General features: G+C 37.9%; 2 protein-coding genes across 2 annotated transcripts; both read right to left on the reverse strand.

The window, feature by feature from the left end:
• Positions 1–43,670: 43,670 nt before the first annotated feature.
• Positions 43,671–56,866, reverse strand: LOC139134135 (uncharacterized). The gene is made up of 15 exons (XM_070701058.1): positions 56,640–56,866; positions 54,863–54,993; positions 53,488–53,617; positions 52,763–52,834; positions 52,069–52,178; positions 51,004–51,091; positions 50,583–50,750; positions 49,865–49,951; positions 49,304–49,395; positions 48,382–48,498; positions 45,912–46,083; positions 45,594–45,658; positions 45,165–45,339; positions 44,624–44,690; positions 43,671–43,943 (listed from the first exon to the last, which is right to left on the reverse strand). Exons 1-15 carry the CDS (start codon positions 56,754–56,756, stop codon positions 43,822–43,824), a joined length of 1,713 nt encoding a protein of 570 aa, XP_070557159.1. The 5' UTR covers positions 56,757–56,866; the 3' UTR covers positions 43,671–43,821.
• Positions 56,867–62,613: 5,747 nt separating this feature from the next.
• On the reverse strand, positions 62,614–64,803 carry LOC139143786 (tripartite motif-containing protein 2-like). The gene has a single exon (XM_070714341.1). The coding sequence runs from the start codon at positions 64,801–64,803 to the stop codon at positions 62,614–62,616; it is 2,190 nt and encodes a 729-aa protein (XP_070570442.1).
• Positions 64,804–72,089: the final 7,286 nt, after the last annotated feature.

Consider the following 72,089-nt stretch of genomic DNA (forward strand, 5'->3'; position numbering starts at 1 on the left):
TAGTTTCCTGTAAATTTCGAATCAAAGACATTTAGAGATGAGATTATCACGGAATCTGTTGATTTTTATTTGCTAAAGGAATGGTGCATGAACACCAACTCGGTTCATGAATCTAATAGAGTCTACATGGTGGGTCTCATAATTCTTATTATTTGACTTGTTATTTCTATTTTCTCTTACATTATTCCAAACCATATAGTGTGCGTAGTTCTGAAATATTCTTGTATCTACTGTGTTTTATGGTTTACACTACACAGCATTTCACTGTGAATCACATTATCTAATAAACGTAGTAGGACTGTTTGCCTTCATGCTAGCTGCAAAATTGTAGCTCTACGGTGAGGTGGTCGGTGAGTTTTGGTTTTTGCGACATCGCTCACCAGTAGAGCTACAATGCCGAAGGCCCTGTAGCATACAAAATAAGCGCGCCACACATGGCGCGGCATTTTCATGTAAAATCCTACATATTTACTGCATTTGGTCGTACCGATTTATCACTATTGAAGACTAAACACTATACTACTCTACCATTGTCGTTTATGGGGTTTGGTATTAGCACAGACACGTCGATCTCGTTCCATAAACATTGAGCGTGTTTCTAGGAGCCGCCATTACCGGAAGTTGGTAATGGCGGCTCCAAGAAATGTTTTTGGAACGCGATCGACGTATTTGAACAAATACCAAATCCAATACACGACAAGGTTAGTGTAGTATAGTGTTTAATCTTCAGTAATGATAAATCAGTATGACCACAGGGGACTCGTGCTTGTTGTTTATTTGTGTCTGTTTGTTTGTGTGTATGTGTTTGTTTATTTGTTATTTTTAATAAAATAAAAGCGAAAAGCTGTTTTGTTAATATTTGTCAATAAAGAGCAGTTTATTTATTTATTTGTTTGTTTGTTTGTTTGTTTATATCTTTGTTTGTTTGTTTGTTTGTTGATACGTATTTCCGATGGTTAGGGTTAGGGTTAGGCTTAAGTTAGGGTTAGGGTTAAGGTTAGGCTTAAGTTAGGGTTAGGGTTAGGGTTAGACTTATTCACTCCCTCTATATATTGAGACAAGGGGAGCAAGTGGGATTCCAACATCTGTATTTTCAAGTCAAGAAAAATACACCAAATAAATGCCAGACAATTGAAATATTGGGTTTGTGGCAGCATCATGTCCTGTACTTACCACACCTATCCTTTAATTCGATGGAAAGGGCAAAAATCGGCGATATTTAGCATCTTTCTCCTTTGATTCGTACAGTTTGTACGGCAAAACGTAAGTGTCACACTTTGGCGGGTTAGTAAGTCAGAGAAATTCAAATCGGACCAATCAGGCAGCTTGTTAGACTCACAACAATACGCGAACGCCAGTTCTCAAGCGACTATACCACAGCAAGATGCAGTCGTGCCTGTGACTAATACGTGTTCGCAGATAACGAGAATGCAACAAAAAAGTAGTTGAGTCACTGTTCATGACAACGGATCATACTTTAAAATAATAAAGAAACCATTAAAAGATGTTAAAACATTGGGAAACTCGAGTTCCCTTGACAGCAACGTAAGGAAAATGACACGTTTTTCCAGTACTTTCTTGATTCTTTGACCCTGCTCACCCCGTCGCCTAAATAGAATAGTCTCACACACGTTCGCCATGGTTTATTTTCATCGACGGCCACGATCTATGTTTTCATCTTCTGAACATGCAGTTACTTTTGTTTGAAGCAATTATCCTTTCATTTGTGAAGCCTTTTTCCTGGCAACTATTGCAATCACTGCTATGTTGTTGTTTTCACAAGATGTATACGGTTTGATACAGGAATTTTGAGTTGCCTTTCCGTGTAGGCAATATGCATGCCATGCCAGTTCACATTTACACTCAGATCAGCAGCATACATATACATGACGCCTTTGTTTCAAGTTTGGGGTTTTTTTTCGACGCTGAAATTTTACCAAAATGTCACTTCTGTATTCAGAGATTGTGTAATCAATACCTGTGGATAAAGATGATTTGGAAAGCGATAGACACATGCAGAGGAGTTGAAAAAATCGTGCATAAAATTAGCATAAGTTAAGCGTCCGTGGCAGATGCTCGAGCCCCTCCCATAGTTTTTACCACCGTTCAGTGTTGCCGAACCGGGGGCTTATAGTATACTCGGACGAGTGCGGCATTGTTCGTAGTTCGAAGGTTACTGCCCGTAGTTTACTTTCGATAGCTAGAAAACTATCAGAATTGAACGATTACCAAGAACAACTTTTCCAGCCGCGGAAATTCAACCGTGGCGACGGTCTCTCTGTATTTGTTTACTTCCGGGTTTACGCTCATGTTTTTGCATTTACCACCATAGGCTCGTATATCTCACGAACTGATTGGAAATGAGTGCATTCCGCACAGATGTATAGTTGAAGTACTCTAGTGGAACCTTCTTCTCATAAGACAAAAGTGAATGTTGCAGCATACAAAGTTGTAGTGAACCGATTCATGAAGGGAAAATGAACATGGCAAAATGCGCCAAAGTAAAATCATCCTGGTTCGAGCCACACAACGGTAACGTCCCCAGTTCGGGCCAAGGCAGGGCTAACAAGCTATCTGATTGGTCCAATTTGAATTTCACTGTGTCGTACTAACCCGCCAAAGTGTACGTTTTGCCGTACAAACTGTACGAATCAAAGGAGAAAGATGCTAAATATCGCCGATTTTTGCTCTTTCCATCGAATTAAAGGATAGGTGTGGTAAGTACAGGACATGATGCTGCCACAAACCCAATATTTCAATTGTCTGGCATTTATTTGGTGTATTTTTCTTGACTTGAAAATACAGATGTTGGAATCCCACTTGCTCCCCTTGTCTCAATATATAGAGGGAGTGAATATAAGTCTAACCCTAACCCTAACCCTAACTTAAGCCTAACCCTAACCCTAACCGTAACCCTAACTTAAGCCTAACCCTAACCATCGGAAATACGTATCAACAAACAAACAAACAAACAAATATATAAACAAACAAACAAATAAATAAACTGCTCTTTATTGACAAATATTAACAAAACAGCTTTTCGCTGTTATTTTATTAAAAATAACAAATAAACACAAACACATACACACAAACAAACATACACAAATAAACAACCAGCACGAGTCCCCTGTGGTATGACCAAATGCAGTAAATATGTGGGATTTTACATGAAAATGCCGTGCCATGTGCAGCGTGCTTATTTTGTATGCTTCAGGGCCTTCGGCATTGTAGGTCTACTGGTGAGCGATGTCGCAAAACCCAAAACTCACCGACCGCCTCACCGTAGAGCTACAATTTTGCAGCTACCTTCATGCATGCGTCTCTCATGTGTCTGTCGGGAGCCGACAGCGCCTTAGCATTCTTCCATATAGGTAAAAAATCAGTTGTTGGAAGTGACCCCATAAAGTTCTACATTGAGATCGTTCAGGGTTTCAGTAGAATGAGAGTTTCGAATTTCGGGGTCTTTTAGGGTTTGTGTATGATTAGAAACATACAGAGACGGTCGAGCCCTTTGGTTGGTATTGCTGTTAGAAAGTACACGATTTGAATAATGAATATATTGATTTGCATATTGAACGATGCTCATTAGCATACTTTGCATAAATGAATAGTGTACTGTAAATCCACTAACGAATATTAAGCATCGGCTGTTTTTCAAAGTGGATTTAGGGTCAAGGCGCGGCCATCCCACAAACTGTTTATGGAATGATTGCAGACACAGTAGTCTGTATATCTGAGCTTACCTCCAACAGACAAACTTTAAGATCAATCTTTAATTTCTGGCCATCAGACATATTTGTGTCGGTTTAACACCGATAAATCGCGGCGTAAATTAAAGCCTGAAAAAGTCCGTTCGGGCGTGGACAGAATTGACAGGGGGGTCGACTTTGGGCCTGAGGGTAACCATTTAAATGGCCATATTTCGTTTTCTGCATTAAATCGGGGGGAGTCACCAACTTTTGTGGTTGGACATGGAAAAGATCTTAGTAATATTTTAAAACACTTTAGTGAAATGTGAATACACACAAAGGCCAAAGACTTTTGGGTAAAAGGGGAAATTTTGGAATATCCACAAGAGCGTATAGATCGGGCACTGTAGTTTTGATTGAGATACCGTAGTTTGTAACTCATATGGAGACATTGGAGTCGAGACACAGCTGATTCGCACAAAACTATTGTGGGATGAGGAATCTCAGAAAGTAGACTGGTTACTTTTTCAAGTTCTCCGGTAGTTACGGAGATGTGGTATCGAAATGTGACACCTCCCTTTCTCAAATGATGAGTGACAGCATTTCTGACTTTAACTCACAACAGTAATTTAGTGGCTTTGCCGAATAACATTAAATTTGTCACTTGAGATCAATTTTGAGGTGTGTAACATGGTGGCAGAGTACACGTAGCATTCAGGACACATAGTATCACCACAAAGCAGTGCTTCAAGATGACCATATTGTTGTTTCATATTCTGTTCAGACCTGCTAAATTATTTACCTTAAATGACACTGCTCTTTGGACCTATTTTGATGTTCTATTATATGACTTTAAAAGTATACAAAATCCTACCCCGTCTCTTTCCAATCACCCTCTTCTACATAATTATTGCTATGACAAACCTTCATCATCGATCCATATACATTCATGTAACACTGACAGTGATCAGTAGATCGACGACCTTCTATTTTACTAATTAATTTTCTTCGTTTAAAAGGAAGAAGCTGTATGTTTTGATAGTATTTCCATTATTATGAACAAGTATCATTTCTCTCCCAATACAATATTGTTGTGCCCGTATTTGCTAGATTGTCAGCACTTCTTTATAATTAACTCTCAAACCGCTGAAGTGAATAATTGCTTTCTCGACAGTACATGCCCCACTACACTTACACACATGACTGTGATGACGAGGCAAATAGATGGGAGATTGTAATTTCGAATGAGGAAAGACTGATATCAGGCTCCTGTTGGGGCTGTTCGTGGTTTCAAGTTTGTTACTTAATACAGATGCACGTATGCGACATTGGATATTGTTGCTGGAAATTTAGACAAATTTTGGGCAGTATACAAAGCTAAGATCGCAGACCGAATTAACCGAAGATCGAAGACTTAAGACCGAAGATTTCATTCCATGCTCATTACACTGGCAAAGATGAATAGCCGCTCATCAGTTCTCTCACATTATATCTCTAAAATAAATACAAACAATAAACCTTTCCATCTATTCAGCACAAATGAAATATATTGTATACACTTGTTTGCCCAAGCTCTTCATAAAAAAAACCCCATTTGCATTAAACCTATTTTTTAAAGTAATTGCATTGTAGAATGTTGATGTGTCCTGCATCAGCATGAAATTCATTCCAAATAGCATAAAATGTTTGCTGTGTATAACTACTGGTTTGATTAAGCACTAAGTATTGGCAGAGTACATGAAGATATACTTGTGCTGTTGCTGATCATGGCATTATTCAATTGTTACTTTGTTTTAGGGTTGGAAATGTCATATACGCCTAAATCAGTAATTAAAATGCAAGAAAGCGGAGATGGATCCATGTTCAAAAGAGCATTTCTTGAAGGAGCTCTCTATAATGATCGGCAAAGTACTACTAAAGGATCACGTTCTCTATAATGATCGGCAAAGTACTACTAAAGGATCAAAAGAGAGAAAATTTATTTACATGTTTTGCTAAACAATAGCCTTGGTGGTGTTGTAGGGCACATTATATGCCAATCCTTTGACAACCGCATAGATTTAATTGTAATGAATGAATGAATTGAAAGTTAAAAAAGAAATATCCATAGCTCGTATGGCACATGCCCTTGAATCATATGTCTCATACCATCAAAGAAAAATATTTTTTCTTATTCCTGATTTGTTTTTGAAATTTCAAAAATATTACTACAAATTTTGGTTTGATTGATTTTGTGTCTGATTCTAGTTTTTGAAAAGTGGAAACTGATTCTGCTCATATATAAATATTGTAAAGTAAGATAAGTTAAATTGAATATGAAATAAAAAAAACCTGTTGTCAAAGAAAATGTTACTGTATTGTGTTGCTTTTGTATTGTTTATATTATGACAGTTTTGATGTTTGATTATTAGATCATTGAGGACCCTGACTGAAATTAATCCTTTACATTCAAATTTTGTAGGTTTTTAAAAACTATGGCAAAAGCCAATCCCCCACGCCGAACCTATCCAACTATGCAAATCAGCAAATAATATCGTTAATAAAAATGGTTTGCAATTTTGTTTATCGTTTTAGGGAATTGGAAGACTTTCCGTATTTTGAAGATTTGCAAGGTTGCTGCCACTCTCTACAAGACTTCCAAAGGTAAGTTATGCCGTAGGCATTCAGAAGTACTGAAGATACTTGACAAGCCTGTAAAAAGGCTATTATATTATGCTTAATTACTGGATACAATGTCTTTCACCCTTGTGTGATACACCACTATATAATACATCACTGTGCCCCAAAGGCACCCTATTTTGTACAGCAAGTTGTACAGACCAAACACCTGTGAAGTTTTGGTAATTTATTTTAAATTTGGGCAATTATTAACAATGAAAATTCCAGTACATTGCAAAAGTAACAGAGAATGGAGGTGAATGTTCGCTGTCATCAATGCAAGGTTTAGCCCGAGCATTGAATTTGTGTTTTCTAAGACCATTGTTATTAGTGAACATACGTACTCTATAGTGAATCGTCAGACAAGGATGATAACTCTGAAAATTACCGCCTGTGTATTTTACTGCATAAAGTATATAATACACTGCATTAAGTACCATGCCTTCACAAACACCCATACTTTGTATCTATCCTCTTTACACATTTTTTCTTATTATTTTATTTTTGTTTTTTTGAAGATGCCATTATATTGTTTGTTAAATATCAAAGCGCAAAAGGAGGTGCACTTGAACAACGATAGGACTCAAGTTTCTCAGAAGCCAGTGGCATTCCCTTCTCAACATAAAATGTAATAGCATTAAAAGGTGAATTGTACAGGCTCAAACGAGACCTAAAATCCAAATGTGGGAACAAAAAAGTCAGTGTGATGAAGGATATCTTTGCAATTCCAACAAGTACAACAACAACAACAAATCAAACCCCCCAAAAGTCACAGTGACAGTGTTACTTATAAAAGTGTTGCTGAAAATCTTACTGTTTAGAAGTCGTTTTTGGAAAAACAACATGACAAAGATAAAGAAATTCAGGGGCAAGTGTTTGATAAAATGCAGAAAGTTCAGAAGGAAAGAAGCGCACATGTAAAACAGCTCCACTAAGAAAAACATAATCTCGGAAGAATTGATGTGCTTTCAGAGCAAACTAAAAAGACATGGAGACACCAAAAAGGCAATGACTTCATTAACAAAAAGTGTGCAAATGTACGAATAAAATGCAGTGACAGAAGAATGTAGGATTTAAAGCAAGGGTACATCAATGGTCAGTTGCAAATAAGAGACTACAGCATTCTTTGAATAGCATGAAGCTTGCATGTGACCATATATTTGAAGAAAATGTTTTGTTGGAGCAAGATGGAAAGAAATTGGAAATTGAAGTTAAACATGTCAAGGCACAATGTAAGATCTAACCAAGGAAGCCAAGTTACTGATAATAGCACCATCAAATTATATCACGTCAACAAGAAAGGCTTTACACCAGCGTTAATTCATAGTGTAATGAACTTATCCAATTTGAATGTTGCAGCAACCCGTGCGTCTCAAGTAATTGAAGAAGTATTGACCCTGGCTGGAAAAAAAACCTGATTGCTCATTACCATCAAGGTGGACAGTTGACAATTTCATTGATGCAAAAATCCCTGTATCATGTCAACAACAACTTGCAACACTAACAAACAAAGCACACACCACACTACAACAAGATGAAACGTGCAAATTTGGACACACATACAACACATTTGTTATAACTGACCAACACCACAATTTATTCGTTCCAGGGTTACGTGAAATGGCAAATAAGGCATCATCTACAACATTTAACACTTTTCAAACCAAACTTATCGACATCGACGATACAACTTCAAGTTCCACCTGCAAAATTGGCAAACAACTACTAACCAACATGCATTATTCCATGAGTGACAGAGCCAAGACAAATACGGCATTCAACATTCTCCTTGAAGATTACCGGCAACAAATATTACCAGAATTGATCACCAACTGAGCGGAGCTGAACAAAGAAGAACAGCTGCAGTCGTGCTCAAAAATCAACAATTTCTTCTGTTGCCTGTTTGTTAACTTTGCTGACTCATCATCCAAGACATTCACCACTTTGAGCAATCGTACAGGGATAGTATTTCCAGCACCACAACAACTGATGAAGAACCAGCTGATTCAAGAAGTGTGAAAGAAGCTGCCTCTGTGCAACTTGTTAGTATGGCTGCTAAGTGCTTTTCAAGAGAGGGGGATGAACAGTCTGGCTACTACTGCGACTTCACCACATATCTACAATCCAATAATATCCACAACAAGTTAGTCCGGTTTCGAGGAAATCGCTTCAATGTTGTTTTTCTTTTGTCAACCCTGGTCTTCCACTATAAAAACTACATCACCACATTCCTAACAGATATACATGGCACAACAAATCTTCTGCAGAAGACAATACTGAAATAAATTGATGATCCTCTTTGCTTGGAGGGAGTCAAAGTTCTTGGACTTGTCGATAAACTGGTGACTGGTCCATTTTGGCACATCCTGGAAGAAACACATCACATTTTGCATCTGAGCACCATATATCAAGCACTTCTCACCTATTTCACTCACGCATCACAAAATGCAGCAGATTTTCTCACAGGCACACACATTCCATTTCCTTAACATTACACCATCCAAGATGAAGTTCTTCAATCCCTGATACAGCCTCATGAAGAAATAGACAAAATTTCACTTCCAATGACACAAAACATATCCATCACACTGTCAACACTTCTCACACAATCCATCAAAGACCACTTACTATACCCCTGGGTCCGTTTGATTCATCCATGCAGACGCATTCCAAACCACAACAACATCTGTACCCACCACAAACAAACTTTCAGAATTTGTATTCAGCATGTGTGACTTTCTGTTAAGATATCGTCCACATGCATCTACACTAGCACACAAATCTTTCATCATGTATTCAGTGAACCAGACAAATTCTTGGCTACACCACCTACCACAAGATAAACCAGAGACATTAATAACAGAAGCAAGATCGGGAGCATGTCACTTAAGATCAAAATTCAAATCTGGCTGTGCTGGAATTCAAAGACAAAGAATTAGAATAATGTAGGAAAAGCAACAAAAGATTAAAAAAAGAGAGATGAAAGAAACTACAGCAGGAGTCTGACCTGACTGATAAAATCACATGCTTTGGTTTGTGGCAGTCTGAAGAAGATGCAAAACTCCAAGAAATATACACCATCAAAGAAAAAAAGGCAAGCACGCAAAGTCCAATTACAGTTTCGTAAGACTGTACTACAACAGCAACCAAGTCACACAGCCCTTTACAATCTTTCATCAAAAATTAAGCATGGGAAATACACTCAACTACCTGTCAATACCCTAAAACAAAATGTAGTTTCATCAATCAATGAAGCATGCACCAGGGGCCCACTCAATGAAATTCTGTCTTCAGCGCGCACACCGTTACTTGTTGGAAAATATGTGGAACACAGATTTGAAGATAGACTTTAACCTTCAATGGGAGAGTGAGAAATGTGGTCCCAGGTTTCATCTCCTGGTATAACATCAAACATGATGGAGATCCTGCCATATAAACCTATCAATTGCAGGAAGATTATGAGGATGGATGTTGAAGAATAGTTCCTGAAGGCAGCTATTGATGTACAGAGTGTACAGAGTGTACCTAAGTCATTAATGCAAACACACCAAGCATTCATCCATAAAAAATGATAAATAACAACCAACCCTTGATAAGTATCAGTGAACAACAATTTATACCATCTTCTGTAGTACTTATTCTGACTTAGAACTTATTCATCATGTGTGGTCAATGGCTTTGTGTATACATGTCTACAATAGTTATTGTCTACTGTACAGTGCACTATATGTATCTGTTGAATTGCAACAGCAAGTCTTTGTGTATAGACCGATTTAAGTGTGGCAACTGTGTATTACTGTAAGTGTTTTGATTGTAAATGTTCTTTTTTTGTTATGTGGTGTTCACATTTTCCTTACTGTTCAGTGCTGGTGTGTATTATTAGACAATGTGGTGATGTCAATGGTGTAACTAGGAAGTTACGTAATAAGCAGTAAAAGGTAAATATTTAGTGTTTTAATGTGACAAAACCAAAATAAACTATATATTATTACTTGAAAAGTATTTGCATACCTCAGTTTGCCATCACGGAAGACAAAGTGAGCTAAGAAAGCTTCCACCTAAACTTGGGTCTGATGAGTCTGTGTGTGGAGACTGACACTGAGACTGAGAAATGCTTTCTTTTATTTGATGGAAAGGAAAAGTGCTGGTTTTACGGAGGGTCCCGAGGAAGCTACAGGGAATACTTTTGTCAATTATATCATCAATTTCTTCTTCTCTCTGATGCCCCATCTTTCTAAAATTGAATGCAGAGGCTACAAGTTACCATTTCTGTTTGGTGTTTTCTTTCAAAACAGACACCTTTCAGCAAAAACTATGTCATTCCATCAGAGCATAATCATTACAAGAAACTTGGAAGAAACGTTCAAGAACTTGAGGACAAACGACTGCTACTGTATACTGTTATAGTGTACCCATTCCTCAACTGAACTGTCAGGGCTGTCAAGTTGCTGTGCAATGGTATAGACATATGGACACTTTGAATGCACAAGAAAGAAATCTAAAACTAATAAGAGAAAAGCAAACGTCAAAGAATGACTGTATATTTTGATCCATTTGTTATGAAAATGCATACAGTGATCATACAGTGTGTCACACTGTGACAGGAGTATTCATGTGGTTTGAGAAAAATTGTCCAATAAAGACAAACAGATTTTGTGTTAAATTTTCTGTGTGTGTTTTTTAGCCGCTTACCCGCGTACCTTTTAGGATTTTGAGTGGACGCAAAAAAAAAATTTACTTTCTTTGGCCTTAACACTTTCACTGCGTAATTAATTTTTATACGTGCATTCCTGTGCGTAGTTTTCTATGGATATATGGCCTTATAAATATTGATTTACATGCATGAGCTGTATCTTTGTAACTATAAGAGTATTCGGGACAAATTTTTCATTGAGTATTGCAACATGACAGAGCATCATAAAAATGAACAAAACGTCACGTGACTCATCTGGAAGGTCACGTGATAATGGCGCCCATATTGGATTTTACAAAAAAAATCAAAAAATGTTGCATTTTGTTATTTCAATATATAAATGTATTTTTTGTCAGTGTAACACTTATAAAATTACTACTTACATTATATTAACTCAAATTAAGCAGGGGGAACACATACTCTAAAACATATTCAACATAAATGAGGTAAATATGCACATTTATTACAAGTTCATCTTCGAACAACAGGTATCATCTGACATTCAAAAGAAAGATATATTATATATATGCTTATATACTTGAAGCTAGTCCGATGTGTTATTGTCACTGATAGATTGATGTCGTACAACACCCACAGGATACCCCATTAACATTTGTGACGTCTGTCACCGACCCTTTGTAGCACTTTCTCTCAGCATGATCAGCTGGCCTACCTTTCTGTCTTGCTTGTAATCTCTGTCTTTGCTCAACTGGTTCGGGAACATACTCAAGTTCGGTATTAGAGTTGTAATTTGAAATTTGACTTCCGCTATCTCCGTTGAGTTCAGTTTCACGATCAGTGACAATTCCACAATCAATGTCAAGAAAAACATGCTCAAGGGCTTAGTCAGTGTTAAACTGTGCCCGAGTCGCCATTTTTAAATACCCCCTGACAGAAAAATAACAACTGATCACACGATTCTTCCAAATTACGGCGGAGAAATGACCGAATATGGCGGCATTTGTTTACAAATTTGGCGCGCATGCTCAATTAGGTTTGACCTCTACCCGGCCACGTACGCTACACTAGGCTTGAGGAAATAGTCAACAAACATGATGTAGATCAGACAAAGCCAACGTATATCGAACGTATATAAACGCGTACGTTCTTGGCGCGTTTACGCGCCTCCTGCAGTCTGGCCGTTGGCGCACAATGCGCCCTCCCGCGGTGAAAGTGTTATTATATACTGTTTTCTAATGGATAGCTCTCATTGGCTGTAGGATTTCAATGACCTTTGACCTCCATAATCTTCCACATGACAAATAATTGCAATAGGCATCTCAAAACTATTTAATACTTAATCAAATATCACTATAAGTCTTATTTTTTTCATTTGTGCCCTCTATTGCTGTGTTATTATTTTTCAGTTATATTTGGAAAATGTAAGTGTTTGTATATGTAATGTGTTTGACGCCCTCTACAAAAGTGACACATATACTTGCATGAAGACACTTTGGAAAGTAGTCTGGTTCCCTGACCCATTTCCCCGGTAGAGGGCGTGGGGAAATATAGGGTCAGGTACCGGCTAATGTAAACATGGACGCTATTGGGTTAAAATAAACCAAGCTGTGATTGGATGAAAGTAACACTTGTAACTTTTTCTCATCTTTCTTGGGTTTCGCACTTTCAGGCTCACTTGACACCAACTTCTTGTTTGTACCACAAAGCCGTGAAGGTAGAAAGAAAGACTTTCTACCTCCACGATTTAGCCACTGTGATTTAGCACACCTCTTAGGATACTTTTAGAACGTCGACATGATGCCTGGCATTTTTCACGAAATTCGGACACCATTCTATCCATCGAAATCAATCGTCGTTCACAGTTCCAACAAAGTTTGCTTTCAATTAGCTGTGATATCGCAGCAGTACTTGTGGCGTGTATCGACCGTGCTCGGGTCATTGGGGTCACGCCACAGTCGGCGATGACCTCAATGACCCTAGCGCGTTCGATACACGCAACAAGTACTGCTGTGATATCACAGCCAGCCTTCAATCACCTCTATTTCCCCGTACTTCTGGATTAATCCTTTCAGCTTATGTTTCCCGTCTCGTGTGCCGATGTTTTTGGTTCGAATACCAGTGTTCGAACATAATTCTGACCCAATCGAATTTTGACCGGCGTTTTAATGGTGGCAGCCATATTTGTTGTAGCATGTTCTGTCAGGTGACAGGTATGTGGGGGATCAGAAATCGACAGTCTGCGCCCCCAATCTGCGCTAGCGCATTTCAATCTGCGCTATTGATCTGCGCTCCCATTCTGCGCTATCAATCTGCGCTCCCATTCTGCGCTCTCGATCCATGAATGTTTTGATTTTAGTCATTACGGTGGCATTTGTGACACTGCCGCGATATAGCTGCCCGCTAGATAATAAGACATGGCATGGTTTAGTGTTGAAATAGATTTGTATTTTTGTACACCATACCGACACTTGTACACCATACCGACTGTCAGGAAGACTGGTTGTAAGATCGAATGCAATTCCGAATCAAGCGCGACATACAGTTAGAGGCCCCCCCTATAGTCTCATGGATCCTTAGGGCTATGAAGAAGACATTCTATGAATTTTCTTTCTCATATAAAAAGGTTGAGAAATGATCAAGTACGGAGTGGCAGGGCTTGCTACCAGCCACTGCAGCAACCTTGCGACATTGATTGAAGAAGTTTGTAGGATGGCCTACGGAAGTGCAAGTGGATACAAACTTTTGGTTTGGGTTACCGTCACTATTTAAACCTTTTTTACGATTTCTCTCTCGATATTGAGCATTTCTGTTCATGTTCAGAGAAACGTTTGCGCCCGACAACTCTGACGTTAACCTGTTCGCAATGTCCGTGATGATAATTGACAAGTCTACGTCGATTGACGTCAAGCTAGCTGAATACACGCGTGTGCGGCCGGTGACCTGTAGATGACGTGACACAATGGCTATCTGGCTATGTACTGATCAGGAAGGTAGGTTGGGAGTCAACTTGCCAAAGTAATTCACAGTAATTGTGCACAAAATCGCGAAAATCGTAAAGGGAAATGTAAATCATGTCTTTCTGTTTCACATAACGCAATACAATGCCTGGCCTGTCACTTATAAATATTGTTTCTCTGACTGAGTGCTCACGTTGTGAGTTTGACTCCGATTGAGGATTTAATGAATTTCTCAAATAAAGATGACATCACTGATCTGAGAGAGTGATGTCAAAGAAACTGATACTATGACGGTGACGATTAGGTAAGTTGATGCCATAACACATAGCAGAAGACAAGTAAAAACAATGATATATTTTCTCGAGATGTTTTCGATTTTTTAAGATTTGCACTTGATAACAGGAAGGCGAATTACATGTAGTCCTATCATGCAAGAAGTGAATGCCTGTGAACTTGGAATGCTCTGATTTCTACCAGTCATTTCAACTTCAGTGGTTGGTTCGAACTGTAAATAGTTTTTTCAATCGTCCACAAGGACGACCCACGACTAAAACTGCATAACTTTTGTGGCACTTTCAATGCTGCTCTCTTGTTTTCATGTATGATCGTAGATGGCATTGATCAACAAATTATGACATCCGTTCTATCTTTATATTTATATCATGCGAGGAGGTCAGAAACGACAATGTACTCCCTTGTCACCGCATCAACCTGTCCTGATATAATCAAGGCAAGGTGGTGTCACGTCTACAAAGATAATAAATTACGTACTATAAGGGACTGGTCAGTTTCTTCAGCCTGGGGGGGGGGGCGGTGGATTCATGGGGGGGGGGTCACCCTGTTTTTGACTTTGGTGATAGGGGGGGTCACCATGTTTTTGAAATGCCCAATAGGGGGGGTCAGTGTGTTTTTGAATTTTGACACAGGCTCATCATTGCCTAGAATGCTAGTGTCAGCCACAAATTTCATCATTCAGTTGTATTTTTCGGCGCGGCCTTCGGGCGCGTAACTTTAATAATCAGTCATATTTTCCAGCACGCCCAACTTTAACATATCAAGGATACATACATCAGAGATATCTGTATGTTCAATATTTTGCAGCGTGCTCTTCAAGCTCATTGCTTTAATATATCAGACATTTTTCAGCATGCCCTTCAAGTGCATGACTTTAATATGCAAGACATATATATCAGAGATATCAGGATGTTTCATATTTTTCGGCGCGCCCTTCGGGCGCCATACTTTAATAAATCAGAGATATCTTGATGTTTGCTAAGTGAAAGTGTAACATTATGAAATCTGCATTTCATATGAAAAGGATGACAAATTCCTGATACTTTTCTGTTCTCTCTGTGAGAATTCAGTATGAGGAAGCAATATGCACAAATATTTCACAATATCTATTTGATACAGTGACTTATTTTAGAGATAGAAAAATGACAAGATATCTTTCCTTCTCATTGATGCAATTATTTTCCGTTGTTTCACAGGTTTTCTGTAGAAAGATGCTTTTTTATGAACAAAATAACGGTTAAAGAGGCAGTTTTTGTCATTATTAGCTGTGCTTTTATGGTTTCAATGTTATAAGAAAAGGTCCTCTCAGACACTGTACACATCAGATTTGGCTAAAAAAGCTCTCTACGGCTCCTCAGGAGATTTAATTGAATGGTTGGCAAGTCTTAGCACCCATCAAAGTTTTTGATTCACTGCTTTTTCCTCTTTGATATTAATGATTGACATCCATTTCTGTACAACAGTTCAGGTTAAGCAGAGAAAGTGTGAAATACATTCACAGCTCATTCAAAATACAGCCCATTCAAAATGTACTGTATTCAAACTTTAAGATTCACACTTTGAAATTCCTATCTTACACCTGACATGTCAACAATTTCATTAAAACATAAAATGACTATTTAAAATATAAATATATATGTAAAATGTAAAATATAATATATATATATATATATATATATTTAAAAACTATCTACTGTTGATTGACCAATCAGAGTGCTCAATTCAGGGTGTTTTATTTACTCATAAAGCCTTGGTCACCAAATTCCAGAAACGAATGACAGCGCCGTAGTAAAGTACTGTCCAATCAAAAGTGAACATGTCATATTCTGTAGACATCTGGTACATTTTAATATTCAAATTTGGTGACACAGCGGAAACCAGCTGCAACACAAAATCTGCTGTGCCTAGGGCATTTATATAATGTGCCCTGTAGGGCATTTATAGGATGTTCCATTACATTGGAAGGCTATTTCACAAATAAAAGTTTTAATTCACATCCTAAACATGTTACATTGACAAAGGGGACGGTTGACGTAAACACATTGAAAACGAAAATATATCAGTTAGGGACGATAGTTTTTAAGTCGGATAAAACCCTCGTACTCGGGCTCTTCTGGTATATAAAGTCCAACCCTACGATAAAATGTCTCGGCCTGCGGCCTCGACATTTTATCGTTGGGTTGGACTTTATATACCAGAAGAGCCCTCGTACTCGGGCTTTATCCTATACATAATTTATGTCCACCTTTTGTTTTACCTATGTCGCGCCCCGGGGGTCACCCTGTTTTCGAAATTTGGAATGGGGGGGGTCAGCCACTTTTTGACGTCGGCAAAAAATAATCCACCGCCCCCCCCCCCCCCCAGGCCGAAGAAACTGACCAGTCCCTAATTCCATAGACCGTACGCTCTCTCATAAATGTATGTACTCCTTCTCTTTCGATTGTTGAAACCATGTTGGAACGATTGAACTAAGAAGCGCAAAAATTGCGATTGAAGTTCCGCTCTTGTAAACAATGGTCAGTCCGTAAATCTTTCTCTGGTCACAATCCCTCACGAGCATGTCCCTGTAATTTCTCAATAATTTCACAAGCTGAGCATCTCTATCAGCTCATTTTCAACCCAACTATCACTATTACAGTAGCTAAAACCAATAAAATAGTTCATTTGAGTGGTGAAAACTAAATAGATTCGTTAACGTTCGAGATTACTGCAAACTTTTCCACAGATGTGAAGACGAAATATCCAACTCTAGCCAATACATGACTCTGCGTTTTGGGCGGTTGCACTCGACGTCTTTTTACCAATATTAGCTTCAACTTTATAGCAAGGAAAACGGTTGTGCAACAGGGCACGTTCAATTCGAAAATAGAGAGCAACTTGAAGGCAAACTTGATCGAAACATGGAGGTTTAAAAAGACCTCCTTTGACTAAGTTATGATTGGAAAAATCTCGCTGTAGTGTAGCGAAGCCCCTTCAGACAGGTTCCTGCGTGAAATATTACATCTAAATGGACAATATGTGGAACTCGCGGTAGACAAAGTCATGACCACTGTACTGTCAACAGTGCGCACGACGTAACGAGTCAATCATACAAGGACGCCGTGTAATTTGTCTTCGCTACCGCTGGTAGTGTGAGTAGAGTAAAATGTTTTACACCCTTGGTGTTTAGCTTTTAATTTTCAAATTGAGCTCGTTTGCGAAGTGAAACGTACATACAAGAAAACAGCTGGTATAGTCTTTGTCAAGAAGGATTTTATAAAAGAGAGATTCGTACATTCGTACATCTGATCCCCTTTTTCAACAATACTAGCAATGGAGCAAGAGAGTCAGTTACTACATGTATTAGAAACCCGATGGGAAAATCGGTCAACAGCCTAGACGTCGCATGGTCACCATGGAAATCGGCGGTCCTATTCAGAACAGAAGGTACAGCAGGCGATGTTTCACCATCTCCGCAAAATGGAATCATTTACGTAATGCTTATCTTTGACCCCCAAAACCTCGAATAGCTAAATTGTACCAACCACGAAACTAGTTCAGTCACGTGAATATGTATATTTCGATACAAATATGAATCCTTTCACAACGCAACGCATCAAAAATAAAGGTCGCGGTTCTGGTTCAAGGACGTTCACGAGAAGACTACGTCGACTAACGTCTATCCCAACATTTTTTGACCTTCTTTATTTGGCTACGAACGCTTGTTGCTCTGAAGATCAGTAACCTAATACTGATAGAGATAGTCCCGAATTTAGTTCTTTAGCTTGCTGGGTCTGTAAAAGTATCTGGTCATCATTGCACATCGCATCGACATGAGTTTCTAAGAACATTTACGCTTTGTATCACGGTCCCTCTGTCATAACTTCTGACACTGTCCCTCCACAAACTGTGGAAAGTCGATGATTCGTAATACCATGGAGCTAAAAACAGAAGAGGTATCCCTCATGGTAATTTAGAACTGTCGTATCTCGTCATGTTTCCTGGTCAAACAAAGCCGCATATGCAGCAGTATATGCTTTAATCCATCGAAACCTGGAATCATATCTTACAAGACACGACGTCATGATCAATGGTATAGACAGTAGACACTAGGATACAGCGACATTGCACTTTTATGTGATATCGGATATTTTCAGGAAATTAGGATTGTTAAGTCAGATATGAGGAGAGGGGAAATCTCCAATATATCGGATATTTACCCGTGATTTGACAAGTCTTTAGTATTGGTTAGCATTGTAAATAAAATCAGACTGACGACGTCGGGCTGAACCAGATCAATGACGTGGTGAAATCTTCGGTAGCACCTACATTGGATATACTTACCTGCGTTTTGACAAGTCTCGTATCACCCAGGTAAAGCATATGACAAATGTGACTTTTCGTACAGTGCTTGTATCAAAGTTAGAGTTAGACTGACAACGCCGGGTTGAGCCAGATCTATTCATGGGTGAAATCTCTGATATTTATCGGATAGAATTACCAGCGATTTGACAAGTGTAGTCTCGGTATTAGAGTCCCAACATCGCCGATAAAAATCGGATAATCGACGATTACGCAGACCCAGCGTGCCCACATACAAGGTACCTCGTTGTGGTGACGTCTAGTATTGACATGGGACTCAACATATATTCCAAGTCTGTTATCTATAACAGAAATATATATCTATCTATAACAGAAATATATGGGACGTCAAACTTCAATAGTGGACAGTGAACAACCAATATTTAAAGTTGTGCAAAGTCGCTCCTTCATGGGGAAATACCCGATCGGTTAGGTTGTGCACTTGACTTTCCCGATACTTTGGTGACTTATTAGTCATTTTTGGAACTAGATTTTCAACATAATGACACGTCAACGATGATATTTAATTTAGTTTTTTGTTCCACAATGACAATTCTAGCTTTTCAGCTGTGACCACAGTTTAGTCCCGCAGTGTTCTACCTTTCTGAACACAGTTCATGCGTACGTCCGTGCGAAGATATTTTTGAAAACAGACATGACAGTCAAATTCGGTCTTCGCGTGTCTCAGCAAGATGTTGTGCCGATTCGGCAAACTCGGAAACTGTTCAGCCCGATCTTTTTTGAATGAGGTAAAGCAGATTTTAGTGAGAAAAAGAAGTTAGCCAGTGAAAACAATTGCATTCACCAATGCACTTTTATTTGGGTACGTTACGTTGACCTACTATGCGGACTCTTATAACGCAACAAAATCTACCACTAAGTTAACTATAGACAGTTTGAGCAAAGTCATTCGGGAAAAAGTAATGGACAAAAAATACAAGTTTTCAAAACAATAATGTAATATGTTGTCCCTTTTACCTTGGATATTCTTTGAATTCTAATCACTACATGATCTGTACCCTGAGAGTTCGAGAGCCCAGAATGGGAGCGCAGATTGATAGCGCAGAATAGGAGCGCAGATTGATAGCGCAGAATGGGAGCGCAGATTGATAGCGCTGATTGAAATGCGCTAGCGCAGATTGGGGGCGCAGACTATCGATTTCTGACCTCTCACATAGCTCCAGGTGACTAACCTCCGCCATCTTGAACAAAATTCTGTTCAAGATGGCTACCCGGTACCTGACCCTATATTTCCCCACGCCCTCTACCGGGGAAATGGGTCAGGGAACCAGACTACAAAATGCCCATTCAATAAGCTCACATGACCAAAACTAATTTACATAATAATAGCTAAGCATAGCTACAATATACAAGATTGATGGCTCCGAACCAGTCCATAAAAGAGGCATATGGTGTAGTTACGCTATCAAGCGAGGTTTGAGTTGGTACACAGAACACAGAGAGTGATCGCCATTATTTATGCGGAAATGCAGGTCAATTATAGACAACTTGGACCTTTTATAAGGAAGGCATGGTCGCCGAAATTTTTACTACGTGATTTTAAAAGGTACATTCTGTTGTGTGGATTGGGAAAAGTGTGTCTAACAGTTCGAATGTTCTTTTTTGCTAGCTTACCTTCACCATGGTTGATGTACAGACGAAACTACTTTTGCCTAGACACCTGCTCAATGTTTCTACTAGCCTCAAGTTTGATACTCAAATGATGATTCAAAGGTGTTGTAAATATCAAAATATAGACCTAATAAATTGAAGGAATAACTTTAACAGATTGTCGCGTTATAGTGGTAGGCTGTTGCGTAGATCTTGCGGGCGAACGCGCATGCGCAGGCTTGGCCAGCCAGCGACTGCTGCCGAGAAAGGCCAAGTGACTGGTTTGTAAGTCTAAGAGCACCCGTGCTCATAGTGACAATCCTAATTTCCCAACCTTTTAAGAGAGGCAGATTTCTGGTCGATAATTTGCATCTGAAGCTGCCTAGAAACTTTCGAAGGATGACGTAGATGATGTTGCATGTTTTCTATTCAAAAATATTCCGAGAGACGTACAGTTGAAAGGCAACACTTTACTGACACTTTAATCTCAATAGTAGCGACATGAATGTATTTTTGAACAACACGTATATAGTCTTAGTCAAGTTCAAAATGATCCATTCTCCGGCTTATGGGCTCCATTTTATGCTGAATTTTTGAATTATCAAGACATGTGGGAAACAAAAACTGTACAGTTCATTTCCAATTATAGCTTTAATGCATATATCTTACAAAATATGATGAGTTATATGTAGAAAGAGCAAAAAAGCTGTACACGTATTGAATGTTTCAGGAGATTTGGAAATTGAGTAGGTCAGGTTACCTACTGATTATACTTGTAGGTTTTTATAGTGTTTATGATAGGATATCTCAACAAAAATATATCAAGAATGCCATGGTCAAAAACTTACGTTGTAATGACTTTATCATTTTTCACCTGATCAAATGTTATAATATAACTCACTAACATAAAAATCAAACCTGATGGTGTTGCGAAGATTGAATGGAGGCAAAGTTTTGCTTTTGTCTAAGACATCTCCATGAAGTTATCCATGGTGGACCTTTTTTCTGTCTTTGATAGTTTGTTGATAGATACAATTTTGAACACTTCTGTGTCATTTCACGCCGTACATTTAACGCTTGACTCGTTCCCTAACTGTGACCCTTCTGGCCTTGAGTTATCCAAGCTCCACCAATGACCGCTGAGGCAATCGATTCAAGATGCCGCGGAACAAGAACTTTTTAATTCATTTGATCATTTTCTCCTTTAAAAAACAACGATCTTTCCGATTTTTACTTTTCCAACAACTAGTCAAAGATCCCCGTGGAAGGGATTGAGAGAAAATACTAAAATCCCGAACTCTTTGTGTATGTCAAACACCCCCCAATAAATCCCACTACAACCATGAAGAGCTTAATCGTGTCATCGTCTCAAAACGGTTTCTGCCAACTGCTGTTTTTTGAATGTGTAACTTTGTACATGTAGTTAACTTACTATATATTACGGGTGGGATAACCACTTACGAGCGCGAAATTAGTGTCATCTTTATGTTCCCGCAGCCTCACGTGTAAGGCAAAATGATTCTGAATGTATGAAGCTGCAGTACCAGCTTCGCTAACGGTCAGATCCGACTATTCTCAATTGTACAATTACCATATCATACATTTCCAGCGAGAGTAAAAAATGTACTACGCGTTTTATATCATTTTAAACATTAATCAAAACGTTGAAGTTTATGTCTTTTTCAACGTCCGACATGTAATGTCCATTTACGGCAATATTGTAACAACACATCTTTCAAGCAATAAGTTTATGTGGTGTAGAGTATGTAAGGATGACACAAACAAAAACATGTTCATCGGATCATGGATTGCAGATTACAAGCACTGCATAAAAATGAGTCTTTGACTTTGTGGGATATTTTGCTGATAAAATTGACTTGCAGACTAACTTTACAAAAGTCAAAAACCTGTGAAAGTATACAAGCTCTCTTTGGATATCGATGTTGGCGATGAATTTCACCTTCTCCCATTAGGTCAAGTTAATTCACCAATTTTGGATCTGACGCTGAGTGGTGTCATTTTAACACAGTTTTAATGCCGACTAGAAAGTCAAGCGAAACTGATTATGGGATTGGAGAAGACCAACTTTACGCTCCTCAACAACTTTTGGAAAACATGGGTCAAAGTATCAATGTGGGTCAAAGATCGTTCTGGAGGCAAAAATTGGGAATATGAGAAGGGGATGCAAAAATTGCAGAAGTGACAAGAGTGGGGCGCGTGTGGGCTTTGGGGCTTGAACATATCCACTTTCATTCATTTTGCGCACGTACTATACTTTCCTAAATAGTCGAAGCAAGAATACCTCTTTCAAGATACTGCTACTACATAATCGGGAGGTATTTCGTTCAGCAGGGTAAATTTGTGTTTTATGACAACGATTCAGACGTCTGAACATTACTGGAGTCTGTAAAGTACCGTGGTAGCTGATTCCTCTGCGTATTCTAGGAAGACTAGCAGTTCGGAAAATGATGATCCGATAAGAAAGGCTAAGAAAAATGGTCATCAGGAAACAAGCACAAGTGTTACTAAAAAGAGTTAGTTTGGTTACTGTTCTGCTGTCACTAGAGAAAGACAAATCACACTTTGGTAGTGATAGTATGTTCGGAAAGAAGACTGAGGACTTCCATGAAAAGCGCCTAGATTCATCTTTCAAAAGAAACATGTCATAAAGTTATGGGCCGAAACCTAATTCAGGCGTATTAGCTTGCCACTGCACGCAGTGATAAGGTCAGATACTCAACTTTCTGACAATATATGGTGTGTGGAGGTTTTCCTGCCAACTTCAAAGCGTAATATAGGTTTAAAAACACGGTACGTAAAGAGTGATGCACTACCTACACAAAAATGACTTTAAATATGAAGATATGTAGTTAAAATTGCATTTTGACTTTTAAAATATCATTGCTCTAACATTGCAAGATGGCCTATCAGCTTCAAATGTATATAGCTAGACGTTTTAAAATTTGTGCAGTTTTGTTCCTTAGATTTGATTTTCTACTCCCTCTTCCTAAAAAGATTTGTTAACAGGGCGTCGCCTTGGCAACGGCCATAATTAGGCATGGCCATGGCCTTAGATGACCTATATTGTGCTCGCAATCAACTGGCTCAGCTTCAAATACATATACCTAGGCACTTACATTGTGTTCTTATGTCGTTTAGCTACAAATATGAAATTTGAAATTTCAATTTTTGCTCCAAGTGATAAAATGTGCCTGAGGGCGATGGGTGCTCTGTGGCCTATGGACAAACGATGCACTACCTAAAACTGCAAAATGGCTATGAATATCAATTATTGTAGTTTAAATTGCATTTTGACTTTTAAAATATCATTGCTCATTGCAAGATGGCCTAACAGCTTTAAATGTGTATAGCTAGATATTTTTGTGCAGTTTTGTTCCAAAGATATGATTTTTTTCCTCTTTTGTCTTAAAAATGATTTTTAACAGGGCCTCGCCTTGACAACGACCCTAATTAGACATAATCATTACCTCAGATGGTTGATACTGTGATTGCAATCAACTGGTAAGCTTCAACTATTGTTTAGTGACAAATATATGGCGTTTTCTGAAATGTCACGTTTTTGCTCCTGCATTGCCATGGCAACAGGACTGACTCTCATACCCACCTGCAGCTTAATAGCAAACAAGCAGATTATGATAGCTGAATGTCCTAGCTAACTGGTAAAGATGGTGACAGAGAGTGTTATCAAATCACAGCATTGAACCATGTCTAGACTGTCAATGAGATGCAAGCTTGATAAGATGCAATTATCAACATCCGATTTGCTCTGGCAAAAATACACTAAGACAAACTCTACAGTTCCCATTGTTTACCGTCTTTACTTTCTTTACTTTGTTTAGCATAAAGGCAGAGCAAACCGTTCAGTGAGATGATAAACAAGTGGTAGAACAAAGTTCAATATTTGCTTCAAAATTTGCTGCCAATGCTTAAGAAACATAGAAAAAACCAATATGGCCAACGGATGACCAATAAACAATTTGGACACCGTAGCTAGGATTTACAAGGTTCAATAACTATCACGTGCGCACCAAATACTATCACGTGGGAACGAGAAACCTATCACATGCGCACCAGATACTATCTCATGCGCACGAGAAACTACCTCGTGGCCACGAGAAAGTATCTGGTGCGCACGAGATACTATCTGGTGCGCACCAGATCCTTTCACGTGCGCACAAGATAGTATCTCGTGCGCAGGAGATAATAATTTTTTTTTCTCACAAAAAATGTCCCTTATGGGCTTTCATACTAGTGCTTGGTGGATCTTTGTTCCTGTGTCCCTATTTGCCTAAGTCTTTGAGTACAAAGATATCCGTAGGTCTCCTACTGTGTTCAATATCGCAATGGTATTAGTATAGGTGTCGTGTATTTCTTTGAATGTTTGTATGAATGAATGAATGAATGAATGAATGAATGAATGAATGAATGAATGAATGAATACATGCGTGTATGTATGTATGTATGTATGTATGTATGTATGTATGTATGTATGTATGTATGTATGTATGTATGTATGTATGTATGTATGTATGTATGTATGTATGTATGTATGTATGTATGTTGATGTATCAACTTCTTCTGCATGTTTAATTAAGCAGGTGAAGAAACAATAACCATATCTCTTATTTTGATGAAATTCACTTGCTACCTGTCATGTATAGATTTAATCTCAAAAATTTACTCCTGATCAACGAGGCTCTGAACGGTTCTGCGCCTGAATATCTGATTGCACTCATCAAACGCGATAACTTTCTCCTTTCAGGAGATGGATTACCTCTCAAAATTCCACGGACAAGGCTCACGTTCTATAGTGATCGTTCATTTTCATACGCTGCCGCTACGTTGTGGAATGGGCTGCCAAGTCATATTCATGAGGTTTCCAAATCTTGACCAAAGACCAACCTTTTTGAGAGAGCGTAGTAGCGTACCAATGTGGCATTGTGTAAAATGCCAGTGAACATTTGAATGAATAATATGCGTTGTATACAAATTTTGTATCGTATCGTATCGTATCGTATCGTATGCATGTACATTTGGCCATATAAAAAAAATTGAAAACCGCAGGACTAGTCTTATGGTCAAGTGCACCTTATGGTGGAGATTTGAATTTGTGGAAATGACCATGTTCGCATTATGTAAATAAGGTACAAATGGCAAAAATTATTGAAAAGGCTGAAATTCTAGAATCTTATATATAAGACCTAAATAACATTCTGTTTGTAATACGGATAGTAAAGCGCTTGTTTTTTATCCCATAAAACTTTACGTAAATCTGCACAAACATTCTGAAACAAAGCCCCTGCATATAGCGTAGAAATATTTACAGTAAAATTTTTAGTATCATACATGCAAACCATTTAACGTATCATGGCCGATCCTGATAAGAGTTAGCAGTTAACAGTATTTGATTTGGATGAATTTGACACCATAAATGCAATTTACTATTATTATCTGTACTAAATATTTATCGGCACAATTTAATGAGATACACAGGTATAGTTACTCGTCCGACCGGAGAAGCGAATTCCTTACCGTATGCGTTTGATCCCATGAATCGTAAAGAACGTGAGTCTGAGAGAATCAGAAAAAATGCCTATCGCAGTCTTATAAGTTTGAATGAGTATGTTTTCCGCACAATTTTGGGAACGACACAGTCCTGTGGCTTGGATTTAGGGCTTTCTAGGAAGGACTACTAATAAGGCTCTTAGTGATATATCACTGAACCTATCTGTAACGACCCCCAAGGCTTCTTGTTGCTAAATCGGAACACTATCTGAGTGCACTTGTTTTCACAGTTGCTTCAATTATTTGATTTGAAGGGAGTCCGTCTTTATCTTCCGTTCGATGTTCAAGCGCATTTAAAGAAGCACTCCAATAAATGTCACGATGATGATCACGTGTACGGTAATATTTCGCAACCTATGAATTTCTTCTTTCTTTTCCATATGACTGTTTCAACTTAATTGGAGTTCTAACTTGTTCATATTTATAAGCATAGGTACCTTTTTTTGTCAACCAGTTCTGTTGTCCCTTTCTGAGACATCACAATTTCGTTTGACGTGTCGGGACCAGCAACAATGTATAATGGCTCCTTTAATTTTATAGAGTTTAATGTTGTGGTAAAAGTTCAATCATCAGAGATGTATTGGTATCACCGTTTCATGACTGTTCATTGTACGAGATATTCAGCGGAGGGGGGGGGGAGGAAAGCTCATAAGGTACGTACGTACGTACGTACGTACGTACGTACGTACGTACATACATACATACATACATACATACATACATACATACATACATACATACATACATACATACATATATACATACATACATACATACATACATACATACATACATACATACATACATACATACATACATACATACATACATACATACATACATACATACATACATACATACATACATACATACATACATACATACATACATACATACATACATACATACATACATACATACATACATACATACATACATACATACATACATACTCTACATACATACTCATTACATACATACATACATACATACATACATACATACATACATACATACATACATACATACATACATACATACATACATACATACATATATACATACATACATACATACATACATACCTACCTACATACATACAACCCAAGGTGCGCGATAATCACGTCTTTTTCACCAAAATTGTTTTATTTACAATGCTCCCCAGTGATTGTTTAATGCACTGTTTGCGAATTAGCAATCAAAAATATGTCAGTGTTACTACAGTTACTATGAAGAAGCCATCTTACACCTTTGCATGTGGAACCAGAAATTGAAACCCTGAAAACCACAAAAAATAATGATCCGGTAAGGCTAAAACAACAAGCAGAGAGCTGTCAGCTTTAAAGTGTATCTATGGTACGTTTAGGACATTCAAATGTCGCAGCTGCATAAATATTTTATAACAGTTAATGCGGGGTAATGAAGGAGCGCATCAACAAAATGTAGGAGAAAAGTGCTTATCAAATAAGGAAGTAACTGGCATACTAGTTAAAGGATGCCAGAGCTCAGAGATGTCAGTCAGGATTTTGAAACGATGAGGCGAGTCGAATGATAATCCTAGCATAGGAGATAGTGACATTAACATTGTCGCCGAGTTAACTAGTTCGAATGAGTGGGTAAGATTCTTAACTTCAAATGAAAAAGTGGTTTTCCACATCAACAACTTTTTTGTCAGTTTTGGTGTAGTTATTGCTTGAAGATGAATTATTTCTTCCAGGATTTATCCTAGATTTGGTTCAATTCGATGAATTTTCAAAGAATAAAATGATTTGCAACAGTTTCTCTTGTGTCTCTTATTTTTCATACAAACTTTTTTCTAATTAGGCAGCCCAGGTCAGGTTTTCCTAGGATCGAACACGTTACCTTTGAGTCTGCGCAGTAGTGAATCTGCCGGATTCACTCACCGGACGACACTCCCCTGTATCGCATTTACCTCGCTCATGGCGTTGACCCTAGTCACACGTTTCATATGAAAGCAACACAAACCATCACGTTTATCCCACTCACACCTTCACAAATCACAGGCTTGAACCAAGTTTAGATTGATATATATCATTGGTAGAATGGGCCTCGGCGATAGATATTGGGACTCTAGAAACTATACAACAATAAAATTTGGTATAGCGTTTGTGTGGGCTGTTTTTGAAGCCTATGGTTCAAAAAACTTTCCAACGTGTAATTTTTGTCGAGCATCAATTTCAACGCGTTCTGATTCTGACTGACATTTGATAACAACGCAATCTATATTTTACGAAAAAATTTGCTATACGTTATGGGAACGCGTGATGAATGATATGTGCACAGAACAAGAGGTGATCCAGGCAAGCGTCATATTAAATCATACTTAAAAGGACAGGCTCTCTGAGAATAGCGATAAAAGAATGAGCCATTTATTGTTCCCATCATACATACCAGGATGTGATATCAACGCTATGCTTAGGGCAATAGGAGTCACGTAGCGGGTAAAGTTAACTCATAAAAACAGATTTTTCATCGATTAACACAATTTTCTGCGTGCGGCTCAATCGACGTTTATGAGAGTTTCTACTCATCACGTAGGCGTACTGTTCTCACGGGTAAAGATTCGCGTGTTACGACCCTGAGCGTTAATGAATGCGAAATAATCCATATTGGAAAGAAAACATTAGCACGTTGCAATCTGTAAATATCGTTTCCACGTACCCAACGAAACTGACATATATTTGGATGATCGTCGTTTAAAGTAATGAGAAGTTGAATAAAAATATGTCCATATGCAAGGGGGCTACAGAAGTTTTTTTAATATATGAAATAACAAAATAAATATCTTTGCATAACATACAAAAAAGTAAAAAATACATAAAAATATACAGTACAAAATAGTGTTTCAATCATGAATTACTAGATGTGAGAGAGCTATCGTTCTCGGCTTAAAAGCTTTCTTTACAAAAATACAAGCACTCAGAAGCTCATCAGTTTAAGAGTTGCATATGGGCCGGAGGCCTTGAAACGCAAAAAAAAAACCGAATCTGAATCTGACTGAAAAAAAACAAGAGCTTTGGAGTCGAAAACGGAGAACGGTTGCAGAAAAAGTTAACATGAGATTTTGCCGATAAATCTGTCTTTCCGGGTCATTATTGGACATCAGGCATTTCTCGGTACAAAAAAATGAATTGCCTTTATTTTTCCACGTCAAGAAAGATTATCAAGTTATCAAAGGATTTAATTCACTGAAAGATTTATCTCTTTATTGACATTGATGTCAGTTTGTAGTGAGACTTTATTAAAGTATTTATTTATTTATTTATTTATTTACTTGTTTATTAAATTACTTATCTATTTACTTATTTGGAGATATCTTCTGCATTGTGTTGTAATTGCATCTGGGAAAATATTCGGATCTATTGGACCACATACACCCATTGTACATCTTTCAACTGTACTGGGCATATCATCATTCTCTTCCCTCGTCTAAGAATTGACACAACGTGTATAGTATGTTTATTTCTTATTTAATGTAGGCAGTCAAATATTCTTCGGTAAAAAAAAGAAATACTTTAATTATACTTTTATGATATAAAAAACCATGTCACTGCATCATTTTTAGAAGACCTTGGATAAGAAACCACACATTTAATTTGCTTTTTGCTCATAAACGCAGTCAAAAAAATTGGTATTTGAATCAACTCATGCATAAGCATTCCTATGATATCCATTATAATATTCGCCTTGCGTCGGATAACTAGTGAAAACAAGTACGAGGCGCCACATCTTTCCCCATTTTGCCCGTGAAACGAAAAAACACGTAAGTTTGAAAGCTCAAAACATAGGTTCAAGGCAAGTTGGAAAGTCTTGAAATACGCGCTGGTCGATCGATATCCAAACTTTCCGGCACTCCTACGCGTAACAGTACTTAATTATTGTGATACATACTTGTCAAAGACTAAAGTAGGCGATTTGAAAATAATTGTGTAATATCCAAGTGAAGGCCGAGCTCATAAGGAGGTTATGGACTTCTATCTACGGTCAGCTTATCTATTCATATTCTGTCATTCTTATATGGCCACTTTTAAGTGTTATATCGTAAATTTCAGGTATGAAAAATAGTACAGAAAATGACAATTGTGGAGCCTGAAATATAGATTTATAGCTTATCGAGTCTGCTACCATACATTCAATGCGCTGAGATGGGACCAGACTCGATTAACATGTAGCAATTTTTTCTGGTTCCATGTTTGCCTTTTTTCCTATTAAAGTTTTTGTAAAACCTAACTTGTAAGTCAAAGATTTCAAAAAGGCAATAACGGTATGAAAGAAAATTTAAAAAAATGAAGTGCTTACATTTTATACTTCAATTTTATGAAGTATTTTATATATTCGTGTCATTGAGTATGTCTAGATTACAGAAGGGCACGTTATTTCTCTCGGAATCGTCTTGTGTGGCCAATGAGAGTAGAGGTAGCTTTATTCGAACATTTTCTGCGTACGAAAGATCCGGATGCATCTCTTTAATCTGTATAAATGAAAATGTTATGCAAATGTTTGATGCGACACGTACATGCAATAGGATGGTTTCGAGAAAAAAAATGCACCCTGACTGCCATGGTGTTCTATGGAAAACGAATGTACAAGACACCATAATATCAGCGGTACAAACAATTACATCGTGGATAACCACACGTACCAGAATATACAAATTGCTTTCTTTGTATCGCGGTCAATTCGAGTTCCTTCTCCGTCCCTTGTGTTACGAGAACCGAATGATAAATAGCTAATCAAAACACTAGTTTACCACCAAGGAAAAAGACAATTACCAGCACCAAGCCCCTCCATAAAAATAAGTCAGTTAACAGAGCATGAGTGGGAGATTTGTAATCACATTGAATAATTCAATTCAATGAAAATGTCATTTCACGTGTAAAGGCCGAGTCAACGAAACCTATAAATACAGATTATATTCTGGGACAGACCGGGACAAAAAAGTGCGGTTTAGAGCTGTCGACAATACAGAGCGTGAATCACTCTCGGAAGGTAAGGCTCTCCGTTTATTCAAATGTCTCCACTAGCAATTCTCTTTTTAACTCTAGGTCCTTTCTGTTGGAATTTCAAAAATAGAATGCTGGCTTAAAAATCGATAATCGTCACGGCATTTCAATTTCGGACGATGGAAGTTTCTCAATCTTCCGTCACTATTCCTCAATCCTTGACCTCGGCCACTTTTTTTTAGTATCTATTTACTGAGAATTGTCATCACGAATAGACAGATGGTGTCTATTTTATGATTTTTTGTCTTGTTCAGTTCAAGTTTCCATGAGGAAAGTTCGAGTAAAGTTAAAAGTCTTTCCATCAGAGGCATGGATAACCTTAGGAGTGAAATCTATAACAGGTGCGAAGTCAGGTTTCAAGAAAACACGCTTTTATCATTGACCACACTCGACTAAGGATGAAGGACAAACATTCGGCTCTTCCAAAAAATTTTCTGCAAAAAAACTAAGGTCGTAAAGCGTAGATATTGGCAGAAACTGTGATTTTTATTTTTTTATCATCGTTTGTACAAAGATTATGTGACAGTTAATTTCAATACACTTTCCAAACTAGGGCTTTTATTCCCCTGTACAGTCGCTTTGGTATTTCATGACGGTATTAGCACCAACGATTGACAGCATAGTAAACTTGCCAAGTATGTTTCAGATTTCCTCTATCAATCAATCCTAGTTTTTTTGTTGCAGACTGTCAAGGTGTTAGGCATTGTCGCTGCCGTAGAAAACGGTCTAGATATTCGAACAAAAATTGCAGATATTGTTTGTAAAATTTAAACAGAAGCTTTCTTTCGCAAATTTCAAATGGGAACACTTCAGCTTTTGTACAGTGGAAGAAAAACCTTTTATTCAAATTAATTGTAACATAATCCCGATATAAACAAGTTCAGAAAAAGATATAGAGTAACTTTAATGGGGTTAGGAGCAGAAAATTCATTGTTTGAAGGGCCAAATGCTTGTCATTTGGGACCTTATATTATATACCTCATACATCAAACGTCGCGCTCTGCATAGGGTTTAATGGTAACTGGTTAATGATGTAGCAGACCGCATAGTCATGATTTGACTGCAAGCGCACCAACCATTTTCAACTTGTTTATTCGGTATTTAAAAAATGTAAAATTACATGTAATACATGTGAAATACCGATTTTACAAAGTTCTACGAAAAAAATCGATAAGCCACATAACTGTGACCATAAAATCAATGCGAAGTTCGATGATGAAAATCGATTCGTCTAACGTGCAGTAAAAGTATATGATTTTTCATTTGTATGATAAACAAAAAAAAATTGGAATGATTTTTAACTATGTACGAGAGGGATATAATATAAATAGTATAACCCAAACAAGGACTATGTACCCTCAAGGCAGGAGACCATTTGCCCGATATGAGGGAACGAAATCAAACGATACTGGTACATAGAGAAATTGATGTTACTTTAAGTTTGAAGGTAGAACGCACCTTGGGGACAGATATTCGGACTCTCAAACTTTTACAATTACTTTCTGATCTACCACTTGTGGCAGTTCATTTTAAAGCTCTTGGCGTAAGAAAACTTTTTTAGTTTTTCGAAAATCGAAAATTTTATTTTTCTACATAGAGTTAACTCAGGGATTGCAGCCACTTTGAAATTCAATTACTGGTAAATCTTCCGTAATTTTTATCTCTAGTAAAAAAATTGCACAGTGACCCAAATTTGTTATTCTTTGTTCTGAAAGATAATGGTTGGAATATTCCGTTAGGAAAGTTTGAGCAAAGTTTAAGTACTTCACTTCCGAGGTGGACACTACCTTAAGAAAGAATGAATTCGCACAGTAACAGTAGACAATCATTGTGATTGAAGGTTTGCGACAGTCAAGTGATGATTGGGTTTTCGAAAAGAGTGAACACTTCCGTACTTTAAGAAGGTCTGTTGCCATATTTCTGTAGGTGTCTGGCTCGACGAGACCGGTCACTTCTAAACAATTGGCGGCATATTTCGGATTTTTAATGGAAACCATCCATTTTGCTGTTTGACAGATATTTGAAAATCACACATCTTATGCTCGTCGGTACGTTTTCGTCTGGACTGCATAGCTGTCAACACATCTAGATTTTAACATGTTAATAAACATTAAGAAGTGTTTAAATCTCTTGATCGAAATACTTTAATTCAGTTCAATCTAAATATATCTCAATATACTGCTGTTAGAGTACTTTGCAGAATGTAGACGCCCTCGGAGAGCATACAGATGCTACATGACCGAATATTGAAGCCCCGTTAGTTGTAACTCTAGAAATTTGTTGACCTGAAAAAGGCTTTCTATTTTCTCTGCTTTTCTTTAAATTATTTAAATTATTACTGAAAAATTGGACAAGTAAATTTAAATTTCAACCGCTATTTTGATTTTGTACAAACTGGTAATATTACCAAGAAAACATAGCATATGTCGTCCCAGTGGAAAACATTCAGCACCGTGCATTACATTGGACTACTCTGTTGTTTCTTTGAAAATTCTAATGCATATATGTACGACGTACAGCGTTTTTGCTTTATTTGTATGAGGACGCCATTTTGCGTTTGCGCAAACGTTTGTTATTTATCTTGTTCAAAATTACACAAGCATGCAGTTCCAGTGGGCAGTTTATTATACTTGTATAAACACCCCGAAATGAGTAAATTCCCACGAAGTTGTTTTAGTTTGGAAGTAAAACCACCAAAAAAATGCTAAAAGATACAGCTAGTGGGCATTTAATGATTTTCGAACTATGCAAAAAGTCCAGTTATCGAGAATAGCGAATTATAGCGAGAATTATGGCCTAATCATCTTGCACACAGTTTCTGAATATATGTCCCCTCTTACGTGATAGTTGAGGACACGAATAAGACCAGGTGACCTTCGACAATGGCTTGTTGTAAAATAAAAGCACATTCAAGATGCTTGCCTTAGGAACTAAAGCCACTGAACCAGTAACAGTAACTTTTGTCGGTTTCTTTAAGTTCATTTTCCGTGTATCAACGACAGCTTCTTCGTTTACTTCCGGCGCAATTTCAAAGTACCTAATTTTTGGATTGTGAACTTGTGGTACGTGAATCCGTAAAATGCAATGTTATTGGACAGTTGGATTCTGGTCTGAACCTGAATTCAGTCTTTTGATTTGATTTGATTTGTTTCTTTAGCACTTTAAAAATACAATATAAACAAATAAAAGACAAACACGAAAGTGCTGGGAAAACACAGAAAAGTTAGAAACTTATTTCCACTGTGGTCCCACGAAAAACAAATTCACAAGCAAATTGGCACGACAACAATTAATAAAAAAACAAAATCATTTTTCTCCCGTTGATTCATTGCTTCGTAAAAATACTTCTTTAACTTTCTTTTAAACAGAGAATTTGAAAAAAATACTCTGTATATTTCTTGGACGTTTGTTCCACTCAACACTAGCTGTATTATACAAAACTATTCTGATAAAACCTAGCCCCACCCGGATTAAGAATAGAGTACATCTCGTACTATGTACATGACTGTACATTCTGTGCTAATCCTAATCTAATTACTCTATGTACATGATTGAGTTTTATATATGCGACTCTATGGTCAACAGGTAGCCATTCCATTTGTTTGAAGTGAGCAGATTCAAGGTGTGCTCTCGATGACACATTAAGCTCAAACCGTGTGACTTTAGTTCGGGAAGTTTGAAGTGTTTGTTTGCTTTTTAGAGTCAAGGCACAGTACCAGTAAGAGGTTGCACAATCAAACTGACATTGAATCAGACAGCTAGCCAAGAGTTTTCTCATATGAAAATTTCAAAACTTCTTATTACGATATAAAGATTTTGAGACGAGAACAGGCCTTTTTAATTACCTTGCATGCTACTGTTTCAGCAGACAAGCATTGATCCAAGTTACAACCAAGATATTGCACACACTGCTGTGCGGCGATGTTGACATCCCCACACAAAACCTGCATATCCGAACACTATTTTAATTTTCGACTTGACCAAACAAAATGGATTGTGTTTTACTGATGTGAAGAGATGATTTATTATCAATGAACCATTGATTGAGATACTCCAATTCCCTACTAAGTTTTGTTTGAATATGTTCAACATCTCTGCCAGACACAAGAAGAGCTGAATCATCAGCATATAAGAGCAATTTGCATTACACTGCTGATTGCATATCGTTTACATATATTTATAAAGGGTGAAGGCCTCAGTACAAAGCCTTGCAGGACTCCACAATCAATGGGGCTATTATTAAAAAGAGTACCGTTCACGTTCACGGCCTGAGATCTACCAGACAAATATGACTTGAACCTCAGCACTGACTCTTTATTCATGCCACATGCATTAAGGTTTTCCAACATTATTGCATGGTCAGCTGTATCAAAAGCTTTCTGAAGATCTATCAAAACCCTGCCTGTCAGCTCCCCTTTATCCATATTTGACCTAATATAGTCAGTAAGGTGGATCAGACCGAACGCCGACTAAAATATATACGAAATGTCAAAATTCTGAATATATTGTTCAAATCGATTGTAAACAACTCTTTCTAAAACTTTGGAGACCACACTTAAACTTGAGACTGGACGATATTTTTTTTCGAAGGTGTTATCTCCTTTTTTGTAAAGAGCTATCACTTTGGCACGTTTAAGTTCAGATGGCACTTCTCCACTGAAAGTAGACAAGTTTATAATGTGTGTTGGTGGAGCACTGATTTGTTGAGTCCATCGATTTCAAATCTAGCGGGAAGGCCATCTAAACCAGCTGCTTTGTGTTTACTAATTTTACCGATAATATCTGTTATAATAGTCTCATCGACTACAGATAAAACACAAGAATTCTGAGAAACATTTTGTTCAGGGTAAAAATCTTGAACATGTTTGCGACCAAAACTTTCTTTGCTCACAGGTAGTTTATTAAGTAATGAAGATGCAACAAAAGTCATTAATTAAACTTTTGTGCCACCTTTGAACAATCAAAGCTGATATCATCGCCAAAGGCTTAACCAATATTGGAATTTGACGATTTATCGATGGAAAGCCTGAGTAAAATAAAATGTATTGTCGCACATATCTATTTACACAATTCACATATCGGGTATTTCAACGCGTTGGCGGAACAAAAAGAAGACTGTCCGGGATGACTGCCGTTGATACATGAAACCTGAACATTGAAAAACCAACCTTCCTTGACCCTTTGATAACAGGGGGCGGGGCCATTGGACAATATAATAAACCAAAGCTTTGACCTTTTGAGAAATAACGATGATTATTTTATCTCTTACAGAAAAATGATCAGGGTTCAGAGCAGATCGTTGACGTTTTTGGTTGTCTTCGCTGTAATTACCACACTAGGTAAACTTGGATCATCAGCGGCAAGTAAAATCAGAGTAGGTATCACTGGAGTCTTTTACTTGCCAATTGTTGAGAATAGTAGACACTTTGAGTATAGCTTGCGTAGCAGGCAGACCATGCTGCGCAGCCTGTCAAACGGCACAGAAGAAAATTGTACCGCAGTAGGCCCAGTGAAAACATAAACAGCAATACAAACAACAACAACAACAACAACAACAACAACAACAACAACAACAACAACAACAACAACAACAACAACAACAACTTACCCCCGGTGAATGTACTGGACGTTACAAGGACTTCAATGGGACTAGCTCATGGAACCATACAATCTTAAATATATATTAGTTTATTTGATACTCACTCGAATTAAAAGGCCAGTAACTGTAACTTTTGACGATTTCTTTCGCAGATGTTGTTTTCAATGTCAATTGAAAGCTCTTGTTGTGTTTCAAAGGTATTTTGAAACGCCAACGTTAACTATCAAACCCAACAAACTTCTACTATACATGTTGGGTCTACCACTTGTGGGGGTTCATTTTTAAGCTCACGACGTAAATAAGTATTCACTGGCGTATTTTTGTGAAATTTGAAAATTCTAATTTTTTCTTATGCCGTTAAGACAGAGATAGCGACCATTTTGAATAACTAAACATCGGTAAATATTGGATGTTTGTTTCTGTTGTACCAAAATTTGCATGAAAAGCCCAGATTTTTTTCTTGATTTTAGAAGACACTGATTTAAACTTTGTTCGAGCAAAGTTTGAGCAAACGTTTAAGTCTTCTTTTCGTGGCGCAAACTACCTTAATTAACGGACAGCAAAATTTATATCTTTTCCACAGTGTTGTGTACGAAACACGCCTACCGATAAAGAATGTGAACCTCAAAACCCCTCTACAGTCCTTGAATTCATGACAGAATGCCTAGCTTGGCACACAGATCAAGACGACCCCTCAAGTTACCCGCTGGTAAGGTTTATTGATTCCCAGTCTATGGTTCTACTGAGAAAATCACATAGATTTTAAAACTCTCATCGTTTCGTTTGTCTGTCTGTCTGTCTGTCTGTCTGTCTCCCTGCCTGCCTCCCTGCCTGCCTGTCTCTCAGTTTGTCCTGTTGACTTGCTCTGTTGATCGGCTGTCCATCTGGTCTATTTTCTCACCTGGTTCCAATTGAAACAATGGTCATGCTCCAAGGAGGCTTCCGCCATAGTCAAGCTTCAGGTGACATGATGAATGAAATACTGAATGCAAACATTTTTACAAAAAATGGTGTATAACAAACTAAACATATTCTCTTGCACAATTCTTGGATGTTGGATCTTAACTGATACCGTAAACCTGCTGCACACTATAGAAATTTGCAGAGCATAAGGCCAAGAAAAAGAAGATTCGTTTCTGGTCATTTCAGGACCTGCGCCTCATGTCTTTTTTGAGGGGGGGGGGAGTTTACATACTCATCAGTACAGCTATCCTTGATATCCCTGCTTGCATGTCCAAAAATGCTTAAAAGAAAACGGAGGTATTATGCAACGAGTAATAAAAGACAATAACTGTTGCATCAGCCAGCATTGTTAAGAATAAAAAAGAGAGGAAAAACAGAAAAAAGAAAATTGCGTCGCCGCATCACTTTTGCTGAATGTCAAGGACCAGAAACAGTTTTTTTTCCTAATTATAGCAATCTTTTTTCATTTTTTCCGTCCTTGCCTTGATTGTTTTTCAAAGGTAACTTCTGAGATTTTTTTTCCATAGAAATCTTCCCAAGTCTCCTAGATATCAAATGGCAATATCTTATTCATAAACGGTCGTTCTTTCTACAATAAGAACTCATGGGACGGTGTAACACCCGACCCGCCACTTCCACATGCAGGGATTGTGCCACCGTTAATGGTACCATGATACCATTGAAGACGCTGTTCTAATCTCCTACAGCACTGTATCAATTTTACGTGTTTCCAACTCACCAGACGCATGTTTAGGCGGACCCTTTAGAATATCACAGAAGCACAAACCGAAAACTCGCCGACGTCATAGTTATGACGGGCACTGAGATAGAAGGTGGCATAGCAGAATAAAAGTAATGGCGTCCGGTGAAGTAACTTAGGGTGCGTAAAGAGAACGTTAAAGAGAAGCGACAGTGATATTTGTGTGAAATACAAAGGAGGCAATCAAACTTCAACGTGAAATATTTCAAATGGGAGTCAAATGTGACTTTCAATATTGTCAAATGTGCCCTGGAGAGTTATAAAACACAATATATTCGTCAAAACTTGCACTAACTGATGTTGTCAAATCCAAGTCTGCATTGTAGTCTTCATTACGCGCCATATTACGTAGTGACAAATCACAGCTTACAGTTATCACAGGGCATGCATGATGAAGAAGAGACAAGAAATCTTTAAAAATCCAGTGACAAGATCAACACATCCAAGGATGGAAGTATAAAGCCCATAAGGGATATTAGCCTCAAAATTATTAAAATAAAATAAACGATAGCGACAAGAAATGATGAAACTAAGATCGAGAATCCTAAGTGTACAATGGTGCAAATCAACATTGTTTGACTGCTAGAGTGCAGCAGAGAATGAAAAAGTTGTTGAGCATTTTGCATTTTTGTGTTCCAAATATTTTTCCTGTCGTCAGCGCTGGATCATTATTGATATCTTTTCTTTGAAACGTTACTATTTTAGGTAAGGTGATGCAGACTTTAGATGTTAAAGGAAAATAGTAGTCGGAACTGCGCCTGCGCGATTTTCTTCATCCCAGCTTTGCCAAAACAAATTTTGACGAGGTGGCGCTATCCGGTTCAGGCCTCGAGAACCGGATAACGACCACGTCTATGAATATTCAGCGTGAACGAGGGCGATAAAACTTCAAAGAATGCGTCGGATCAGGCTGGCAGGAACGCAAACAAATTATCTCCACTTAATTTCAAATTCTACACTTGGCTCTTCTAAGTATTCCTCTGCACTCCAACCTGGTCAGTCCATAACGAGTGGATTTTCGGTAGTTTGAGAACGGCGACACCTAACGATGTATCCATTGTCCATTGAGTTGAAACGGATGCTAGCAAACTATTAAAAGTGCATGTTTATGTTGTAAAATACCAAAGTCAACATTTTTTGTCGAAAATGAAAAGAAATGCGTTGCGACACACGATAATTTCAAGCCCCACAGTCCCTAAAACTTCGGCCATACACGAGTCCGCTCACGTATGTCCATACGCTTTAAGGCCGAACAAAAAATTGTGCTGTTCCGATAACCCGACCCACCCTACTTTTTACCTGCGGCCCTAAACTTTTTAGAGCTGCATAAACACGGAAGTAAAAAAAGAACCAAAAAAAACCCCGTAAAATCACGCGTTCGTTACTTGGCATTTGATTTATGCTTGAACGTTTTATGTTTTTTTCTTTTTATAAGTATGATACATTTTTCTGGAAATGTTGTGGCCAGTATTTGATCGCCCTGAAACCCTAAAAATGCATATTTAAAAATTAAAATATCTTCGAAAAAAATGCCTGCCTAAGCCTACATTGTATGCACGGTATGCATTACACTTCAGCGACGAGTGTTACGCTTGCGATCGTGTCGATCGGTACGACGGTACTAAATGTATCAATGGTCCAGTTCAAGTTACTTGAATGACTGCAAAACTGATGTTTTCTCCGTTGTTATGGACAACGATCTGGCATTCACAGGCGCAGAACATTCCGGCCAATTGGACATAACACTTAAACAAAACTTGTCCGACTTCGCCTGTTCGTAAGCGCTATCGTTCCCGGGGGTCAAGGTTTCGCTCCGCCCGTACCCCGGCCCGTAACTCGATCCCAGTTTTGTTCGTAGCCGGCGTTTAACTGTTTTTATTTTTTATTTAATGTAGGCCTAGTAGATCTTTGTAAGATATCGTCCAATTTTGATATATTGTAGTCTAATTTTGATATACTGACTTATTCACTATATAATATTAAATCACAGACAAACAGAAAAAATGCCCACATGCCTGCTAGTCCGTGTAACGCCGGGAACACACGGAGGCTGTACATAACTCACGGCTAACATTGCCGGCCAACTTCAAGTACGCCGTGATTGAACGTTTGGTATGCAGTTTCCGGTTGGAATAAATTTGTATAGACGGCGATAAAACAAATGTGACATTGAAAGTGACCCGTGATTGATAAAGAAGATCAGATACTAATCCGACAACTATGGGTCCTGGACAGGCTACCTATCAGCTTTAAAGTAAACTGACCAACTTGCTAAAAATGTAATTGAAAACAAAGGGCTACCACTGTTCGAATGAAGACTCAATGTCGATAAGAAATAATGCGTGATCAAGGCATTGAGGACTGCCCAATTTGAAGTCATGCTCTTATATACTGTGACACTCGCTCTCCTGCTCTTTTGAAACTCTGTGTGTAATAATGAGGTAAACAGTTTCTGGCTATCCCTCTCTCTCACACTGTCTGTCTGCCTGACAGTGTCTCTGTGTATTTGTCAGTGTCTCTGTCTCTGTCTCTGTCTCTCTGTCTCTCTCTCTCTCTCTATATATATATTAATATGTTTCCCCCCTGAATTCAAAGTTTTTGTACATGTCTGTCTGTGTCTGTCTCATATATTGAAGATATAGATATATATATATACACATATGTACACACACCCGCACCCACACACACCCCTCCCCATATATAAATATATCTATATATATATATATATATATATATATATATATATATATATATATATATATATAGATATACATATATATATATATATATATATATATATATACCAGTATATATATATATATATATATATATATATATATATATATATATATATATATATATATATATATATATATATATATATATATATATGCTGATATATATATATATATATATTTATATATATATTAATATATATATATATATATGCTGATATTAACATACATGTTTCCCTCGATTTCCAATTTTTTTTGAGACATTACGTTTAAACCTAACTTTCTCTATCTTTATGCATACAGGATTGTTGCGGCGTACGTGGCGACTTCTGCTGCATGCCGAAAAATGGGATTTTTCAAATGCCGGGTTCTTAACATTGAATTAAAATTTGAATCTACGAAAAATAATGTTGTGCATTGGGAATAACTATAGAACGCCTACTTTTAAGACTTTGTTAGTTGTTTAAGGAGGATCAGCAGAACAGGTCTAACCGAGACATAAGTGAGCCGACTTCCTGTTGAAAAAGAAATATTATATTTAAGCTTGGCCAGTGGTAAACAAAGGTAATATATAACAGTCCACCGTGAGTAAATGTTTACAAGGCAATACACATTTTACTAGAAAGAGATGACAATAAATAAAAAATGTGTTACTTGAACTACCATTAAAGAGTTTTGTGATTTACTTACCTTCCTGTCATAAGGATATGTTTTGCAGGCAACTAAAACTCAGGCCTTTCCCACAGTGTGTGTACAGTTTGTTTCAACGGGTAAAGAAATTGAAGAGTAAGCTTTGCAGAGAGAGAGAGAGAGAGAGAGAGAGAGAGAGAGAGAGAGAGAGAGAGAGAGAGAGAGAGAGAGAGAGAAACTGACGTATTGTCTAATTTGGGAATCGGTGCGATAAGGTGCTTGGCGAACAACAAAGCAGAGACTCACGAGTTAAACTGGTATGAGGAGGGTTTAATTGGCTTGGTTTCACCATACAGTAACGTGCCAAGCAGGATCGTGTTCTACTCTTGCTCATAAAGTTCTTCCATTTAAGAGGGAAATTACAATCTAATCGTACTGATTTCCATACAATGTTGAGGTCTCAAAATTGCATCGAATTATTTGTTCGAATTTAATTAAAGCCCGTTTTGTAACAGTTCCCGATGGTTCCTTTAGAGACACTTTCTATTTAAAGAAAGATATCTCTTAATACAATGATGTAGACTCATCTCTGCAAACATACTATGTTCTTGTAGCTAAATACTTTGTACTGCACCCAAGAATTATTTCTCTATCCAGAGCTTTCGACAACTACCCAGCCGTCTTTACCCATGGTGTTGATTAGCACCACTGCGCATGCGTGATCTTAAAATAGTATCCCAAAGTCGAGGCACTTGATACCGTCCGCCACCCCGATTCAACGTTGGTTTATGTGTTCTTATGTATATCGCTTCCTTGATACCTCTTTTGCACCTATCCGGAAAACATGGGGTGCAGCTGCATGCTAAGCCCTTTTAACGCTATTAGACAACAACTTGCATGTCCGAAGGATCCCATACCATCGAAAGACGTATGCGGTCCTATTTATCACATCCGATGTGAGGGTTGTAGAGATAATAAATGCAAAATGGACTATATCGAAGAAACAGAACGATCCTTGCAAGACCGAGTGAAAGGACATCGGCGTCCAAGCTACAATTTTAGTCTTTTCATTTCAAGATAAACGCCCGCTCAACTATTTTTCTTCTTTTTTGTGTTTCGATTAAATCATTTGTTATTCTTAACGGCCCTGATACAGGTTTTGCGGACCGAGATTTTACGGCGGAAGGGCCCGAGCATGCCAGGACCCGTGCACCATACGACCGAGGTCCACACATTCTTTATCGGGTCTATGGAGTTTTGTCATATACCTTGTGGAATAATAAATATGTCTTCATAATAGAATAGAGGTTTGGAGATAAAAACGCGTGATATATCAAAAATTCATCGCTGTTTGTTTCAGTTTTTTTCCAGAAAGCAATTGTCCATCCCATCATGAATTGACATAAATATTATGACATCATTTGTTTACCTGTCAAACATGTAACAAAGAATGACGCGGAAATCGAGGAGTGAGATAGACAGCAGAGTGATGAAAATTATTGCATTTTACTTTGAAAAGACAGTATAAGTCCGGTCATCAGAAAACATTCGATTGAAGAAAGTAATAATACCTTTGGGTAAAATTTGTAAACACTTTGCAACTACGTTCCGAACAAGAAAAGTATTTTCTAATCTCACGATAGGAAGGGAGCTTTTGCAGATATCAACGCACGGAGAAACTAGAATACATAGTTCAGAAATGCACCGTCGCGATATTTGGACACAGTGTGCCAGTATCTACCTTTTGAATCTCGCGCACTTTTGTATACAGTAAAACCATGGTAAAACTTTTTAACCACAAAAGTAATCCTGAATTGGACGCGATACGCGTTCATCCAACTATCCGCACCGGACTGGGCGTAATCAGTAAAAATATACGGATGTGAGGGCGCTTTTCCCAAAGTCTTACATAGCCACGTGAATCTAGGTTATTGAAAATGTCCGTTATGACTAGGCAAAAAAACTCAATAGGCGAAAACCAAAAATTGACTGGCGGGTGTTGGTTGTGCTTGGCTTCAATACTGAAGCGGCTCAATGTCCTTCGTAATACAGTTGGTGTGAATCGTGTTCATTCCGTCTGGTATGTGAAGAACAGTCTTCGATAGTTGATGTCCATTAAACGTCATAAGGCTATAGTTGGTATTTTAGTACTTCTTAAAATATATACGTAAGTCTCCTCTGGGGATTAAAAACTTTTTATCCAGATTATAGCCATATTTTGATTGCTGTGTCATGTATTTATTACGATCAAATCCCGATCAACATCCCATGATATTCATCTTTCGATTGGCCAGGCAAAACGTGCCCGTGTAAGTGGAGATCAGTTGTCGTTCTTCAAAGTTCTCTCGATGTACTTGTCGACAAGCAATTCCATGACCGTTAATGGAACCATGCCACAGGACAGAACCGCCTCGTGAAAGTCTCTGACGTCAAACTTTTCGCCTGAAACATAAGCAAATTATGTCATCACCTCTACGAAAATATACGAAACACAGATATTTAATTAAAACACAAGGTAAATATAGTGCCAGTGGTTATGCAGGGGTCATAAAGACAGGGTTTATATGTGCTGTTACACAGAAAACAAACGTTATCAACCGATGAAACTTAAAATAAGGAACAAAACCTCACAAAAAGTGAATGAGACCCATACTTAATTAAAAACTATCGATTAAGCGTAGCAACTTGATAGACCATTGGAAATAACATATCCAAATTGACATACTTACGAGCAAGAGAGTGATTAAAAGATTCCCCGATAGTTCGGGCAAACGTTTAAGTCTTTTGTTTTCGTGGTACATACTACCTCTAATGCAATGCTTTCAAATTAAAGTAGAAATTTTAAAGGGAAACTGTCTGGCTTCTTTAAATACTGACTCTAGCATACTGAACGCTCATTTAATGGAATAAAGTGAAAATTAAAATGTACACGAAAGAACAATATTTCTAAAGTCTAGGTCAGGATTTGACATCACCTTTCTAAAGAAAGAGAATCTCAAAGGGGAAAGTAAACTACGGAAAATTTGTCCTCATACACTTTTAAGGAAATGTAAGCTTAACCAACTTGTTTCGAACAAAAGATCAAAAATAAAAGGTATTCAATTCGTTGACACTTCACCTACCTAACTGACGCTCTGCTTTTCGTCGAAGTTCCTTGAATTTCAGCAGCCCAATAGTGTACGTGCAAGCCTTGGGCGTCAAGTAAAACAGACAAGAGAAACGGTAATCTTCAGAAATAGCGTTTCTTTTTATACGACTGCAATATTTTTGTAAAGCGAGCAAAAGGATTATTTCTGTTCCATGATGCAACGAAGTATCGTCCTGTGGTGGCCCGCGCCTCAAGCTATTGCCACAGAGGGGTGAGTGCTTTACGACTATGGACTTTCATAAAACAAAGCGTTGACAATTTTTACCACAAGTTCCCAACTCGTGCGCGCGCAAGTTATAGACCGGAATTGTACTGAACCCCATAAGAATTTTACCTTGAAGTTGAAAAAAGGGCAAAATCATGAACTTTTTCAAGAATTCATGTTTGGTCTCCTTCAGTAACGTCTACCAGCAGATCGACTATAGCTCATAAAATTCTCGAAAATTCCTTAAATGATGAATCATGACCCGAAAGTGTAGAGAAAGAGATTTAAAAACAAAAACATTTGTTCCAACCTGTGCGGGAAAAGCCACGAATCGGTCAACCTGAAGTTCGATTAGGTCACGTGACGTGGGCGTGTTCCGTTGGAAGTAATCAATGACCTGTTCCTTACTCCATTGAAAGGCATGCAGACCGGTATCAACAACTGCACGGCATGCTCTTTCAAGCTCCATGCAATAACGACCAAATCTGACAGGGTGACAGGGAAGAGAATGACGAAAGAGGGGTTACATGTTTGACGCATGTCCCTATTCATACGGCGAACTATAGCCGTACAGTTGTAAGAGAACGTGATAAAATAGGTTCATGAAGTGGTCAACGCAAACAATGCCGAAATGATCACGTATGGTGTGAAGTAAAATAACCAAATAAAGCTGAGAAGGAACATAAAAATAATGATAGTAATTTGCAGAGGAAACAAAATGATATAAGGTTTTACTTACAAAGAGTACGGGTCATCATACATCCCCATTTCTTCACCCAGGAATTCACAGTACATACCCCATCCCTATGTATACATTACACAAAACTACCATTGTTAAGTAAACATGCCTAACGAATACGACAAATACGTTGTTGCAAATGACATTTCCCAGAAAATTATTTTTAATTAGAGATTATGTTGTTCATAGTGTGCAGCCTGTGAATAAAATCCAATGGTAACAATAATGGTAACAATTTTAAGTTGCACTGCAAGTTTGTTTACTCAGTTTAATGAATTCCAACCGAGTATTTAAATCATAATAAAGGTTAATCTTCACCTCTATATAGGCAGTGTGCTTTGGGAAGTTTGAAGGCACTGTGCAGTTCTGCCTTTCGTCTTTACATCTCCGAAAACCAGGCCAGTGTTCCATCATAGAACTGTAGGAAAACTGAAGGTGGTGCCCTGGCATTGCTTCGTGTAATGCTAGCGCCATCAATTGAAAATTTGACCTGCAAAACAGACAATTCGCTTTGCCAATACGTGCATAGAGATAAGTACTCTTGTGATTCAAGGAACAACAGCTGTAACGTTTGACGATTTGTTTACTTGGTTGTTTTCAGTCTAATCCACAGTTCGCTGTTCTACCCCAAAAGAATGTGGAGGTACACAGCATTCAGCTTGTCAACTCAGCTTAGAGATGTAGAGACTGTGTTGTTTTTGTTGACGCGTGAAGTTCGGACTAAAGCCGGTGCACTTCATACATATATGCTGTCTTGATAAACTGGAAAGTGGGTGTTTACATTTTATTTTTTGGGGGTTATAATAACACCTTGCCTTTGACACGTCGAGTAAATATTGTAAAAAACCGTACTCCAAAGTTAAGCTATTGTCGGGTACATCATGCTCTGAATCGTTTTTAAAACAAAGTCTACAAAGATCACGTGGGATCTTGTGCAAGATCTTTCCATGCAGCAAACAATATTGTTTTTGGTGATATAGGTTGTCGGAATCTTGACCCGGCAATCTGAGGGCTCCTGTCACACCTTGACGATTTAGCCAGCGTATATCGGTGTATCACAATTATTCTAAAACCCTGGCTTGCTGAACTAACGATGTATTTTTCAATTTTAGGGGTATACATTATACACGGCGTATGCATAACTTACTCATGGGTTAGAAATTCGCTTTGGGTACGCTAGTCAATTATCTCGACGCATTTCGACTTATGAGTAACTTACAAGTAACGTGCGTCAACGAGCGCATAAGGTGTGTGCGGGACGTACTTTATGAGCCATACATGCACAAAAGTTTCGACGACCACGCCGTTGTACGACGTATGCCAGCATGCTTCAGCGTGCTCTTAACTTCTATAAAACATACCCATAACGTATTCGACAAATTTTTCATACGTTGATACACGCTGGCTAAGTCGTCAAGGTGTGACAGGGCCATGACGTCATTCAAACACAGAAAAGCAAATGAACTGACGCATGTGATTAAGAGACTATACATTTGATAATTTCTGACAAACATCTTAACCTACAGGCATCTATCATATTTGTTCTTGTTTCTGATGCGGAAAAGTTCCGTCGACAGCAGTAAGTACCTTTAGTGACAAACATAGGGTCGTCTAAGATCACGCTCTTATACGTCGTAGTACGGCAAGGTCATCGAAAAATTTTGTTCAAAACTTTGCACAAAACCTTTCGACCTATACCAGCGCATGGCTCATTCGTCCCGAACACGGCGCAGACCGGAAGCTGTAGGTTGGTTATGCGCTAGTTGACACACGTTGACACACGTTACTTGTAAGTTACTCATAAGTCGAAATGCGTCGAGATAACTGGCTAGCGTACCCAAAACGTATTTTAACAAAAGAGTAACGCGCTTGCAACCTCAGCTAGATCGAACTTACATGTGTACCTTCAACGATGTAGACGTATTTGACCTGTTCAGGACGACCATGAACGTGTTTTTAACTTACAGCTACCTTATAATGGCGTATCGGCAACATTCTGGCGAATGGGTATGTAAAAATGGGGTTCACAGGGGGAATTACTCGTCAGTACTCCTCAACACTCCACAGTGAGCAAATGTCCATGTCAAGCAGCTGCCAACATGCCAGGATGGCATGCAGTCTCCTTGGCAAAAGTGCTGTTCTCATGATTACAACATGTAAATTTTCAGTGACCCTGAATACCAAGTTTGGATCCCAAGCATATACCACCACTCATAATCAAATGAATATGGTAATTTCTTGTACTTTCAATCATGCAGTATGAGGACAAAAAAGGATAAATACTATTTACAGCCATAGTTCCCCTCCGCCCATGCACTTTCATAGTTTGCCAACTAAAAAATATGCAAACAAATAATTAAAAAAAATCATAATTCATGTTAAAATCATCTTTATAGACTACGACACGTGATTATTTGGTATACGCTGCCGCGCTATGCAGAAATTAGACTATCGTTGGGCATAAGTTATGAACGCCGGCAACACTCTAGCAGTCGTTGGTATAAGTTATCTGTAAGTTATTGAAACGTTCTATATACGTTACTAATACGTTATGTATACGTCCAAATCATTATAAAGACTCTATGTATAAACCCTAAATTGAAAATACAGTGTAAAGTTCAGCGTATGCCAGCGTTTTAGAGAAATTTTGATACGTCGGCATTCGCTTGCTAAATCATTAAGGTGTGACAAGGCCTAAAATGTCATTTGGTAATCTTTATTTGCCTCTTATTTGTCTAGCAACAATCATTCAAATATAAATGCGACAATACTTGTAGCATAACTTCACCTGGATTCAGGATCATGGCAATTCAGGAAAACAGTGCCTGGCCTCTTTCCATCCAGAGAAGCACCATCGTACCTTGCATACGCTGTACTCCTGGAGGAGCTAGCAATTTCTTCTATCCTATTAAAACAGTTAAAATAATATTATATAGAAATCTGTAGTGGTGAAGCCACTCAGACGTGAATTGTTTCTGAGATGGTGCAAAACTTAGAAAAACGACACATCAAAACCGCTGGACCAATGAATATTTAAATGGATATTATTCAGTCAATCACCGTTGGCGATTGTTACGTTTGCTTCCTATGTCAATCGAACGAAACCAAAATGAAAGCGTTTCATATATGAGACCGTTTCATATAATATAAATGCATATAATTTTGAGAATCATGGCACCACAGATGAATCAAATTAGTCAAGCTATGAGATGGCTTGGGCTGTTTGTGTCTACTTTGACCTGTCAGTGGCTGTAATATTCAGATACACACCTCGTCTTCAAGCAGGCAAACCACTGTTCCTAGACCACACGCATAAAATCAATATTTTTACTTAAGATTTGTTGTTCTCGGAAACAACGGAATGCTTGAAGGAAAAAACTGAACTCGATAATATCACCCCGTACCCTCCGGAACATACTCAAACCATACCCAAGCAAATGTCCGTATTACGTAAGTTCTACTATCTCATAATACCCACTACTCCAAAAATCTTCCTCCGAGAGATCCTTTTTGCCTTAAAAGAAATGTGTAACTGTTATATTTGTAAATTAGAATTCACAAGCTCTATTTGAAGTCAGCAACCAATTTTGGGTTTGCTCATAAGAAAACTGGGATAACGGACAAATCGTAGCTTCTCTTTCAAGCTAAATGACTAACAATGCACTAAAATAAGCGAGAATATTTCAGCATCACAGATAATGTAATCGTACCTTAGTTCTGCGTCTGGAATAGTCTTAAAGTACTTTGGAAGTTCACGGCATATCCTTTCCACGTTGTTACGAAATTCGTCCATTATCTCTTCCTAGCAGAGGTGAAGTGGGATAGATATTAGCAGGAGCAAGAGTAATAATGATGCCGCTACTGTAGCATCACTTTAATAAACTTAAAATTGTTAATATGTATAATATTATGTAGAATATTAATATTTATACATAAAAATGTAGATACCAAGGCCCATGGTTCGGTATCTTTCAAACAGGGGTTATAAATAGCAGAAATGTGATTTGTTGGGGCTGGGTGTTGAGTTTTGAGACCTCACCAGCTTTTAATGAAACTTTGAAGTTGTGGTGGTTTGGGTATATCTTCGATAAAACCCCTTTGCCGCCACGTTACCTGGATTGGTTCAAGGCTGAAAGGGCGAAGGAAAGCGAGGCTCTTTACGGTTGGTTAATGCTGGCGCGCTGCGCCACCGAGTAATGGTCAAAGGTGACTGCACTGGCGCGCGTTGTAAATGTCTATGTAAATTACTTTCAGAAGTGTCATCACAATACCTGTGAGTTGAAGTGAGATTGTTTACTTATCCGCGTATATTCAAAGAATTCTGCGATGCTTCCTTCATATCCAACCCGTTCCATGACCTGCGAGTGAATTAATGCGGAAGACAAAATCACTTGATGGGTTTGAGTAAATGTACCTTTCTAATCTGTGTGATTCATGATCATAAAACTTCCACTTTTATCAAATGGAAGGCATTTCCATTCGACATGTACATGTTATGTTCATAATTTACAAATGTTACGCCAGACACTTTACAAAAATATATAAACGTCGATGCATTAATATTTCACCGAGATATGGAAAGGATTTAGTAAGCTGGAGTATCATTTGAATAAGTGCTGTGAACACATAAAATACCTAGTTGTGTGACGTTATAATATGACGGAAATGTTGTGAGTAGAATGGGTTATGTGAGAACGCTGCGTTTTATTATGATAGAAAGGTAAGGTATAGGTAAGGGTACAATGTCATGATTTCACACCGGTGTACAGGGTTACGTTTGTCTGAAGCAGCAGCTGGAAGATCCATGTAAGTATCCATTCGAGGAACAATAAAGACACTCACGGTAAGATACTGAAACAGAGATTCGATCTGTTTTGCATGCTTCAAATCTACGAACAAACGGTCTACCATATTCCTGGCTTCGAGAGTAAGTTACTCTAACATTCCCAGAACGTTCGAATCCCAAAGCGACATAAATTTTGATTTTACCTTTTTTATGTCATTTCTAATTCTCTTGACTTCTTGAAGACCTATGTCGTGTACCTCCTTGGCCGTCAGGTCATAAGCAAGGTGAAATTTCAAGGCCCCTTGGTAGAAAGCTTCGCCGTTTGGCAACGAAGAAAACGCCAAATGTGGTCGAACATGTAACATGTACTCCTGGGAGATAATTAGAGAAAATTAAATTACGCTTAATCTTGTAAGCCAGGGCCGGAAAGCACCAGACCTTGCCCAGATAAAACCTATAAATATATTGCACACTAGAAATCCCTATAGAAGAATTTGGCCATCTGCAGTGAAAAAGTATAGAATGCTTTTGGAGGGCTACACTTCAATATTTGGCATACATTTTATGTTTCTACGCCTGCAAATTGGTGTTGGCTATACAGCTGAAATATTAAGAATTACTTACGTCCCTGAGAAAGTTGACAAGTGTTTCAAATGAACCTAGTATCTCGTTCTTGATCAGCTGAAGACCTCTTTGTTCAATGCTTCGTTTTCTGTGAAAAGATAAAGCCTAGATGTTTGATGAAATACTTCGAACCCAGCCAATCATAAACATTTTGACGAGAAGGGAAAAGTTGTGCCTTGAATAACCATATTATTACAGTGCTCAAACCTAAAAGATTATAAAAAAGACAGGCATGGAACTATATCCACAATCCCCCTCGTTACGTCTTCTCGTGTCAAGCTACGAGCTTCTTGCGTAAGCAAAAAATATACTGGTCCTACTTATATTGCTCTAATTTGTTAAAGCTGCTCAATACAACATAGTTCAATATTAAGTGTATGGGTACAATTTATACTTTCCGGAAACGACACAGACAAGCAGACGCTCGATGGAAAAAGCAAATAATAGTCAAGGCGAAGGCAACTGCAAATACAGAAAGAGTATGTAATTTAAAACAAGTTTACTGCTCCACATAAAGAAATTACTCTTCGCCTCTTCATAAAACCAAGAGTTGTTTCAGGTAGTTCAATAGGTGTGAGCACAGCCATCCTTTTTAACCTTCAGTAATTAATGTGTGATAACATACTTCAGATTTATTTTAGGTAGGTCGGCCAGAAAAAGGTACAGAATATGCACGCGTTCATACAGTGACTACTGTCATTTTCATGTGTAATGTACCCCCTCCCGGCCCACAATGGACGAAAGTAAATTTTGCACGATATAATGTACGAGGCCGCGCCGAGTGAATCGTGGAATAAAAGTTTGCCTGGCCGGCAGGGGGTCCATTATATTTTGTAGTTTTGGCGATGCCAGTGACTTTGCAGATGTAGAAAACATGTTGAGGCTAACCTGTCAGATAATCGGATACATTATTAGTAATAACCTGGGAAATGACGTCACCAAATTCACTGATATTGACAAAGCTATTATGTAAAATGATATAACTCATTATTCGTGTCTCCTCCAATTAAATGATTGTAACTGTTTTACTTCACTTCGCCGATGTTTGATGAGTTTTAACTTTACCTTTCTGCGCTGATGGTTTGCAGGTCCTTTAGTTTCAGGAATGGTTTATAAAACTGCGTGGCCTCTGCACTTAGCTGTATGAACTGCGCCAGAGTATCGAGCGATTTCCTCTACATCGGATGTACAGTAGACCATGCAAGAAAAGCGCAAGTGTTACTTCAGTAGTACATGCATTAATTTTGAACTCAGGCCGTATAAGTTTTTTCTACACCGTGTTAGGGCAGAGTCGATTTATTTGAAACTACCTTTATCCATGTTTTGCTATTTTACTCGCAGATATTTCAATATATGGAATAAGGGCTATGGAGTGACACGACAGATTAAGGTGGCAATTAACGCCTATCATTCAATAGGATTACGTTATTTGTTTTCATGCCGTCGGTTGAATTGGTTATTTCACTTTTTCTTGACATACCCCAAGCAAACGGTTCTTGTATCTTTCTTAGTCAAGAACTATTGCTTTATGTCGCACACAAAGAAATGCTGAAAATTCAAAATGGGCAGACAGGCGTTCCAAAATTCCCTTTGGTAAAAAGGTCGGAAAGAAAAGTAGTCTTTTGCTCTACGGAGATCAAAAGGTGATGTGCTAGGGTATTGAGGGGGTTGATGGTGGTGGTTGTGGGGGGGGGGGGGGGCTAATGATCTTTGGAAATAACATTCTGTTGTTAACTCCAGTCCTTGATTGTGAACTTACCATCACCATAATGTGGCTCACTCTTCCTTCTTGTAAGCCGTGACGCATCATCAGCGTGATAAAACTCTCAATCTGAGGAAAAATGAAAAACAGGTACCGGTATCTTACGGGAATCTATACTTTTGGCGAAGTCCTTCCGCTGATCGACATTTTGTAACAAAGGGTGACTGAGTGTCCGACTCGGTGAATATACTACATTTTCACCGAAGCAATATATATCCGATTCACCTACCAAACATAGTTGTGCGATATTCTATGGTTCATTGAATATTTGCCATGACTTTGTCATCAGTTTTGTATAATGATACACTGACTAATATGTTCGGGTACTGCACCTACTTCACCTTTATAATTGAGGCAATGGTTTACGAATTTTTATTGAAAATTGCACAAAGACAAGTATTCCTGATGATATTTAATAGACAAAACAGATTTACAGTTTCGTTGGATTCAAAATGCTCGCAAGGCATAAATTCAATAGGTACTGTACCCATGGAACAATAAGGATACCATGCCAAGAAATATGCAGGCATTCACACTTGGAAGCAAACGAACGAATAAATTTTAAGCTTAGTGCCTCATCCAAAGGATGTGTGTAAAGCTTTATTTGTTCAATTTTCCCTTGCGACGCGTCATTGGCGCCTTGAAAAATTAAGCAGGAGGATGCGGTTACTAAAACTACCACCTGCGTCGAATGACCCTGTTGCGTTAAAGTGATCCTGTACCTGTTGAGGGAACTTTTGAAATCTTAAGAACAGCTTTTCATAGTCTTCCTCATTTCTGAAGTTCATGCCACTGACAACTTTCTCAAAGTAGGTCTTTATGTCTTCATTGCGAACAACTGGTGTGTAGTATCTGAGAAAGAAATAAGTTCGATATTAACACTTTAAGGATGATCGATTCACTCACTGTAAAATTACAGCGTGGGGTTTTGATGGAAACCTATCTTCATACAACTTATTGTCAGAGCTTTTAGAATGAAAGCGGACATTATTAGTGATGATTCAATGATCATTAAATTATCTTCGAGTTTTAGTAAGTTTTAAATTTTTGAATGTCGATATGTTTACAAAGTATTTTAACAATCCCGACAAAATAATTTGAAAAGGACATATTTCTCATCAAATGCGATTTTTTTCCCATTTCACATATGGGGAGGGGGTGATGGTAAGCGACGTACCATTGTAAATAGGCTGGTGACCCCATATTTTTATTTGATGCATATAATGTGCAATATCTGAACAATAACTTATGTGAAAATAAACAAAATTGTTGGATTGGAAATATACATAATTCTTTAAAGTATGGATAGGGCGTGGTCATTACTTTTAGGTTTGCAACAGCTTTAACTGTTGTTTTGAAAGGCCTGAGAAGTGATAATTTCTTATGCACATTTTCAGCGGAAAAAATAGCTAAAACTATATTTATTATTCAATGATTTCGATTTTGAGAAATTTTAAATGGAGGTTTTCTCTGTGACTGTACCTGCACAACAATTCTGACATATTCTGCATAAATTAATGTACAATATAGCGAGAAAGTGAAAGCTTTTCGAACGTATACACACTGCCACACGCGTTTGCCTCCCACAGCCGAAAAATAGCGGAATCTTTATCTCTACCGACCATGGAGCCAGGCCAACGAATATTAAAATCTCCCGCCTGCAAATAAATCTTAAAAGAACATTTTTGTCCGAGAAGAACTTGTAGGCATTTCCTCGACTTCCTTGACGAAAAATCCATATTCTGATCCGTATGAACTTGATATGCAAATTTATATTGGCCATGCAAAAAGACTCTTTATATGTGCCTTTTCAACTATTACCATAACATTTCTATGTTCAACTGTTGGTACTGACTAAAAATATAGTCCCTTTCTTGAAAGATACATCTACTCTCACATCTACATAGAATGTCAAATCTACATTACTGTTAATATGTAAATCAAACGGAATAAAAGTACAAAGAAAACATATTCCCTGCAGCTCGAAGGTTAAACATTGCGCCCTCTAGCGATAAACTGGTATATCGCCATATCGCATATTGAAATAGCACTTTCGCAAAAGAAAATAAAGGTTATGATAATACAGCGTGTACTCACCCTTTAAATTCGAACCCGTCCAAATACGTTTCAACCTCTTTCTTCATGAGAAGCAAATTGATGTAGTCGTCTTCGGTCATCTTGGTGTTCTCAAGTCCCTGAACCTGTTCTAAAAATCTCCTGCATGTTTCCTAATGAAGAAGCGAGATCCACGAAAAAAGAACGTGTCTCAGTTATACATTTTTGTTTGTAATAAATTTCGGAGAACTTCAACGAAAGACCAAAACTAGATCAGACAAAAATCAGTCCCGTGCATTACCTTTTTAATAGATAATGTGAACGTTCCAATTCGAAAGATTTCTGACTAGAAGCAAAAGTTGAAATTAGAAAACTTTTTTCAGCAGCTCTTCGTCAATACAAAGAAGTAAAAAATTAAGCCTTTTCAAATGCATACACAAAGAAGGGCTTGGGATTTCTAACGTTCTAAAAGTTTATACAATACATAGTTTTAAAAGTCAGGGTACGATAATTTTTGGAATGCAGATTACGTTTGGAAATTACCAAAAGTATCTTGTACAACCATGGCAAAGCAAGTGCATAGGATAACTGATTGTAATACAAACACTAATAGTAATTAATATGTAGTCTAACTGCGCCTTGTTTATCCATACTTTGTCGCTGTCAGTAAGAAATCTCCGCAGGGTGGCGTTAAATGGTACTGTCTTCAGGAAGTCCCTGCCAAGTTGATTTCTTATATTTCTGTTTGGCAAGGAGACTTCTCATATCTAAACCAAGCACCCCGTGGTTTATTAGCTCTTTATCAGTAAAATAAAGGTGCCGCTTCTATACTTTAAGGTTTTCCAGTACTTGTTGCTATTGTAGTTTCTGTTTGTATTACAATCAGTTATCTATGCACTTGCTTTGCCGCGGTTGTAACATGCTTTTTAAAGACAAAAAATAATCTCGTTTAAGAAGGATTGGTTTAACATGCTTGCGCCTACGTGTTGCCATTGTCATATTGCATTGCCAATGCTGAGTTTTTACGAAAAAGAGGCTTTGGAAATATTCAATATTGAGAATGAGTGTGGGAACCACCAATAAATACCAAGAACTTTTGTTGACAAATCATGATGATAGGCCTGGTCCGTAATTGTTACGAACGATAATGGACATCAGATATCCGGTTAGGCCATGAACAAGCTGAATAATTACTATTCCAGCATGTAGAAGTACTATAAATAATATGAGTAAAAATGTCACATTGAAAATCTAGGTACGTCGTGAATGCGCAAAAAATTGAAAAGTATGAACGACAGAAGTTAACTGTCGCTGAATTTATTTTAGATTTTCTCTGCTATCAGTGGCCTCGCTGTTATTTTGAAGGCGTCATTTTGGCATTTCCCACCCCCAAACAAAAAGAACCAAACAAGTCTTCCGAGAGAACCAAGGATATCTAATGATCTAACACAAAGCGTCATGAAAGAGTCATGCCCTTCAGATCACTTCCGGGTTACCAGATTTTTAGCTGTGGAAACGCAGCTATCTGTTGGCGGGGTAGCGGGGATCGCTATGCAGGTCAAAGGTCAACCCCGCCAACAGATAGCTGCGTTTCCACAGCTACCAGATTTTCAGCCTCGCGAGTCTGAACTTTAAACTTTTGAGTCTGTATCCTAGCAACTGCGGCGACCCCTGCACCAGTGCACCAATTCTAACTGAATACAGGACACGTTTAGTGTGCTTCCCGTCCCTCGACAGAACCTCTGAATATGCCCACTGACTGTATGAACGATGTAGCCTATGTCATTCAAGGTTATAATCTTTTCAAAACTGCACTGACCTTCCTGTTCTGATACGATTCCAGAGTGATGGCAGTCAAGTTGGTCGTCGTAGTCATGGCATCCAACAAGAGTGGCGAACTCTGGACTGTCTTGAAGCCTCCATCGCCAATATTCATCTGCGAGCTTCCGGACAGGTGACTCGTCAGCCATTCTAGCCAGCGTTCCCTCTGTGTGGGGTCACTAACATAATACAGGACACGCTCAGGCTAACATACTATTTACAGGTAGTCTCGTGGACCCATTTAACCTCTGACCTCTTGTAAAACTCTCAATGCCAGTCTCAGACTGAGTCTCCATATCGTTTGATATGTTTATGGTGGCGTCATATCATTTATATTTATTGCGGCGTTCGGTACAATGTGCTTGTCACGATGTCTAAAGTACGAGGATAACAGTAATAAATTTCATATCGCAGATTTGACAATAACAAAATAGGGGAAAAGCAGTCGCTTATTTTGATCTAAGAGAGATCTGGCACGTCTAGAGTAATGGACTCACTGTTGGAGCATGTTGATTTGAGACTCTAGCACGGTGCTGTGCCATTGGACCAAGGCACTTTACAACTCATTGTTTCACTGAGCAGAGTAATGGGTACCTCATCCTGTAATTGGGACAATGCCTGTTGAATGAAAGAGTGACTAGGGAGCCTTCAGTAATTACAGGGAGGGGGTGGGGCTGGGGGAATTGGGGGAGGGTCACTTTTTAGAAAACAGTTCAAGGGGGAGGGTCACTTTTTATAAACCTATCTTGGGGGGAGGGTCACTTTTGACAGAAGCTGATATTATGGCCAAAACTTTGATTGTCCGTGTGATATTTCCTGAATAGGAAATCACCAACAAAATACGCACACACTTATAGACCGCCATGCATAGTGAATTGACATTTTGGTGAGATTCCAAAATCAAATTTCTTACACAACCATAGACTTGTAACCACTCTAGTCTAATCAAGAACAATAATCTTAATAATCAAGCATACATAAATGCACAGATTTATCTAATTTTGCACTGAAAAAAAAATTGTTCATAGTTTCATCATAGACCCCAATGCATAGTGAATCGACATTTATGTGAAACTCCAAAATCAAATTTCTTGTACAACCATGGACTTGTAACCACTCTAGTCTTATCAAGAACAATAATGTGAATAATCAAGCATACATAAATGCACAGATTTATCAAATTTTGCACTGAAAAAAAATTGTTCATAGTTTCATCATAGACCCCAATGCATAGTGAATCGACATTTATGTGAAACTCCAAAATCAAATTTCTTGTACAACCATGGACTTGTAACCACTCTAGTCTTATCAAGAACAATAATGTGAATAATCAAGCATACATAAATGCACAGATTTATCTAATTTTGTACTGGAAAAAAATTATTCATAGTTTCATCATAGACCCAATGCATAGTGAATCGACATTTTGGTGAAATTCCAAAATCAAATTTCTTGTACAACCATGGACTTGTAACCACTCTAGTCTTATCAAGAACAATAATGTGAATAATCAAGCATACATAAATGCACAGATTTATCTAATTTTGTACTGGAAAAAAATTGAAATAGTTTCATCATAGACCCCAATGCATAGTATATGGACATTTTGGTGAAATTCCGAAATCATATTTCTTACGCAACCATAGACTTGTAACCACTCTAGTCTAATTAAGAAAATTAATATCAATAATCAAGAGTACACAAATGCAAAGATTTACCTATTTTTGTATTGGAAAAAAACTATTCATAATTTCATCATAAACACCATGGATAGTGAACCAACTTTTTAGATGAAATTCAGAAATCAATTTCTTGTACACAAATGTTCATTTTACTTCCCTATTCAAGCAAAGTACATTTAAATGCATTATCAAACATATATAAAATACAGATATAGCATGTTTTGTGGGGGTAAATTGTCAATAATTTGCCTGATAGAGTCCATGTATTATGATTTGATATTCTTGGATGAAGCACTAAATCAGCTACATCTTGCCTTCTTATAGTTGCACAAAATATGGTGACCCCCCCTAAACTCTATGAAATACCATATCTCTTCAAAAATTCTGCATAATAAATTGCGACTGTCCCTCCAAAACCACAAGCCCTCCCCTCTGTAATTTGTCCCTAACATAACTATTGAACCAATTGTTATGTAAATTAGCTGATACTGTTTTAATTATTCCCGGGGAGAATACCGCAGTGGTTGGGGGGGGGGGAGGGTCAAGTTTTAGAATGTCGGACTAGGGGGAGGGTCACATTTTAGACAGGAGGATAGGGGGAGGGTCACATTTTTACGGTACAGGTGTTCGCGAAATTCCCCCGGCCCACCCCCCCGATAATTACTGAAGGCTCCCTAAAACAAAGGAAAAAATTGACATACATACATACATACATACATACATACATACATACATACATACATACATACATACATACATACATACATACATACATACATACATGCATACATGCTACATACGTGCACTTGCATCGGCTTTGTTCTTTGAGTAACAAGTAGCCTAGTTCTAGTCAGACAAAGACAACCTTAGGCGTATCACTTGATGACTCATACGTGTATTCTAGCTCAGCATGTTATTCATTAAAAAAAGTAAAATAATTAGTCAAAAATGACCATGTAGACTTTTGAACAACAACTCGAGCTCAGAAAACGAAGATGCGCATAATTGCCATTTAAATTATTACAATGTCTTCTCTCTACTTCAACGTTAATTCGAGCTGCGGCTACCGTGGCGATCGATATCATTACAGCAAAATGAAACACTGATGTCACGTATGGGCTTATTGAGTGTCTGGACTGCAAATCTCGGTATCCTATCGGATAGAATATCGATTTTGTACTAGGCAGTTACAACACTTCTCTAGTGTCGTAGTCAGCACTGCAATTTGCTCATTACAAACATCTTTCGGCCTCTTTTTGAACTGTGAAGGCCCCTTTATGCTGAGGATCTAAGTCTATTCATTTCATGTATCGCTTCACTGCGTATGTCTTGGTGCTCACGTGTCTGACTAGTAACCCCCAAATATTTTTGGTTTCTTTTTTCCATAGAAATAAAATTGTTGCCAATTGGTATAGGAAATCACATGTATCGAAAATAAATTATCAGACCAGGGCTAGTGTGCACTATTTATATTAATGTGCATGTAATACGTGTACAACTTGAAGAAAGCCTGATAGCATATGACTTATGTTAAAATTGGCAAAATAAAGGAAGAAAAAATTTCCAAATACCATGTATGCATGTGCAAGCATCTTTGTTTGCAGCCGCTGTGTGACGTCATTAGGCTATGAGTACTTTGCATGGAAAAGGTCTGCTGCTTGTGCAATAATACCAACTCTGCAGGTTGCTGTCGAATCCTGATTGTGGTGAACGATAGGCAGTCGGGTGAATTATTTGAAGATGGCTGTATTGACCCTTTTGAAAAGAAGCATTAAACTGGACACTTGATTAACACCGTAACGGGTTACGAGCCTAGGCGAAAAGGACTTTCCTTCCAAGTTAGTGCAGTATACAATTTCATGACAATTAAAAGAAAATGTCACAGTCGACCCAAAGTTTTGAAAAGAACAGCCTGCATGACAGTAATCAGTTATTGCCATACTTACGCTAATACAGCGCACTGCTACCTCGCAGACTTAACAGTTCACGAATTGGTAAATCATTTACTTTTCGTTTTCGCCTTCTCCATGCGTCATGTCAATTCAGTGTCCTTTGAGACACTTCTAGACTCTTAACTTTACATCGTGTCTACATTACCTGACTCCTTCACCTACTGAAAATGACACATGCATAAATACTAAAATGATGAAATTTGCGTGGTATTAAAATATTTAAAAACATTCTTTGAGAACTGAAGATCGTACTTGTCAGAGTTCACTATGGCAACCTAAATTTTGAGTTGTCACAGGTTCAGATGACCGTCACACGCTCTAATGACAGTTACCTCAAACAATTATATTTTCATGCACAGTTTGAACACAAAGGCTACAGAACAGCATCATGAATATTCATATGGACAAAGATGATCGAGAGGCGATGTTAATGTTTAAACTTTTTATTCATCCGGTTTTATCAGTCGGTGTTAGTTGATCTATAAGCAGTAACTAGTTTAAATCGTTCAGTTGGCAGCAAAAGAAGAACTTGCAATTTACATACAAAATGAAACAATGAAAGATTACCAAAAAGTAGAATTTCTGGCCCTTTATAGGCAATAATGCACCCCCCAGACCCAGAATGGACGAAAGTAAGCTTTGCACTACATAATGTATAAGGCGAAGCCGAGCACATTATGGAATGCAAAGTTTCTTTCAGTCTAATATGGACCGGGATGGGGTACATTATATTGTAGTTTTGGAAATAACAGTGCTATAATATACTATGATATAATACTCGATATGGTTTAGAACATGATACTGTTTCAAATCTCCCTTCATTTCGGCTATTATGAGAAAATAATTATGACGAAATGAATGAGATTCGGTACAAAATACAAATTGACTGGTCATTTGGGGTAAAACAGCAATTGCATACAACCTGGCGAAACAGATTGATTGTTCCCTTGGGGGGAGCACAGTCCCTACATCTGGTTAATAGGCACATACTTAACCCGATATGTCAGTCAATGTGTACGTTTTGACATTATCCGCCCAGAATTTGTGATTTAAAAATCTAAATCATAGGGTATTGATCTCAAATTACATATTAATATAACTATTTACGCGTTTCATTGAGACATTCCTACTTTCTGAAAAAAAGACGGTAGAACAGAAATGTACCTATTTATGGTAAACTGGGGAAAAGCAAGGTTAATGTACAGGTACCTTCAATCGTTAAACTAGTACATGTATAATCTTGAAAGAATACCGATCGTATACAAACAATGCACAAGAAAAATCATACAAATATTTGCAAAGAAAAAGTTAAAATTAATGCTGAACAAAATGTCATTGCGGAGTAAATTTCCTCCTTGAAGTTGTTAACAAAATTAAACTTAAAGTTGGTATGTAAAACTTTATTTGGCACATTAAAAGCCAAATATTTAAAATAATATATGATTTAAATTAAAAAATGGAAAGATTTTCAAAACATTTGAGCACTTGAATAAAATGTTATGTTAAATTTTTAAAGTGTACGCGAATTCAAGTTACAGTCGACAATGCCACTGTACATCTACATGCAGGAAGAAGAAATGAGAATCTATAAAGCTGAAGGCTAAAGCTCAAAATGATTGTGCATTTAAAACAAACAACAGGTGCCAGAACTGTCAAAAATGTCAACAAAATGGTGACTGTACAAAAAGAAAAAACATTTAACCTCGGTCATACCGATCGTGCTTCAGAATGCAGTGGATACCTTTCACATAAAAATACATCATCGAGGACAGATGATGTGTAAAATCTTCTCAAAATGAGTTTCAACATGTAACTAGGCCGAAATATTTTTCGGTAATGAGCTCGTATTTAACATGGAACACAACAACAGAGTATTGATCAGAGTTAATAGAATAAAATCAAATTAGAATTTCGTTACTTTGTCGGCGTAATACGAACTCGCCGTCGCCCTCAACCTACCACCACAACTTGCCACCATCAATATGGACAATTACGAGATATACAAGTGAAATAACAACATATTGATCCACGCATTAATTTATTTTACATCCCAGTAAATTCTGCTGCTGATATTTGTCAGGCCGTCTTAATACATGTCTATCCATAGGATAAACATTCACGTAAACACTGCATTAGACTAAATGTATCAAATCAATATGAGATTTGGTTTTATGTTTATTATCACTCCTCTCATTAAGCCGCGGAAGGATCGAGATTATCACTAAACAAAATACCGTGCATCCGACCTTTCAGTGCGTTTTGAATGAAATAAGTCTATACTTCTCTATTCGCAAACTTAAACATTCGAATGAAATACGACAAACGATTCATTTAGGTTCTATGTAGAGAAAATTGTGACGCAACCTCTGTCAGCAACTGCGAGCTTGCCAAATGGCTTGTTATCGACAACACATACGCCACAAGGCTTATTAATTCCATCGACATCTCTATCGACCCGACAAATAAATTTACCATCATTTTCATATTTTAAAATTTTCCCATTTCTACCATTGGAGACGTATACAAATCCATGTTTGTCGACAGCAACTCCATACGGAGAGCTCAGCTGACCATCTCCGCTTTCTGAAGATCCAATCAAGTACAGGAACTTGCCAACACTATCGAAAACTTGTACACGATTGTTAGTACAACCAACTACATAGACATTTCCTTTGCCATCCACGGACATTAAATGAGAATGATTAAAATCACCTTCTCCAGATCCAAAACTGCCGAATGATTTGACGTAATTCCCGTCTTGCTCAAAGATATGAACTGTATGTGAACCCCAATCAACCACATACACCCTTCCATTGACCGGACTCACAGCTATACCAAAGGGGGAATTCACTATGTCTTTACCGAAACACCTGACAAGTTTACCATTCTCATCACAGACAATTATCTGCTTATTACCGTTATCTGTCATGAAAATAGTCCCATCCTTTGACACAGCAACGTCACGAAGCTTAGCTCCCTCGACGAAAGTAGTGACATCACATATTTTTTGCCGTTCATCAGTTAGAGTTATAGAATGTACGCATCCATTCAACTGGCAGACTAACAAGTCTCCCTTCTTCGTCAACGTTACACCGCGTACATCTGGTAGATTGCTAACCTTTAGCCTTTCCCGGACACTAATTTTAACTGGCGAACTTTCAATTGGCTTCTTACGAACTGCTACTGATAGTTCGTACTCTCCTTCACTCTTGGCGCGAGTTTTCAACGACAACTTTCCATCTCCACCCTCGCTCACTTCTACTTGCTCTGTGCATGTGGCAGTGTCACCCTCTAATTTCCTCAAAGTGGCGTCAACTTTCGATTTCACGAACTCTGCCGAGGTACTATCGATAGTGACTATGGTACAACAGATGTCCTCGTCGAGATAGGAACGATGAGCAACACCGGTTAGTTCGTAAAGAGGACGTGATTTAAGCTCTCCGATGCACTTCTCTTGGCAAAAGTTGTCGTTTGGTTCAAACACCATGGAGTCATTGACATTTAGGTCGAGTTTTGTCGCGCTATCCAGTAGTTTCGATGATTGAGCCGCTATGCCCTTCTTCGCAGACATCAGCTGTACGGCGTTACCGTAGTTTACAAGTTTCTCAAAATATTCCCTCGTACTCGCCAGGTCATCTTCAGTAATGTCAAGTTCCTTCAGTTGTGCGTTCAAATTCACCTTTCGCTCATCATACTCACTTTTCAAATCTTCCTGATGTTTGGCGCCATTTTCCTGAATCAATTTAGTAGTTTCTTCAACTGTTTGATGGATGTGTTCCTTCATTTTCTCGCTTTCTTTCTTGTAGCAATTATCCAACGACTCTGAAACGCTTGTCAGCATCAACTTAAGGTCGTCGACCTCGTCCGTTTTCTCTTTCACTTTGTCGATAATGGCCGCCAATTCTTTGGTGAAGTTGGAAGCTGCCTCCTTCACGCAAGTGTATTGATGCTCTGGCTTCGAATGATCGGTCAAAGTACACCTGAGGCAGATGACTTTGTCGCAGGTACCGCAGTAGAATTCGAGTTCGCAGGTTGGATGCTGGCTGCAGCAAACTGGGGGTTGAACTGAGGCGGGGTCGGTGGATTTAACAGTATCGTACTCTTCCAACGGTACCAGACGATGCGATTTCGAGAATTGGAACGTGCGGTGAGCGATGACGCAGCTCTCACAGATGTCTAAGGCACACTCGATGCAATGTTTCGTCATATCATCTTTCTTACAGGCCCCGCATTTTCGTGAATCGGGATCGTTTTTGCCTTTGTTGAACAATTCTAGCAAATTATTAAGGAACCTGTTGTCGTCAAAATCTGCCACGTCATTACCGGGAAGTCTGTGCGAACGTCGACATATTGGACAGGTTACAAATTTGGCACCGTATCTCTTTTCAGCCAGCTTACCCAGACACGGCTCACAAAAGCTGTGTAGACACGGCAAAATTTTAGCATTCTTGTATCGCTCTGTGCAGATCCCACAGAGGAGAAAATTCTCGTCGAATTCCTCTTTGCACGTAGCACCTTGTGAAGCCATTACAACAGCGTTAGCTTTGTATGACAGGGTCGTGTTTCAATCACGTGACTTATGTGACCCCATAAACTGCTTCATACATGCAAATAAGCAACATAATTTCGTTTGAGCGGTTGCATATATTTCAATTTTCGGTATAAATATTGCGCTGGTCGCTGTTACAATATATTTTTCCTATTATTGTGCTTATCCCTATTCGCCGATCGCTAAACACCGAAAAGACGCAATTTACAGTGCATAACAGGAGAAAGGTGCATTACTGGCATACGCGTACCTGACGCCAAAGGCATCTTTGCTGTATAAGCCCATTTCAGTCACAAGTTTTGTGAGTAGAATAAGGAAGTCTATTTTGTGGTCAAAACAAAAGAACACGAAAGTACAGCAGAAATTGCAGCTAATTAAGGGTTATGAAAGAATAAAACTTCACAATTCTAACATGTTTGTAGAGGGACTGTGGAATCCCATAACTGATACACTCTGCAGCTGAATACAAGAGAGAATACTTCTTATCGTACAACGAATAAATTAAATATTGCCTTCGATTCGAAGGCAATATTTATATATATATTGTATATATATATTTATTAGGGCAGATAAAAAATTTAGGTTTCCGGTAAGATGCCTTCGAAAATCAGGGTAGGTAGTAAATATTTTTTTATGTTGTTGTCTGACACCAAAAATACGGTGATATTTAGATAATTTACTAGAATATTTTGAAAATACGAAAGGGTCGGCGGTGTTTTCTGCGGTAGGTCGGGTTACCGGAAACGAACATATATTTTTATGTTGCCTTTTAGCTGACAACTTCTCTTTCCATCACAGTCTTTACATTGAAGTGTTCGTTGTAACAGCGAAACATAAAATCTACTCCATCGACGTGTTAGACATGAAGAAATGTTTTATCGACACGAAGGCAGAGACCGTACACGTAGCCTTAAGCCATGGCAGTGTCGGTATTAACTGTATGCCTTTTTGTGAAAGCCGCATGACTGCCTCTCGGTACTGTAGATAGCATCCTGGGGACAGATACAGGTATATGAACAATCAAACCTTTACCATTCTTTTCCGATCTACCAATTATGGGGCACGTTTTGAAACTCTTCGCGCAAGAAAAAATTTCACCTTCATAATTTTAGAAAGGTAGAAAGCACCCTGGGAACAGATATTTTGACATTCAAACTTTTACAATTCTTTTCTGATCTACCACATATAGGGCACGTTTGAAGCTCTTGGTGCAAGAAAAAAATCACCGTCATAGTTTTTCAAGAATCGAAAATTTTATTTTTCTCTCAATAGTAAAAATAGGAATGGTGGCCATTCTGAATTTCAAATATCGGTAAATCTGGTATAATTTATTTTTCTAGTACAAAAATTTGCTTGGTGATTCCGATTTTTCTTCTCAATTTTGAAAGAGAAAGGCTGCGAGATTCACTGAGGAAAGTTTGAGAAAATGTTTATTTTTTTTATTTTTAGGCGCATATTTCGTTAAGTGAACTAACAATATGTTGTCTTTCTGTATAGAAAGCTTTGATGTCTGCCTGTGTGAACTGATGTCGTCTTGGGTATAATCATTTTGTCTCGTGCAATTAGATTAGCATGCTGTATTATTCATTTACTATATATATATATATATATATATATAATATATAATATATATATATATATAATATATATATATATATATATATATATATATATATATAGATATATATATATATATATATAGAGGAGAGCGAGAGAGAGAGAGAGAGGCATATATGTAATATGATACATGTATAATATATCAGAGAGAGAGAGAGAGAGAGAGAGAGAGAGAGGAGAGAGAGAGAGAGAGAGAGAGGAGATGAGAGAGAGAGGAGAGAGAGAGAGAGAGAAGAGTCTCTTTGCCTCTAATTCACATTACCTGACTCCTTCACCTACTGACTGATACTGATATGCTAGGCGTCGCGTGATATTAAAATATAATTTAAAATATACTTTGAGAACTTAAGATCGCACTTGTAAGAGTTCATTATCGGAAAGTAAATTTTGAGTTGTCACGGGTTCAGATGACTGTCACATGCTTGAATGACAACTGCCTCAAATAATTATGTTTTCATGCACAATTTGAACACAAAAGCTACATTACAGCATAATGAATTTTATATCGGCATAGAAGGTCGAGAGCCAATAATTCTCATGATTACTCAATCTATTTACTAGCAGTTTTATCAGTTTGTGGTAGTAGATCTTAGCTGTAGTAGCTTTAATCGCCGAAGAACACGGCAAGCATGAAAATTGCTAGAAAGACTGACTTAATCATCTATTAACAAAGCTATATATGATACTCGATATATGTTAGGGCATAATAATTTTTTAAAGTTCTGCATATTTGAGCTATTATGGGAATATAATTATGATGAATCGGAATCGATGAGGTTTTTATATATATATATATATATATATATATATATATATATATATATATATATATATATATATATATATATATATATATATAATATATATATTCTGACTGGTTATTTCGAATAAAAACAGCACTGGCATACGCCGAAACATAAGGCAGGGGGCGCACAGTCCCTACGTCTCTGTAACAAGCACATGCTTATAATACGGCTAGTTTTCAATCGGGTTCGAACCCACAACATACGGCATCAGTCGCCTAGCGGAGAGGCAGCAGACAGAACCGCACAGCTAAATCTCCACTCTCAATAAAGAGTGGTTCAATAGCCGGCTAAGTTGTTACATTTTTCTGACTGCGACCGCTCCACACGTTGTAGAGTTCGTGAAGCACTCACGCACATACGCTCACTATCACACATCGCACACACAAACTTTATCGAAGCGAAGCAATGAATACAACGCTATAACTGGGCGAACGAGTAGTCTCGGGGACAATTCTGTCCACCAGCAGAACTATCAACCCAGGGTAGAAAATACGGCTAGTTTTCAATCGGGTTCGAACCCACAACATACGGCATCAGTCGCCTAGCGGAGAGGCAGCAGACAGAACCGCATGGCTAAATCCCCACTCTCAATAAAGAGTCAATACGACCATTCAATATCTGTACGTGTTTACATTATCTACCCAAACTTGTGATTTCAAAATGAAGATACACACTTACTAAATCGTCATATGATCTGTGTCTCAAAATATATATAACTATTAATATGTAAGCGTTTCATTGAGACATTCCATTTTCTGAGACAAAAGGTAGTAGGACAGAAATGAATTTATTCAGGGTAAACTAGGGAGAAGCGAGATCATTTTACAGGCACCTTCAAATGTCAATTATTAATGTATTAATTTGAAAGAATACCGATTGCACACAAACAATGCACTTGTGAGATCACACAATATTTTGCATGGAACAGTCAATTTATGTTGAACAAAGCACGATTTGAGCGTAAATTTCGTTTAGAGTTTGTTAAGATCGCTGAAAAGGTCAATTTTGGGAAAGAACGTTCTATATATTAAAAGTGTTACCAAAACTAAACAAAGCTGGTGTGTGCCCTTTAAAATAAAAAGAAAACATAGCGGAGTATCAACTACATGTATACTTTCCGCTATTCGTCCAAATGTATATGTATTGTCTCAGCCATGCATCATAGGTAAACGCTTCCCAAATTGTTGTTAGATGGATGTTACTATGATTCTTCAAATAAATATTGTGAACTACATGTACAAACCTAATCAGGTTACTATGATACAGATCCATCTTGGAGTAAAAATACCAGTTGTGTCAAGTATCATATGTTTTGTCTTTGTATGTGGATCTATCAATAAGGTATATGATATGCCATGCTTCATACCCTGCTCTTAATTCAGCCACAGAATGACAAAACAAAAGTGAAAGCGACAGAATCACATGTACTTGTATTCCGACCGTAGTGTACTGACCTCAGTGAATGTAAACTTACTCAGAATCACCTTTATTTTCTGGAATGTTTTGCCCCTGAAACAAGGCTTTTTAGAGGGTGTTCATTTTTTGAAAATCAAGTGAGCCCCTTGCTGCTTGAAAAAAAACATGACCTCAGATGTCTCCCACCCCTCTGTTTTGCTGGGCCTCTCCGATAACTGAATGCTCCCTAGACACGGATCACAGAAACTGTTATAGACACGCGTACATGGTAGAATTTAGTATTATTCTACCGTTCTCGGCTCAGATCCAACAGACCAGAACATTCTCGTCCGATTCTTCAACGCAAGTGAACTCTTTTGCAGCAATTATTTGGAAACACCGTAATTTCTCGACTGAGCTAGTAAAGAGACTGAACTGATGTGCCCTTTGTTTACACTAATTGATGTCACGCAATATCTAATAAGATGCAGGTATGCAGCATTAATCTTCTCAGCCAACATTGAATGGCGACGTGCAGAGGGGAGGTGTGGTATAGGAAGAGACCCAGGGAACATCACCCTCTGCCGACAGATCTTTCATCCTTTATGTACCCTTTCGCAGCAGATATTGCGCAGCGTCATCGATGTTAGCACTCATACATGACAGATTCAAAGTTCGACCCATTTCACTAAACTCTATCAAATTATTTTTATTCTGCAAATATTGTTGTAAAGTTCGAATAACTGTTGCGTTATTTATGAACAAGTAACCCTTTAAACTAAAGTCTGTAATCAGTGTAACAACCGAACAGTAATGTGCGGCGTGCATGAAACATAGCAACTGTTGACTGTTACATGTAGGAACATGTTAACGCATTTTCCGGCCGGGGTCAAAAACCCCTGTTTCAATGGACTGTATCGCGTTTGTTGGAAAATTGTCCAACGAATTCTAAGTCGTTTCCTATCGGTAAAATCAAAAAACTTAAGTTTGTCTGCTTTTCTCTTTCTGTATTACTTATCTTCTTTTATACAAATTGCAGAATACTATACTAAGACGTCGACTGTTTTCATGTATAGAGGGCGTAATAAGTAGCAGTACTTCCATCTCAACTCAAGGAGCACATTCACACACGTGAAATAAAATTATCAAGTCAAACACAACGTGATTCAAACAACACAGTGAGAGCTTCGAAAACATGCCTAAAAATCAGTTTTGAGATATCTCGTCAATGTCCTATAAGTATTTTCTAGCTATTGTAGTAACTATGGATGGAAAATGCACACTTTGTAACAAGAGTGTTATCCAAATTAATTGCATCGAAGTATTTGTTATAATCTGATCATTATAGTGGTTGATATCATACGAAAGCTGATGTGTTTCATACTCTCAATCGGAAATTTTCCTCACTCATCCTAGCTACACTAAATCACTCATTTAGATCTTCGGAATTTCATGTCATTTGAATAGACCATTGTAAAGCCTTCCTTATCTTGAGCAATTAAAGATGCCTCGCGGTATTTTCGTACGTCCGTCTTAAAAAGATGCGCGTGCAAGCTTGATATACAATAGAAAACAGGGTGGTCAAATGGAATAAACGATAATCAACAGCTTATAATATGTGAATATCACCGCCAAATACTGAATCAAACTTGTTGTTGCTTAATTTATGACATAGAAAAGTTTATATGTGAAATTACAACAAAATGTGTAAAAGACATAGTGACTATCCCAACATATGATTAACAACAGAACGGTGCTTTGTAAGTATTAACCAGAGTGCGAAAGATTGCAACTACTATCGCAGCTTGTGATTAAAATCGTAGAACCCCAAGAATGCACCAAAAACGTCTTGACAAAATACTTGGCTAATTATTATTCATTTCTTGAGGTACACCTCACAAGGATACAATGCTTTCTATGACACCCCATCTCTGTTCTCGCAGTAAATATAATATGATCGCAAACTTGCGTAGGTACCCGGATTCTCCTTCATATGTTACTCTTTTCAAGTTTTAAAGGTGATCATCGTAATAATACCAGAGATGCATTTAAATTAATTAATGAAGAAGGGTAGACAGCAATTATCTGTGTGGAACGAGACTTAAAGCTATGTAAATATGTCGATAGCAGAGAAAAGCATTCAAGCTTTGTAACTCTAATGTTGCAAGCTATACAAAAACGTAAGTTATTAATTTGATGTTCAGACATGCCTCTGTTTTAGTGAAGAAATGCGACTTTTTTGCCCTAGAAGTAAGTCACGAGTCACGATTTACAGTGTAATGCTACCAAATCCAGTTCAATTTATACAGCCGAAGTGATACAACATACTGAAAGCAACATTATTCTCATAATAAGCGAATGATATCATCACCTGAAATAGAACTTCAGTCACTGACACAGTTAGCATCCTGATTCGATCGCTGAGAGGGAACCACCGAAAAACAACAACTATTTATTTTACCTGACGCCACATAAGGTAAGTCAGAATCAGTTCGGTGTTTATTATATTTGAAATTTCACTGTCTTGAGAAAAGCAGGTGTATTTAAAAATTGACAGATAGTGTATTTGATTAGACCAGTTTCGGTGTCATATTCGTACGAATGTTTTCTGACAGAAACCCTTTTAAACAGCTAACTGTTCTGTGAACGAGTGCAAGAGTAGCAAAGTTCAGGTAAACGCCATTTTGAATTAGGTGACGTACCAACCTGGCGTAAGTCAAATTGTCAATGGCCCTCGATACATGTATGCATTCTTTAAATGTTTGCGAGTTGCTGTGCTGCGAGTCATACAACTCCTAGGTTATTTTGTTTTCGTTACAGCAATATACGTATCTGTTTGCTTCGTAAAACTTGTCATAAAAAGCATCAGACTTTGTACATTGAACAAAAGAATGGCGAAGGTACGCGTGATCTTTGTGATGAACTTTGGCCTTTTACTGCATTGTGAGTCATCAGGTACAATGTTCAGGCACTTCAGTGCACCCACGCAGTTTTGTTTGCCTATTTTCATACTCAAAGCTGCGTACTCAAAGTAACCAAGAAGAAATCAGTGGAGAAATCAAGCTAAACTAGGTTATACAAATATTTACGTCTCATCTGGAATCTTTAAGTGACACCCATTAACATACTTTGGTGAATTTATTTTCTTATAAGAACAGAAACAAATGAGAATCCTTTTCTTTATACGCAATTGCGTCAATATAGGCGGTATATTATATTAATAAAAGGTTTTAATAACGCCTTTATTATCAAACAATAACCCTCGAACATTTTCATGATCTTTGCAATTTATAATGACTCTTAAGAATATAGCAGTGCGCATGCGCATTGATGACGTAATTGAATAATCAAGCGAAAATAAAACGCAGCAATTGCAGTTTTTAACAGTTTTTTTTCTTTTTCGAAGGACTGTAGCGTAATATTTGCAGCTTTATATATGAGATAGGA

The sequence above is a fragment of the Ptychodera flava genome, chromosome 1, assembly GCF_041260155.1.
Source record: "Ptychodera flava strain L36383 chromosome 1, AS_Pfla_20210202, whole genome shotgun sequence".
Taxonomy (NCBI): domain Eukaryota; kingdom Metazoa; phylum Hemichordata; class Enteropneusta; family Ptychoderidae; genus Ptychodera; species Ptychodera flava.

Excerpts from the sequence above, each read along its gene's own strand:
- LOC139134135 (XM_070701058.1), bottom strand. The coding sequence starts at position 56,756 with ATGAATATTGGCGATGGAGGCTTCAAGACAGTCCAGAGTTCGCCACTC. Across the intron at positions 52,179-52,762 it reads TGAGCCACATTATGGTGATG|AGGAAATCGCTCGATACTCT; the intron begins GTAAGTTCACAA and ends CATCCGATGTAG. Across the intron at positions 44,691-45,164 it reads TCGTGGCTTTTCCCGCACAG|GCTTGCACGTACACTATTGG; the intron begins GTTGGAACAAAT and ends TTGACGCCCAAG.
- LOC139143786 (XM_070714341.1), bottom strand. The coding sequence starts at position 64,803 with ATGGCTTCACAAGGTGCTACGTGCAAAGAGGAATTCGACGAGAATTTT.